The 72089-nt window shown below is 31.6% G+C and overlaps 2 protein-coding genes and 1 long non-coding RNA gene across 3 annotated transcripts in view; 1 reads left to right on the plus strand and 2 right to left on the minus strand.

The window, feature by feature from the left end:
* Positions 1 to 389, plus strand: part of LOC149416129 (baculoviral IAP repeat-containing protein 7-B-like) — a 14857-nt gene extending 14468 nt beyond the window's left edge. Inside the window, exon 3 of the mRNA XM_089641878.1 lies at positions 1 to 389. This exon is cut by the window's left edge and continues 2103 nt beyond it. The gene's annotated coding sequence lies outside the window, so the exon portion shown is untranslated.
* A 45028-nt stretch (positions 390 to 45417) lies between these two features.
* On the minus strand, positions 45418 to 46056 carry LOC149416130 (death-associated inhibitor of apoptosis 1-like). The gene has a single exon (XM_089641879.1). The coding sequence runs from the start codon at positions 46054 to 46056 to the stop codon at positions 45418 to 45420; it is 639 nt and encodes a 212-aa protein (XP_089498005.1).
* A 231-nt stretch (positions 46057 to 46287) lies between these two features.
* On the minus strand, positions 46288 to 53912 carry LOC149416131 (uncharacterized). Its single transcript, XR_016303650.1, has 6 exons — positions 53781 to 53912; positions 52241 to 52302; positions 51662 to 51753; positions 51102 to 51221; positions 49360 to 49527; positions 46288 to 46452 (listed from the first exon to the last, which is right to left on the minus strand). It is a non-coding gene; the product is annotated as an uncharacterized LOC149416131 (long non-coding RNA).
* Between the last annotated feature and the right edge of the window lie 18177 nt (positions 53913 to 72089).

The following is a 72089-nucleotide window of genomic DNA, read 5'->3' on the forward strand; positions in this document are numbered from 1 at the left end:
ACTCTTAATTGATGACGAAAGTCTTTTATTATACAAAATTTAACATGAATTCATTGATTCGCACGCAAAAGAAAGCGTAACGCCGCGTGCAAATATTCGCAATACAACATGCAATGCAACAAAGGTTGCAACAAATTACCAAAGTGTTTTGAACGTTTTGTAACTACGGAAATTTTTGTTTGTATATTTTTATTTTATATATTAACGCCATTTTAGGTGCTTTTTTATAGGAATAGTAAAACTTATACATAACTGAAGTGACCAACTTGTTGTAATTGTTTAGTGATAAATTGAAGATGTCCTCGTCAGAGGATTCGTCATAATTACATTACTGTTTATATACATTTCTAGATAAGTACTTACCAAGATAAACCGGTTTAAAAGAAAAATAAAGATATAAAATAATTTTGTAGAAATATTTTATTTTTAATATTTTTATTTCTATTTTCTTCAAACAATCTTTATTTTTATTTCTTATATGTTTTCTATTATAATATACATTGTTTTACAATAATAATTTGTCCCTTTTGTTTTATTATTTGTTCTACACATTATTATTTTGTTATTCTTACATAAATCATGCTTGAGCCTAGAATGTTAGTTGAGAAAATCAGAAAAATTGTAATCTTTTAAAATTTATAAATAAATAAAAATAATATCGTTTAGTTCACAGTTCTAACCACGAAGGTAAGGAAGACGCAACGATTTCAATGCTCCATTAGCTGTTCCTATTAGCGAACAAATTACTTTGTGGGTAGTAACTGTTTGTTCCCAATAGAGAACAAATTAGCCTGAAGAGTTAAGTGATATTAATCAGTATTATTATATCCTCATTTTACGTATTGCAGAGTTTACATATATATTAAAGATTGTTGAGTCTGAAGATGGTCATGATAGGCTGGAATCAGTAACGGTCAATGAATAAAAAAAATAATTAAATTGTTTCGATAGATATATCATAAAAAATGCATAATATTGTAAACATTATTTTAAGTAATTATATGTTTTTATTATTATCAGAGTCTAACCCATTTTAACACATAATTATTTTTATATGAAACTGCAACAAGAGTCCCAGCTTCCCGAAGTCACCGGAATTACGCCATCTTCAGCATGAAAATGGGGGAAAGGAGACGGAGAAGAGATAGGTTGGTAATTAGGTATACGAAAGATGTACGGAGAAAATAATATTTAATATTGCTAATTTATTAAGAATCTCTAAAAAGATCCGGTTGAAAACGAGATTGCAGGCCCTTAACATAATTTTGCCACATTTTTCTGTTGCATTATTATTCTTCTGCAGATTTGGGTTGCAATTTAAAATAAAAATTACTTCATTAATTAATGCTAAAATTTTTAGAAATAAATGAAAGAATTGACAATGTTTGGAAAAGATAATATATTTTTATATATTTTAAATTTATTTATAATAACTCACAAACAAAACATCATATTTATCTTAAAAAATTTGAAAATTGTACAAAATAAATCTTTTTTTTATTTATTTATTAACGGACATCGTCCATATTACAAAATAATAACGCGAATAAAGTAAAATGAAAAATACAGGAGTAGACAAAGGTACATGAAAGCAAAGACATATGGTAGATATAATATAAGAAAATAAAGTGACAAGTCAAATCAAGTCAAGAATACGCCGTGGGTCAGGACCACAGGACACTTATAATATTCCGTCACTTGTTTAGCGACTGGCAAAAATCATTCAGACCCCAAAAAAGTTAAGGTTTTGACTTGAGTTGACCAGTCTACACATTCTGGACAATGGTGAATAATATCCATAATTTGTCGAATGATGGTTGAGGAAGAGCAGTTCATTATTTCTGAGTCTTTGCGAGGGGATATTGAAGGGAATGAGTTGCAGTAGAGTAGGTGAATCAATAATACCATTTATAATTTTGAAGAAGCAAATGAAGTCATTTCTTTCCCGACGGACTTCCAAAGGAGAGAGAAAAGAAATTATCGTATTATCACCGTACCTTGAGGTGATTTTCTCACTAAAACGGCGCTATACACACAATTACCAATCACTATTATTATCTCCTTCATATCTGCATCGTAACAGATAAAATATTTTACACGATAGATTAGAACTGATAACGGAATCACTAAATTAATAACGAATGAATAAAACTCACATAGATACTTTCAGAATCGCCCTGGTAAAAGATTCAACATTCAGAATAGAAACTTTGCTTGAAATGGCTTTAGCAGGGTTTCGTGACCAGATCTGAATAGTCAGGTAATTTTAAACCATCGTCTTCCTTATATCCATTCCCTCTCCACTGCCTTTAAGCTTCGCAACATACCACAATTGGAGATTTTATGGTCTCACTGGCTTCTGGCGGTTAAGGCGAAGCTGCTAAATCACTATTTTGATTAATCTTTATAACGAATTGGTGTACATTATGAATACCAAAAAATATGCTTTAGATAAATTAAAGGTTTTTCTATTCGTTTGAGTAGAATACAAATAAACAAAAAAATTACTCAATAAAAAATATAAATGTAAACTACTAAATTTTTTTTTTCAATAGAAATGTATGAACGCGTAAAGGAAACCACTTTAAAAAAATACAGTATTATAGCTAAGATTATATGTGACAGTTTCACTTGATTAATTTTTTTGCTTTCTTATAACATTATTTACAAAAAAAATAAAAAAAATAGTTTTTTGCTTGAAATCGAACGTTTGTCAAGCGATTTTAATGCTTATTATCCTACAATAAGGTACACCAAGAATAAACACATTTTTTGCTTGTAGCTTCCTCTTAAGAGCAGTTGGGACTCTTGGACGGGATATTCACATTCATATATGTTTTAAATAATCTTCCTGGTGTAAGACCACCATTCAGAATTGAAAAATTGATTGAAATGGCTTTAGCCGTGTTTCGTGAACAGATCTCCTCCTAATATTGTAAAGCAATACCTTTCAAAAAAGCAAATTAATAAAATAAATTAATGAACGCCATCTTTGAACACGTGGAATATCACTAGCGTCGCTTTCAACTTTTTCTACAAAATAATATTTTTTTATTTATTTATTTAATACATGTTACATTATTATGAAATTTACATAAAGTAGATATAATGAATCACCATACTAGGCGGCTGCCTGTTTCATGGTGACCAATTGAGTGTAATTAATTTGTATGAAATATGAAATCTAGTGTAAACATATGAAATTAGTAACTATAGATGAAGCTAAAATTTTGGAAAAATTGTAATAAAAAGTAGAAGATAGAAATTAGAAAGGAGAAAGAAGTAAATTAGCATTAGATTGTAAAAATGTACATAATTATATATATAATTTTTAATATGTGTGCATGCAAGCACACATGTGTATATAGCAGCAGACATACCTATATACATATAACAGCACATGTACCTATACATACACCCATATGACGCATCCTCACGCATATAAACAATATATACACCTCTATCTGAGTACTTGGAATAGGCTACTAACACTATAACAATCACACATCAAAAAATCCCCAAGCGCTTTCCTGAAACTGTCGTATTTGGCTATTGATTTTATTTCTAACGTTAAATTATTGAATATTTTTGGAGCAAGAAAGTTAAATTGTCTTTGTGCCATTGAGGTTTTTATTGGGCGAATAGTATAATTCGATTTGTTGGAATATCTTGTATTATGGGTCGATTCAAAAATATTTTTTTTCGTATGTTTGAATTTATAGTAGGAGGATATGTTTTTGACGTATAAGGATTTTATGTTGAGTACTTTGAAGTCGTTAAATAAGTCCTTCGTGGGGTGAATATAGTGTACTTTGTAAATAGTCCGCATTATCAATTTTTGAGCTTTAATTAATGGATCTAATATCGTGTTAGAGCATCCTCCCCAGACTATTATACCGTAAGATATAATTGATTGGCATAAAGAAAAGTATACCGTTTTTAGTGTATTTTTATTAAGAATATTTCGTAATGACCTGAAGATATATGCCAGTTTCCGTATACGGTTTGTAACATTTATTACGTGATCTTCCCATCGTAGTTTATTGTCAATTATTACACCCAAATATTTAATGGAATCTACTCGTTCTAGTGGATTGCACAGACAACTAGAGTTATCTCTACAAGAATGTATTTTTAGTGTATGATTGATTGAAGGCTGACTCGGAATATTAAGACTAAACGTTATATATTTCGTTTTAGTTATGTTTAAGGTGAGTAGATTATCATCCAACCACTGTTTAATAATTTGCAATGTTAGATCCGCTCTGTGAAATGTTTCTTCCCATGTCTTACTTTTTAGTACTAGGGCAGTGTCATCGGCGAAAGTGATTATATTGCCATCAATAATAGATAGTTTACATAAGTCATTGATATAAATGAGAAAAAGTGTGGGACCGAGTACACTGCCCTGTGGCACACCAAAGTTAATGCTAGTTGAATGGGATGGTTTATGCGATGGTAGCTTAACACATTGCTTTCTGTCTGTGAGGTACGATATATTATATTTTATCAAAGTCATGATGTTTAAATATTACTGTTACCATTGATTATTTGTTGATACTTTGTTATTCCAACGATAGATGGCAAAAAGGTGGTTCTGAACATTGGTTTAGGAAATTATGTTTGCGACATACCATAGGTGTCGCTTAACATGGTTATTTTTTTTCAAATATATTTACAATATCATTATGTCTACAATTTTTAAAATTATTTCATAATTTAAATGTAATTATCTACCTAAATTTTAAAAATTAATTACTTTGAGATTATCCATACAAATTGAACTCTAACAATAATGTAATCATATTTTTTTTGTACTGGAATAGATCGATTATTTAATAACCAAACAAAAAAAATATAAAAACCATCCGCTATTTTAACTACAACATCAGCGGAATGTTTCATAATACCCGTATAGATTTTCAAACTATTAAAGATTGTTATGGGCTACGGCGTACGCGTTTTAATTTATCATTAATTGTAGAAGCAAACCGAAAAAAAAATCACTTACCGCTAATGATTTAAAATTATGATTTCCCTTGCAAGAGAAATCATAATTTTATCAAAGAAGGAAATATTACCTAAAGATAGCAGATTGAGACAATTGAGTGCATATTAAGATGCAAATGGAATAATACGCATTGAAGGTAGAATTGCGGCAACTGAAGACGTACAATCAAGTACAGTCTTCTCTATAATTCTCGATAGTAAAGATAGGTTAGCTCATTTATTAATGACGTTTCATGAAAATTCTAGTCACGGGGGAGTTGAACACGTATTAGGAAAATAAATTATATGTGTCAAACTTGTAAAAATATGAAAGCCCAGCCCCAGGCACCTATAATGGGATATTTACCCATGGAAAGGTTACAACACCATATACATCACTAACGCCGACATGGATTACTTTGAACCCATGAAAGTTACAACAGGGCGTGGAAATGAAAAGCGATACGGTGTTTGGTTTACATGTTAGTCAACAAGAGCCGTGCATATCGAAATCGTGTATTCAATCGTGTATGCTATAAAATTATATAATACCCTTCCTATTGACATTAAAAACACCATGGAAATAGAAAAGTTTAAAAAGACATCAAATTATGGTCAATTAAACATGAAGATGAGGAAATCATTAAATTTATGAAGTAACCCAAACGCAACCAACAAACAACAAACATAAATACTTTTTGCTTAATTTATTTTATATTTTGTGGGAACCAACAAATTAGAAGATGAGGAAATCATGATCAACACAAATACAACAACCTACAGTCCGCCTCGGAACAGGAATACCTAGTGAGGAGGACTGAGAACAAACAACATCACTGTATATTTTTATTTTACTTAATATTGTATCTTTTTTACTTTACTTTATATTGCCGTTAAAATAAAATTCTACGGATTCCGCCATTCGCCACTAGCAATTCGATGTTTTGTAGCTAGGCGTGGTTACTCGCAAGCTATTCGGAGTATAATGGAACAAACCTCAGAGGGGCTGATAGGGTGTTATCAGAATCATTATCATCTCTAAGCCAAGAAAAAATAAATAACGAAATGTCTGTAAGAAAAATAAATAAGAACTTTAACCCTCCGGGATCTCCACATTACGGCGGCTTCTGGGAGAGTTTAGTAAAATCAATTTTCAACACGTTTTACGCCATATTACGTATACAAGCACTGATGCCAGACACCAAGTATTAAAGATACAACAGTCGCATTCTTTAGTCTATTTAAGGAATAATTTCACGAGAAGGGGTGTGTTCATTCCAGAATGAATACGACAATACCCATTTTAAAAAACATAGACTTAATAAGGTTAATTTTCCCACTATTTTTAATTTTAACATTAGCACAACAGAATATTTCTTTTCCACATCTGAAATTTAAAATCCCAAAAAAACATCCAACAGCCTGGTATTTTATTATCACAATGTCCTTCTAGGATTTAAATAAACTTCCGATTTTATGTCCGGGTTAAATCTTCCCAATAGGAAAAACTAAACCCTTCCACACACTTTTCCACAAATGATCGTCTAGTCAATCAACATTATGAAAGTGCATTATATAAGCAAAATAAATTCAAGAACAACACGCCAACTCACCAGAGATCCAATGGGAAAATAATTCACCGACTCCAGATATTTTCATATCAGAGGGTTTGGCTCGGTAGAACTCCTAACTGGACCTATAAATCCTACTGATCCCTCAACATAAATATTTAAAAAATCTTTCGTTATCCTACATGTATTCAAAATGACCGACTTTTGCATATTTATATATAAATATTTTGATAGATCTAATATCACTATAATAATTATTATAATTATTATTAATATGTTTTTAGTGTCGGTTCGTTTTACTTTTGTACATTTCAGAAGACCCTGAATATTTTTTGTTTTTACTTAAAATCTCCCAAATTGTATTGCCCTCAGCTTAAAAAACCGACTTTATTGCCTTATGAATGTAATAATTGCAAGGATGCCGCTAACATATAATAAAATAAGAGATTGCAAATTGCAAAATGGAATCCTAAGATGATGTAAATAAATTCTTGTTGTTAATATCTCGTTCCTTAAAAATTATTGTTTTAGGCCAGCGGTCGGGGAACCTTTTTAACCATTACCCCAAAATATGTTTGCGTAAGTTGATATTACCCCTTCCCCCCATTTTGAAAAGAAGACAATCAATGTATATTTAAATAAACATTATTTGTTGAATTAATTTACACGGAAAATAAAAAAAAGTTATATATGAAAATAGTAAGTATGTAATAGACAAACAAAAAAATCTCAAATTGGATCAAACAAAAATTCAGATTTTCAGGTTTCCCTTTCAGTTTTTGGAGAAAAAATATTGCTTCATGTTTGATACAATTACTTCAAAATTGGGACTTTTTGATGTAAGAGCAATTTGAATACAGTCTTTGGCGCTTAATCTATTTCTGTTCTTAGTTTTTTTTATATTCATTAGAGTGGAAAAGCCTTGTTCACAAAGATAGGTTGTTGCAAATGGCAGCAACTTTTTTACCTACTCCTCATGTGCAATTTTGAAAGCCTTCGTAGCTTTTGACAACTAAAAAGACGACAGATTGGCTTTGCTCTCAAATTGAATACGTGTTTCAGTAATAGATCGAAGTTCAAGTATTGTTTCTGCCAAGCCCGGAGGTTCTTCTGGTATGTTAGCAATTTCACATTTAAAAAGATCTACAACCCAATTGAAAGTATGTGTATTAAGATCTGGAAAGTAGTCAGAGAACCGCTCTCTGAGTTGGGTAACATGTTTAATAACTGTATCCTTGATGTCATAAAAAGTTATATTTTCACAGTTTCCAAAAACAAAACTAACTCTGAAAAAGAAGCTTGTTCTGTTCTGCTTTCTGTCTCCAATATTGAAGCTTTAATCCAAACGCTGACAGTATTTCGCTGGCTGAAATGATATTAATATTTTTCCTTGCAATTCTTTGTTATATTATATTATCAAATATGTCAGTTAAATATGCAAGATGTGCAACTCACGAGGGGTTTTTAAACTAATCTGCAAGAATATTCTTTTGATTAAAAATAAGAATTTCGAGTTCACTTTTGAGAGCCCATATTTGATTGAGAACATTTCCGCGAGAGAAATTCCCTTATCACCCAAAAAAAACATTTTTACCCCATTTGGGGTAATTTACCCCGGTTCTTCGACCACTGTTTTAGGCTAAGAAAGAATGTACCCCACACGAGAACCAAGACGTGGGAAAAAGCAAGGTCAAATTTTTATTGTGTTTTTGTATTTTTATTTAAAAGGGAGATACCCCGAGTATCGTGACTCAGTAATTTATTGTTTTTGTGTTTAATTCGTAGAACTCCATTTAATTTTTTTTTAAATTCAATTAAAATCAAATTTAATAACATAATTACTAAGTTCTGCAAGTATTTTTTGGTTTTTGTTATTGTTACAGCTGTTTCGGCTTTCAAGGCCATTTTCAAACTGTGGTTATGCCACGTTTTGACGACTTATTAATATGATTCTATTTTACCCCCTCCCAAGTTAAAATGATTTATTACCGGTTAAACCAATTTACTGATAAAAATAATTGTGACAATAGATTTGATATTCTGTGGGGGTATTTTGAAGTCTGTTTTCCCCACATTAATGTTATCTTAATTGTTTAATAATGATGTAGCAGTTATTAATTTATTTAAATGTGTTATATTGTTAAGGTTTTGTGAACATAATTATAAGCGGGGAATAAATAATTTTCCTTACTTTATTAATTAATGTTATATTTTTGTCATTGGTTCTTTTATTGATTCTAATTGTTCAAGTAAATTTAATCTAAGGCCCTTTCTTTCTATGTGCAAGGGTTTAAGTTCATTGTTGTCAAGCGGGACGTGATTATTTACTAAGAGATGTTCTGCGAATTTTGAAAATGTGCTTTTATTATTATAACATCTTATATGTTCTTTGAATTTAGTTGAAAAGCTCTTCACGTCTGTCCGATATAAGTAGCGTTGCAATCGGCGTGGTCACATTTTAATTCATATATGCCACTATTATTAAGCTTAGGATTTCTACTTTTAGAGTTTTTAAGGTTTGTTCCTATGTTATTATTGGTTTTGAAAGCTATATTTAGACCGCATTTTTTTATTTCTTTTGCTAGTTTTATGGATATTGGACCGATAAATTCGAGACATGCAAATTTTTCTGTATTTTTATTATTTGTCGGATATATTAAATTCATTTTATTTTTATATTTCTTATTTTTTATAATTTTTCCAATGTTATTTATGTTATATCCATTATTAACCGCGATCGTTTGTATCGTTGCCTTTTCTTTCTCATACGCTTTATTGTCCAAGGGAATGTTAACGAGTCTATGTACCATGGAATGGTAAGCTGATGAGACCAAGGGAAGGATGAGTTGAATTTGCATTTATTGTAGTGTCTGTAAAAGTTGGTTTTCTAAATATTTCAAAAGTATGTTTATTATTATTCTTTCCAATTGTTAGATCTAAAAAAAATATTTTACCTTTGATCTCATGTTCGACTGTGAAGCAGATTTTATTATTAACAGTGTTGGCCTAGTTAATAAAGGTATCTAATTGACAGTTGGTGCCTTTCCAACATATTAAGATATCGTCTACATATCTGACATAGTATATTATATATTAAGCTAAGGGAGACTTAAGAATTATATAAGTGGCTTAAAGGGGATCCCATGGGAAGTCCGTCCAATTGCTCAAAATATGTATCATTTTAAGAAAATAATTTGTTTGTATGCAAATTTTTATGAGCTGGAATAACTCTTTTCTTATTATTGGGTTGACATTAGATTGTTCTAGGATATTTTCAATTATTTTAAGGCATTCTTTAATGGGGATGTTGCTAAATAAAGATTTTACGTCTAAAGAAATGAATTGACAGTTATGCGGAAGATCAAAGTTTTTAATTTTGTTAACAAGTTCTATTGAGTTTTTGACACTGTAACGTGGTGAAAAATTAGTATATTTTTTGAAGATGAAGTTAAGTTTTTTCGCTAAGTTTGTTCTAGGAGAATTTATAAAAGATACAACGGGTCTTATTGGAATGTTTTCTTTATGAATTTTGGGTTGGCCATACAGAGCAGGGGCTCTTGGGTTCATAACCCTGGCGCTTTTTTGGACCATTCGTGACTCTGTCAGTAAGTAAGGTTAGGCAGTCATGTAGAGTCTGTCATCGAGAGGTAGTCTTGAAGGTCAGTCTCGAAGAGTATAGGCTGTTACAAGTGGTAGAGAGTAGTACCACACTACTGAGTAAGGGAACTTAAACCCTTAATCTTAGAGTAGGCTGTGACAGTCGTCTATCAGAAGTGGTAGGTAGTGGAATTCCACTACTGGTAAATTATATCCTTAATCTGGTACCCACCAGTAAACTTCAGCTACGGCTGATAGTCATTAAAATTTGTGTTTGAATTGTATAAAATTAATATGTGCTGAAAAGAAGAAGAAAAAAGTGTTTTTTCTGGCTACTATAGGGTGATCTCGTACAAAGATCGTAGAAACAGCTTCCCTCTTACGGAGACTCAATTGCCTGTGTGAAATTTTTATTTAATCCATATTTAAATAAAAGATATTATTTTTTTGGTAAACTAATGTTTTAAGAAAAGATTTTTTATGCATATCACAAAGAGTAACAATTATTTTACTGCTTAACAATTATTTTTATTGCTTGTAAAATAATTGTTACCATTTGTGCTAAGCATAAAAAATCTTGTCTTAAAACATTAGTTTACCAAAAAAATAATAATTAATATTTGACAAGTTCTAGTATCTTCACCAAAAAATGTAGACAATTTGTCTCGACGCCATCTAGTGAGAGAGTTAGCACTTACAATGCCTTTCTCATATAAAATAAAGTTGGTTGTTTTCAGGTGAAAAAATGTAATAATCAGTAATTGTTGAATGACACACTAGTATATATTGAATTATTTCGCGGATAAGAGATAAGCCTCCATAGCTCAGTGGTCAGAGCTGTCGACCGGAAATCGAAAGGACACGGGTTCAAGTCCCGTTGGCGTCATGTATCTTTTATAAGGAGATTTTTCAATGTGGATGAGTGTTTCAGGCTAATAATTATTGCTTGTAAAATAATTCTTATAAAAAAGCTTAACATAATACTTGGTACGTATAATTTTACATTTAAAAGTACATAATACAATAAAAGAAAGCAAAAAACAGTTTTGAAGGTACAGATAGCATAAAAATAATAATACAGATTGATTATGCCTAAGATACAAGTGAACATAAGTCATAAATAATAAGGAGATAATTAAGAGATATAAAAACTTTTAATTGTTGACAATCTGGTCAAATTATTCGTTTCCCCGTCAAAAGAGAGTTTTTTATTAAATTACTGACAAACTTTTTGTAGCATTCGGTCATGAGTCATGACGTATTTAAAGGAAATAAAACATGTTCTTGCTGTATTATGAATGACTATACTCTTTAAGTACTTTTTATGATCTATCTCTAAACTTGTTTACAAAATATGTGTACACTTTTATTTGATACTGAGCATTATCTATATACAAAATTTTTACCTTATTTACATGTAAAAAAATATTTAAAATTGTTATCTACCAGTCAATCAGTGAGAAATAGTTTGGATGCAGGCGAATTCTCAAGTTATTGTTTAAGAAAATTATCTTTTAATTACTGTCTGTATCTGTGTTTTCTCCTTAAATAAATAAATAAAATAAATAAGACTACTATTTTACGCTAATATCAGGAAGTAAGAATGCGGTCACTAAAAGAATCATTTTTCTCAGTAAAGAGATTTTGTAGAATTTAATTCCTTATTTTACTAATAAAATCTTAGTGAAAAGTGATATAACAGAATAAAAGTACATAATTTAAAATTATCTTAAGAAAAAATAATGTGTTTTTTTATTAAAAAATTAAATTAAAGTTAGGTATATTTTATTTAGTTATTAAAGTAACATATTCTTTTCTTGCTATTTCAATTCCAATGAGTTATAATACATTGGTGGGTGTTAATAGGTACAATTTTACATTGGTATTTTTATTTCACATACAAAACAGTACAAAAATAGAAAAAGGGATGTTAAACAAAAAAAAAAAAAAACGTAATATTTTCACTTCACAACATTTTGATACAACTCTCTACAAATTAAAGATATATTCGCAACGTAACACGCAATACGACAGAGGCTGAAACAAATTATATTATTTTGATATTTTTTCAACTTGAGTGTAATTCTCCCGTCTGGAACCGAGAATGCAATATTCATATACAAGCTTTGGAAAAAAATTTGGATTTATTCAAATGATCGAGCCTACACCGGTGCACTCACCCAAACGCCTTGTCATTGACAGTTATTGCAGTATGTATGGTGCTAAAACTTACTATATACGTATTGTGTAAATGCAAACAATAATGAAAAGTAACCAAATGCCTTGTCACAGTGAGTTATTATAGTATGTATTGTGTTTAAACTTATTCTATCTGTATCTTCAATATGTAAACAATAATGTAACCTTGAATAATGGATTGATGTATGGGAACCCGTACATTTACATATTAGCAAACCATAGACAAAATGGAGAAATAATTAACTAAAAATTCTGCCTCAATACAGGTTCGCCTAGTGAGGCAGGTTATGCACAACCTAAAATATAGTATATTATGCCATTTCTATATAACACTCTTACATTGATAAATATTTTTTCTTATATTAGAAACTGCCGTATTATTGTAACATTATTATTTTAACAATTTCATTGTTTCTAACTGACATATAATTATACAACTTACTAATGAAATTTTTTTGATGAAATAAATAAATTAAAAAAAAAAAAAAAGCTATTAAAATAATATGAAATAAATTCTGAAGGTTCAATGTTTTAAAATGGGTATTCCAGCAATTTTTTTCAACTTCAAAACTCTTTTAAATTAAACAAATATGCTTAATTTTTACAGAAATATTTTATCTGACTTAATAAATCTGTTTAAAATACTAAATAATGCATTTGATAGTTCGGAATTGCTCGTATTGAGAAGCTTTCGGATTCCACTTCGTAATACTAGAATTAGAGATTTATATTATTGCAGAAATTTTTGACTAATCACCAATATTATGTGTATTTGTCATTGCCCTGAATAGAGGGAAATAATAATTATGCCAAATCAGTGGACATCTTCAATTCACTAAACAAATACAACAAGTTGTTCACAACAGTTTATTATTCATGTTTAAATGCACCGAAAAGGGCATAGATATATAAAATAAAATATATAAACAAAAATTTCAATAATGACATGACGTTCTAAACACTTTAGTAATTTGTTGCAACCTTTATTGCATTGCATGTTGTATTGCGAATATGTGTCTTTACGCTTTCTTTGCGAGTAAAGGGAGTTAAATTAATTATTGAGTTGAAATAAAAGATAAATTTTAGAAATAATGTTTCGACGTTTTGTTAAGAAAATATCTGTTTTTTTGACACATTAGAAAATATTACCTCGCCGAAGGATACAACCTATAAAAACTTAACGATACAACCAGCGTGACTAACAGAAATCGTTTTTGGCAATTCTCAACCCAGATGCAATTTTATTGCGTTCATTCACACATTTTTAAAAATTCTTTTTCTTTCATAAATGAACAATGTTTGATTTAAGAAATCACTGGAAAATTTCTTCACAATTTGATCGTAATTTTTTGAGTCTGAATAAATCTGAAGGAGTCTGAATATTATTCCTCCTATTGACGCCATAACATACCTACATAAGCTCTATAAGTAACGTAAATTCCCAACTTTAATAAATGACAAAATCTTAATTGTGTAAAATATCGCGTAATGTGCTTAACATGTGACCAATAATAGTTTAATCGTATATAATTTGTAATAGCGACTCGAATGGTTGTCGACAAATAAGACACGTTGACATTTTTAAACCGCAGTCATTGCAAACCAGACATGACCACAAGAAACAAAGCAAACGTTAGCATTGGCAGCGTTACAAATTTTGCATATGTGTACGTCAACCTCTGCTTCTGTATCCTCTTCCATGGACTCTTCTTTGATACCGTCTGCCTTATCACTTCCTGAAAGCTGTTGCTGATTATAGAGGGATTTTCTTGATGGATAGTATTTCATCATAACCTTTTTTACAAATTCTTCTCCTTTCATGCACTTAAGGTATGGACATTTATTAAACCAACGCGCATGCTCTTCCCATGGAACGTCTTCGTCTTCCCAGTTGGACACCCCACCACCGCAGGAGAAGCAAAATGTTTTGTCTCCAGTCTTGACGTGGTAGAACCCAGCTTCTGCGAGGTCTTCCGGTGTCTGTTTCATACGTTTCGGCCAGGTCCTGAATGAATGCCGGCGAGCTACTTTAGAAGTGTAGAAATTGTTTGCTGGTCTCAATTTTTCGAATAATTCTTTTTCTTTTGCAATGCTTGGTGGCATATTCCCGACTGGTTTCTGTAAATCTTTTGGGAAATTTGTCTTAGTTTTTTCTTTGTAAAAGCCGTTGTTAATTTAACATCGTCCTCTTCTTTTTTAGTGGGAAACCGCTCAAGGGTCAGCTTACGATGATCTTGAATCTGAATAGTGTTTAAAAAAATCACATATGAAAATGAAAATGCTCTATAATATTTGGTTTTGATTTGCTCATCAGAAACATAAAATTTTTCAGTGCCTAGTTTAATTATTTGAAATCATTTCTCAAAATTCAGTTCCTAGAATTCAATTCTTTTAATAGAGTTCTCTGAATTAATTTTTTTTTACTATTGAATTTTTTTTTATTTATACGTGGATAGTTACATAAAATATTGAAAACTGCATGAAAAATATTGTAATAAATGTACGTAATTAAAAAAAAAATCCCACAAAGGAGAAGCCTGTGTGTGGGTATCATATTATTTTTATCTTATTTCCATGGTTTTAGTGGAGATACAATATCAAATATATTTTAGTTATTTTAAAAGAGTCACTGTACAGATGCAATACAAGAAACTAAAGCATGAAATCTGTAAGAGTTTTAAAATATTACAAAAAATAAGGTAAATACAAGTTTTTAAAGAAGACGTCTTAAAAAGTGAATTAGCAGACAAAGCATTACAAACAATAAAATATATCCGCTGTTTTGTATGTATGTGAAATAATAAAAAAATAATCTGTCTATGGATATAAATGTTACAGGTAGCTTTGCTAAAAATTATAAGAAAAAAATATCTTTAAATTCAATTATTTGAACTGAGCTTTTTGAATTTAGATCTAAAATTTCATTTCTTTAAATTATATTATTCAAATTCAGTTTTTTCAATTCACTTCTCTGAAATTAATAATTTGAACTCAATTCTTTCAATTAAATGAAACGAAACTACTTTAAGTCACTTATTATTATTATGGAAATCTTGTATTGTTATGAAAACTCTATCTGAAAATATTAATGGCGGAGGATTTTATATATTAATAACCTTCCCTCTTCACTTGGTCGTGCCATGTCTTCCTCGGGCTTCCCCGACTTCTGCTACCATTCACATTTGCATCGTATATTCTCCTTACACTCCTTTCTTCGCTCATTCGCTCTACATGCCCAAACCATCTAAGCGTCCCTTTCTTGATCTTACTCATTACGCTTACATCAGACTTGCACTCTTTGCGGATCTCCACATTTTTACCACACATACGCCTCAGGGATCTCATTTCAACAGCATTCAATCTACTTTAAGCCTTTCTTTGCCAGTTCCATGCCTCACTTCCATACATCAGGGTAGGTACCAGCACTCCATTGTGGACTGCAAACTTCGGTTCTTTGGACATTTTTTTGTTAGAGCCAACTGCGTTCAGTCCTCCATTAATGGAGTTACCTGCATTTACCCTTCTATCAATATCTCTGTCAGCCTTCCCATCTCTCTAGAACATCCTTCCTAAATACACAAACTCATCCACCTGCTCCAAGTATTCCTCATTCACAGCTATATTGCACACTGATAAAGACCATACTTTTAACCGTGATTAAAAGTATGGTCTTTATTCATTAAAGTCCTACAGAAAAATGGAATAGGTTTAAGACTAAACAATTTAAAAGCTCTGGAAATAAAAAAAATCGGTAAATTCAAAGGTTGAAATCATTAATAACCCATTAAATTTAACTGTCAGCCCAATTATAAGTATGTTACCTATTATTTCACTTATCCCACGTTCTCCTCCCCCACCTCTCTCCCACAACTGACGCACTGTCGGACTCTCTTTTCTCTTTCTTTTTTAACAATAGGCGTAAACATTTCACAGCCAAAGTAATAAATCGGGGTTTACATATTATACTATCCATCCATTATTTGTTATATATACCCAATTTAGACATAGTCATAATTGACACAGAATAAATCACATTAACTAGGAATTTTATATAATATCGTTTTATATAAAGTAATAAAACAAGTAGGAATGGGTAAAGATTATAAAATTATATTTCAATTTGCCTTTAATTTATAAGGTTGGGTTATTATAGGTTAGCTAAGGTTGGGTTGGGTTAGGATGAGTTGGGTTATTATAGGTTAGGTTAGGTTATTGTAGGTTAGGTTGGGTTTTATAGGTTAGGTTAGGTTGGGTTAGGTTAGGATGGGTTGGTTATTTTGGATTAGGCTAATTTAGGTTGGGTTATTATATGTTAGGTTAAGTTATTATAGGTTAGGTTGGGTTATTATACGTAAGGTTAGGTTAGGTTTGGTTTTTATAGGTTTGATGATGTTGGGTTGGATTCGGATGGGTTGGGTTATTTTAGGTTAGGTTAGGTTAGGTTGGGTTATTTTAGGGTAGGTTAGGTTGGGTTATTATAGGTTAGGTTAGATTGGGTTATAAAAGGTTATGTTAGGTTAGGTGAGGTTTTGTTTTTATAGGTTAGATTAGGTTGGGTTGGTTTAGGATGGGTTGGGTTAGGATGGGTTAAGTTAGGTTAGGTTAGGTTAGGTTTGGTTATTTTAGGTTAGGTTAAGTTGGGTTATTTTAGGTTAGGTTAGTTTGGGTTATTATAGGTTAGATTAGGTTAGATTGGGTTACATTAGGTTGGGTTATGATAGGTTAGGTTAGGATAGGAGGGTAACAAGTCAGTTGGACCGTATTAATTACTTTGGCTAACTTTGACCTGATATTATGAATAATATCCGGATAAAGTGATATGTATTAGCTGTCATTATAATCACTATGACTGTAACATATATATACGTGTATGTGTACTTCTGTATTTAATGGCACAATTCAAGTCTTACTCCACCTCAATAAAATTTTTCATAGGATATGCAATTATGGTAACAAGCTATATAAATTTAATGCACTTTCAATAGATCAGGTTCGGAAATAATCATCAGGTGTACTCGAAAAACAAAGTGAAATTCGTGTAAATGATTTGCGACAAAATCGCTACTGAGGAGTTTAAAACTAAATAAATTACTTTCATATTTACTTACCAAGTAACAGACAAAAAACAATTTTCATTTCTTATGGTTGCACGTAAATTTCTTTAAATGATTATTAACTATATATAGTTACACTTATAATAGTAATTGCTCCAGAAACCACAATACATTTAGCACAGAATCTATTTAAAAACAATTTAAAATTGAATCACATAAATTATTTATTATAATTTCAAACTGAGAAGAATTCATTTTAGTACACTTATTATTTATTCGCGTTCTGTAGTTATTGATTAGCATTAGCACAGATGTAGGTGATCTAATGCAAGAGCGTACTAGTTCATCACTTAATCACACTTGCTTCGATGAGTGGTACAACGAATGATGACTGAATGAATATTTTATTTTTTATTTATATATCGCGTTATAATGTAGTAGATATAGATAATGAAATATCTTTCTAATGATTGTGGCGATATGGAATTCAAGAATTTAAAAATAAATCAATCACTTGTTTATTTATCTTGAACATAATATAATTTATGACGGGATTGGGGAAATTGTGATCTTCGGCTTCCTGTGTGTCAAGTATTTACGTCAAAGTTCCGTTTCCTAATCATCCATATCTCGATGAGTCATTTCCGTATCCGTCTTGCAATCAACAGTATTATTAATTTTATCAACAGTAATCCATGTCATAATTACTGAATGCTCTAGAAATGAGATCCCTGAGGCGTATTTGTGGTAAGACCATGTATGATCGTGTGAGAAATGTGGAGTTCCGCAAAGACTGCAAGGCTGATGTAAGCGTAATGAGTAAGATCAAGAACGGGACGCTTTGATAGTTTGGGCATGTAGAGCGAATGAGCGAAGAAAGGAGTGTAAGGAAAATATGGCACGACCAAGTGAATCAGATACTTGAGTCGGGCCATGTCAAGAGTCAGAATAATATAAGAGTATGTATGAGACGATGTATGAATGTGAATGAGGCAAGGAATGTGTGGTGTGACCGAGTTGTTTGGCGGTCCGTCCTCTCTGAGTACCCCTGCTGGGAAACGGCGTGATTGTTAGTTAGTTCATGTCATAAAATACTGGATAGAAAACAATTTTTTCTTTATTCGTACTAATTTATTTTTTCAATTCTTAAATATTTTTTTTTATAATCCCACTGTACCACAGAAATAAAAAAGATTTCATTTTTATAATTTATTAGTATTAAAAATTACTGACTATAAATATTCAATCAATTTGTAAAATGTTGGGACTTCTCTCGTACGGTATTCAGATAAACTCCGAAAACCAAGCAAAGATTCGAACCCAATTGTAAAACTAAATGGCTAACCAGCGCCCTTGAGGTGTTTTTGCACAAAAACGGCGCTATACAAGTCATTATTATTATTTATTATTTATTGGATAGTTTCATTACTATATATATTATTTTTAATTAATTTAAATATAAATTTACACATTGTAACGTGTTCTATTACACGTCAATGAACCGTAAATCAAATCCACAATAAATACGACAATGAAGAGCTCATTCAATTGGTTTTGAATAAATCACGGGAAAAACTGGAATGAAGGAACAGCCTACCTTGAATTCCCCAGAATCACTGTTCACGGGGTGAAATTTCCTCCGAAATGAGATAATCTTTAATATGATATTGATATTTAGCACAAAGCATGTGAATATTACAACGAGAACACTACGATTGCACCTTCTTGCTACACGACACGAATTCGAATGCTGTTCTTGCGATTATTTACAGTGCAACAAAAATCTTCTTATTTTCAAGTGTTTGTAAGGCTGTTTTTAAGGAAAGAAATGGATAGTAGGTATGACAGTAAATATATGATGGGAAAACTGGTAGATATTATCCAAAACTTTTTCAATACTAAACACAAATGCTAATATGTACATGTATGTTTTCATATGTATATGATTTTGAAAATGAAAAGATTTTTTGGAAGTTTTTAAAACCTTTTTGTCAAATACCTATTTGTTTATAATTGTAATAATTAGTCAATGGTAATTTTTAGGTAAACACTCACTTATAAAAGGTTCTATACCGAATGTGATAGAAACATTTGCTTATCTCACATTTTATGATCAGTCATCTTTGATAAAACCTTATCGTACGTGTAAATTTTACAATACGATACAATCCAATATCTGGACTTCGTCATAAAAAAACGTCATAGAGTTTTTAGTACTGAGTATTGATTATTATCGTGCGTGAATCACAAAACCTTTTTTTTTGTATAAAAATACATAGAACTTTCTGAAGTCTAATATTACCAACTATTTTCATGATTTTCTGATGCAAAAGTTATTTTAATTTATTTATGAAACAATGATACCTGAGTCTGTAATTTGTCAACAGGGAAATTTTTTACTTGAAAATAAAATTTTCTTGGGAAGGTACCATCTACCAATAAAAAATTCAGTCTAATGCCTATTGATCTGAAAAAAAGCAATAAAAAATTATTTTAACCATCATCGGGCAGAGTACCTAGGATCTAGGTGTCATATGATTTCCTCCAAAATATAAAGGTGTTGCACCGGTGGAAAATTTTGCTTATGTTGTGATGGAGGATTTAGCCAGCTGAACAATTAAACACACAACGCCTGGGTGGGACCTAAACGCGATGCCAACTTAGCCACTGACCGGTCTGATATATATGATTGGATTTACTAATAAGCATCGATGTTGTTTTTGTTACAGCATCTTTATTCGGTGTTGCAGAGATCAACGTTTATAAGGCACATATCCGGCTTGAAGGACCAAACTGTGGAAATTAAATGGAAATTATGAATTTAATAATATTATTAAAAAGTCTTTTGTTTATTTTATAATCTGGAACCGTCTTCCATCGGAGGTTGTTTATCATCTGTCTAATCCTTTGATCATTTTCCCATTTAATAATTATTCCCCTTCTAACGACCGTGTAATTCTTTAAAACTCCTATCTTTGTATCAATATATATTTAGGCACATTTATCATGTTGTACAAAACCCTTGTAAGATGCCAACTAGAGTATAACTCTACATTATGGTCTCCCTTTTACAATATTCATTCCGATAATATTGAAAAGATTCAACATAAGTTCTTAAAGTATATAAACTATAAATTGCATATTCCTGTAGAAAACATTGATTATAACTACTAACTAGATAAATTGTCCTTATTAAAACTTTCAGAAAGAAGAATAAACACAGATTTAATAGTACTACATAAAATACTTCATTACAAAATTGACTGTCCTGAGTCCTGTCTGTCCAATTAATCAGCATCCACATACCCAAAAGATCTTGCCGAAATTTACTACCCTTTTATTTTTACAACACCAGGACACTGTCTAAAATTCCCCAATTCCAAGACTTCACAGTCTCGGAAATAAATACTCTGATCTGGGAGATATATTATATAGTTTATTTCAATTCTTTTATAGATCGAGACACAAATAGACATCTATAATTTCCGCAATATATATATTTTTATTTTTATTTTGAATATCTATTTATGTGAGACTTCTCATCATTTTTACTAATGTATCTTATTTTATTATATGCTTTTGTTGTAACATTTAATATTTTTTCTTTTTTCGTTGTATTATGTTTCCTTTATTGTTTTAATTTTGTAGAATCTATAATAACTGTGATACTCTACTATTAAACTTTGTGGTGTGTAAAAGCCCATTAGGGCGTGTAATAATAATAAATAAATAATAATAATAAATAATAAATAAATATATTCCTTCATCAATAATCATTATTCTTCTGCCGATTTGGGTTGAATTTTTTTTATTTACTTTATTTATTAATCTAAGTTTAGATGCATGTGCTTATATTTTCCATTCTTTTATCAATAATTATTAATATTCTGCTCATTTGACTTATTTTTTTAAAATATATTTTTTAAGTTATCTAAGGTTAGTCGTGTGTGCTAATTTTTTTGAAATAAAAATATACAAGTTAAAATTATTTGGCAAACATAATACATCTTTAAATATTTTAAATTTAATATTTTTAAATCACAAACAAAACATCATATTTATGTTAAAAACATTTTTTACGATAAAATGACCGTCTATTTATCTTTTATCTGCACTGTTACAAGGATACTATTTTATACGATAGATTACTACTGATAACGACCACACTAAACTAATAACGAATAAACAAAACTCAACTCAAATATTAGTGCAGAAATTTTGGGACTAATTTCCATAATTATGTGTATTTTTAATTTCCCTGAATATCTATGGAGGGAAATAATTATTATGATTAGTCAGTGGACGACTTCAATTTATCACTAAACAAATAGAAAAAGTTGGTCACAACAGTTATGTATAATATTGTATAAATTTTACTACTACTGTTAAAAAACACCTAAAAAGGGCGCTAATATATAAAATAAAATATACAAACGAAAAATTCCTTAGTTAATTAATTCAGATAGCGACGTCTTAAGGCGAAGCTTAATGCCAAATCACTATTTTGATTAATCTTTATAACGAATCGGTGTACATTATGAATACCAAAAAATATACTTCAGTTAAATTTAAGGTTTTCCTATCGTTCCGCTTGAGTAGAATACAAATAAAAAAATAAATTACTCAATAAAAAATACAAATGCAAACTACTACAAAAAATATTTTTTCAATAGAAATGTATGAACGCGCAAAGGAAACCACTTTTAAAAAATACAGTATTATAGCTAAGATTTTCTGTGACAGTTTCCCTTGATTAACTTTTCGCTTTCTTATAAAATTATTTACAATTAAGTAAAAACCAGTTGTTTGCTTCAAATCGAACGTTTCTAGACTCCGTTTGTCAAGCGATTTTAATGCCTATTACCTACGATATAAGGTTTACCAAGAATAAACACATTTTTGGCTTGTAGCTTCCTCTTAAACACTTTGGTAACTTGTTGCAACCTTTGTTACATTGCATGTTGTATTGTGAATATCTGTATGCGGTTTTACGCTTTCTTTGCGTGTAAAGGGAGTTAAAATAATTATTATGTTAGAATTAACAAATTAAATATACAAATATTTTTTATTTTTTTTATTATTTTTTTTATTGATACATTAGGATATATTTTTAAGTATTAACACAATTAAAAATCGTTTATATCATCTACAACTATTTATTTATATTCATTTTACGTATATTCGGGCGCAAACAAATACTTTTTCATTGCAAAAAGTGTTTATTTTTTCCTAAAATAATTAAATTAGCGCCATCTATGAAAGAGCAGCTTAATAAATATAAATAAATTGTTAAAACTAGAGGTATAAAGTATACAGAATAAAGTTTAAAATATAATATACGGTATAAAGTATATAGGTTAAATATAATCACCTCACAATAATTGCTCATGCGAGAACCTAAAAATATATAACGAAATCAAGTACTTAGGTGTTATTATAGATGATCAACTGCACTGGGAATCACTTATCAATTATACAACAAAAATATTGCGCAAATTATGCTAAATTTGCATATTTATCCTTAATAGGATTGTGGGATGTGGAGGTTTTGCATCATCAATTCTCCATCCCATGATTTTAACCTTTCCCCATCTGTGGTATGTATTTTCTACACATTGCTTCTAATAACTTTAATAACTCTATAAATATAATAAATTCTAGGTTCAGATTTTAGGTATTCCTCCGTTATACATTTATGCACTGAATTAAAAAATAAAATTGTACACAGTTTTCAAATTCAATTAAAAATCAGAGATTTTTGTTATAAATCGGGAACAAATACAATCAATCGTGTGACACTGCTACGCGAAGAGTAAACAAGGAAATGACGCTATTGATGTCCCGCTTTAGTTCGCTTGCTGGAACATGAGAAATCCACACGTCCAGAAGACCATCGATACCTACGACCGCATAGCTATGTGTGTGCGTCCAGGGCCCATCCAGTGCCTGTTGTGCCAGCCGGTCGTCAGTCGGTCGCGAGCTGTCATTAGATAAGGACTCCTTGCACGTTTTTTTAGCATCTGCCGATACTTTTTTCATGTTTCCAGCAATTAAATTACAATTATTATCACCTTTGACATAAAATATAATAAACATAAGCGATTAACTATGAATATTCATATTTTCCGATATTAAATCGCTTATTTTGAGATGTGTATTGACTACACAGCACCGGAACGCGTGGATGTTTTTAGCACAGTAAGGGAAAGGTTAACTCAAAAACTATTATTATGGATAATATTCAAATGTCACCAGTCAAAGACACTTTTCAAATAATTTAAAATCCTAGATATTTGTCAATTATACATTAAGAATATTCTTATTTACATATATTATGGAAAAAAATACATAAAAAAATCACACCCGTTACTCGTCAGACCTAAAATGTGTTATTCCTCCAACAAAAACAGCATTTGCCCAGCGACAATTCTCTTATATTGCTCCCAAGATATTAATAAATTCACTCAATATAGATACCAGAAAATCGGAAACTGATCATCTTTATACATAAAAATATTCAGAATTGGCTATTGGTAAAGGGGAGGAACTATTTCAAAGAATGTCTCGTGTCATTAAATTAAATTAACTGCTATTTTATTCCATTCTAATTCTATTTTGTGAATAGTGAAAGTGTTAAGTGAATAAAGAAAAAGACTAAAAAAATATATCAGAAAGATTAAAAACTATTCATATTAATTACAAAAAATGGTTGACACCACTAATATGTGTCTTGTACAAGAGTCGGTCTAGAATTTGTTGAGAAAATATTATGACAATAATTGTTCACTCTAATATTTCAAATCGTAATTTAAACAAAAATTTAAACTAATATTGGTGAAAAATAATATAAATTTCTCTTAACATTTATATCTCTTAGTTTATATTCAATTATGTTTTATATATTATATAAATATGTATTTAGACTTATTTTTCTTAATGTTTTCTTCTTTTTCACCTCTTTTTTTTCCCTTTCTTATTTCTTATATTTAATTACACCTTTATATTTTGTTTCACAACATGCTTTTTTTATGCAACATAATATTGTAAGTAATGTTGTATTTATTTAATTACTTTTTTTGTTTTACAGCATGCTATTTCTGTACATCTTAACATTGTAATTAAAAGCATTATGACTGCCATAATGCGGCTATCAGTCTAGTATGGTGGTTGTGAAGAACAGAAAAAATTGTAATCACTAAAATTTAAGGAATAAAGAAAAAAATAAAATAATCTTAAGTATAAAGTTTAATTTACGGTATAAAGTGTAAGGTTAAATATAAAATTAAGTTAATTATAAAAAACGAGTAAAAATGGTAAAAAACGTAAATATAAAAAAAAATCATAATAATGAATTATTTTCCAACTATGCCAAACATAAATAATTATCATTTATCAAGGTGGCGATACTGTTAACAAAAATATATGTTTAATTACTTATCGATTGATATTTGCGGACAAAAAATAGTTATCTTTTATATGATAGCAGACTTTCGTGATAAAGATTATTTGTCACCTAATCTATACAAGCGAAATAATAAAATTAATAATTTTAAATTTGCTTCTTATAAGGGCTTAAGTTGGAATTTTCAGCTTTGGAGGTTCGATTTTAAAATTATATAGGTATGTCTCGACTTTCATTAATCAGTTTTGATAAATTAGTTTATTATGTTCCTTCAAGGACTTTCGTTCAAAACGGCTATTCCCAGATCGTGTTCATTCAATTATGAAAGAGTTACATAGCAAAATGTAATAACGGGGGTTATTAAATTTTATTATTATTATTCCAATATTAGTCGACTTTTTTATTCTTAAGTCCCGTTGAAAGCACATACTTTGACGCCATAACTTAATCTAACCTAACCTAACCTAAGATCGTTTCCCGCGGGCTCTTCGAAGGGAAAACATCGTATATTGTTACAAAGTTGTTTTAAGGTCCCATAAAATGGTTGATTTATCGACGAAATTGGATGCAATACACAATAGCTACATTCTGAAACAGCTGCTTTGACACAGTAGATGACAGTAACTTCAATTAAATAATTTAAGATGGGCAAATAAGCCAATATTAAAAAAAAATGAGCAGGTATAAGGATCAAAATGTCGATTTGGTTGACAGATGGCAGTGATCACCATATCAATCTGAAATTAAAGCACTGATTGTTCTGCAATTTCCGAGCTCTAAAAACTTCAGAATAATCAGGAAAAACATGAAGTAAGAATAACTCCATGTTCAGTATGCTAAAACCAAGACGAAGCACAATTTAAAGATAGATAAAATACGGTTGGTAATAAAAACAATAGGCATATAAAAAATAAAGTGTCTGACTCTAAACCGATGCCGCTTTGATGATGAAATATGAGCTAATATAAGCCTGATGTATCTAATTAACAAACCATAACATGACCCAAAGGTATTTTACGTCATCGTGATCATCTATGATCTATGAGACAATAGAGAGTGCAATAAAATGCAACCATCTCAGTTTTGCCAAAATGACAATATCGATAAGGCATAAAACACCTTAAAACCAAGAAAAAATCCTCGAAATGTTCAAAACACTGTGACAAACACTAACAAAACACAACAAAATACTACGACACACACACACGTACATCATGGAGGTAAGAAAATAGTTTTCCCTCATGGACGGGATTCATTTTCTCTGCTCAATAAAACAACCAATATCCCAAAAATATAATCTAACTTAAATTCAATTAAATGAATAACAGATGCAGAAGGTGGCCACAGCTGTGCAAGTAAAATTTATTTAAAACACCAGACAAAACACGGTAGGTACTTCTGAAGTGACTCAGAAGACGCCACTTCATCAGAAAACTACCTTTAAAGAAAAGTTGAGAGATTAATTTTCTACTTTTATAATTTTTTTAAAATGAAAAGTGCCGATCGACTTCCCATTTATGTCCGCCAGTTTATAGACTAAATACCTTTTCAATCTGTTGAAGCTTCAGACAACATGAAAGATCGTCTACAAACAATGTCACCAACCTTGAACTCAATGTTATTGTTGCGTTCATAAGATTGGTTCTCACTTGGCTGAAAATGTCATTCAGTTCAGAAATATTAAGAACCCACGTATCACATTTGGAAAAGGTTTAATATTCCGAACTAATATCAGGAGATTTATATTCTTTACCTGATATAATTGGTTCCCTGCCAAAATGTAAGAAGAATAAAACGAATAAAAGGACGATATAAAACGAGCTGCACGCGACGACGTCTACTACAATTTGAAATTTGTAAGAACTTGTGTTAGGCTTTCTGCAAAATATAACTCCGAAACTGGGAAGAAACTAACCGACAGGCAGAGCAGAAGACAAATTGCCCTAAAGCTTTACAAAAACCAGTCGGAGAAGAGAATTCAGAAGAGCAATTCCTTCAAACAGTTCAAAAGCGCCTATAAAAATATTGTTCTTACTTACACAGCGAGCTAGCGCGAGTTCTTTTAAACGTTCAAGAAATGTTCTTACTTTGATCCATCATATTTCAGATTTCATTTATGGAGTGGAACCAGCGCGGCGGCACAGAGGAAGAAGGAGAGACCTGAGACTCGGAATCTCTAACGGCAGACATCTCGGAGTCTTTCGATTGGCTTCTGGTTTCAGGCATTATTAATAGATGTACCTAAAACATAAAGGAAAAGAATACCAACAATTAGTTATGCCCGAAAACGGCAAACTAAATCAACTTAGGTGCCCGGTGCCTACAATAGAGATACAAGAGTATCAGGCGATGAAAACATTAGTACCTAAACACTTAAAGGACAAAATATTATTAATTAGTCAAGTCCAAAGACGGAAAATAGAGATTATTTGGTAAAACATCCTAATAAGATGGAAATACGAAACTTGTATCGAGCTCGGAGCCCACAACGGACGATAAAATGTGAAGAAGTTTTTTTTAAATAGAGTATTTAAGTATAAGAGTAAAATATTTAAATAAAAAACAGCATCAGCTGATACCTAGGAAGACTGATCCTCAGACGAAATAGAATCGTGTTAGTGTACCTCGTGGTCAACGAAATAATGTCACCTGTACGAAATTTACGAAATACCGACAAAAATGTTTCACGAAAATATCACGCAATTCCAAACGGAAATCACCACGTAAGGCGCCATTGTAAAAAGAAGAAGCCACGTTGAGGCGACATTGTAATAAAATTATGACCTATAACAACGTTTACATGTTTTCGCCTATTTGTAGCTAAAGATAACAATATCGCTAACCCATCATTAGAATAAACCAACTGTGGAATTCAAATAAAATAATGATTAGGTAAAACAAATATTTATTAGCAATCAAATAAACAAGAGACCCTGTAAATTAAGGAATTGAATATCCCAGGCCCATGTGCGAGGTTCAATAAGGAATCACTAGCAGGATGGAATTAACGGTCAAACATTATGAGATCATAGGAGTGACATTATAACACACAAGAGATCAAATAACCTTGTACAGAGTAGGTCACCATGTAAGATAACATCATATCTCACAAAATAAAAGAAAACAAGGAATCAATGTCCAGTACAAAAATTAGCTATCGCGAATCCATTGTCATCTTGAGGTCCACCCGTCAAAGGTCCCAGAACGTCCACTGCCGCTGATCGCCCATTGAGAACTCCCCCTCTTTGCGCTAACATCTTCTTCTTTTTATTACCGACTATCGAGTGGCACAAACCTCCTAGTGTGGGCGTTTGTGACCAGCAAGTCAAGTAACAGTTTTTCGTATATATAATTGCTGTGGTGGCACATATAACTGTAACAATTTGTAAGAACTTGTGTTGCGCTTTCTGCAAAATAGAACTCACCAACTGGGAAAGAAACTGAAACTGGGAAGAAACTAACCGATAGGCAGAGCAGAAGACAAATTGCCCTAAAGGTTTTCAGAAACCAGTCGGAGAAGAGAATTCAGAAGAGCAATTCCTTCAAACAGATCAAAAGCGCCTATAAAAATATTGTTTTTACTTACAGAGCGACCTAGCGCGAGTTTATTTACACGTTCAAAAAATTTCTTACGTTGATCCATCATATTTCAGATTCCATTTATGGAGTGGAACCAGCGGCACAGAGGAAGAAGGAGAGACCCGAGACTCGGAATCTCTAACGGCAGACATCTTGGAGTCTTTCGATTGGCTTCTGGTTTCAGGCATTATTAATAGATGTACCTAAAACATAAAGGAAAAGAATACCAACAATTATTTATGCCCGAAAACGGCAAAATAAATAAACTTAGGTGCCCGGTGCCTACAATAGAGATACAAGACTCACTAGGGGTCGGAGTATCAGGCGATGAAAACATTAGTACCTAAACACTTAAAGGAAAAAAATATTATTAATTAGTCAAGTCCAAAGACGGAAAATAGAGATTATTTGGTAAAACACCCTAATAAGATGGAAATACGAAACTTGTATCGAGCTCGGAGCCCACAACGGACGATAAAATGAGAAGAATTTTTTTTTAAATAGAGTATTTAAGTATAAGAGTAAAATATTTAAATAAAAAACAGCAGCAGCTGATAGTAGATTTGTATAAATATTAAACTCTCAATTGAATCGAATTCAAACTATTGAATTGACTTCAAATAACTAAATAGATTTCAAAGATTTTATTGAAATGATTGAGTTCAAATAATTGAATTCAGAGAGGACGATTTGAAACCAGCTGCACGAAACGACATCTCCTATAATTTGAAATACAAGTACTTGTGTTAGGCTTTCTGCGAAATAGAACTCCGAAACTGGGAAAAAACTAACCAACTGGCAGAATAGAAGACAAATTTCCCTCAAGCTTTACAGAAACCAATCGGGAACATGCCATCAGACAGTGCCAAACAAAAAAAATAATTCGAAAAATCGAGACCAGGAAACACTCTAAACTACGATTCTAAAGTAGCTCGCCGGCATTCATTCAGGACCTGGCCGAAACGCATTAAACAGACACCGGAAGACCTCGCAGAAGCTGGGTTCTACCACGCCAAGACTGGCGACAAAGCACTTTGCTTCTACGATCCATGGGTAGAGCATGCGCGTTGGTTCAACAATTGTTCATACCTTAACTACATGAAAGGAGAAAAATTCGTTTAAAAGTTAACGAAGAAATGCCATCCATCAAAAAAATTCCTTTATAATTCACAGCAGTCTTCAGGAAGTGATAAGATAAACGATACAGACAGCATCGAAGAAAAACCAATGGAAGTGGATACAAAAGCAGAGGTTGACGAACACATAATATTTAAAAAATTGTAACACTGCTAATTCTAACGTTTGCTTTTTACCTAGTGGTCATGTCCTGGTTTGCAAGGACTGCGGTTGAAAAATGTCAACGGGTCTTATATGTCGACAGCAATTTTTTTTTCATTCGAGTCGCTATTACAAATTATATAGACTTAACTTTTTTTAGTCACTTGTGGTAAATGCGTCTATTACGCGATATTTTACACAATTGTGTTTATGTCATTTATCCGGGTTAGTAGATGAACGTTACCTAAAGAGCTTCTGTTTGTGCGTTATGGCTTCTATGGAATATGAGAAGAATAATATTCATACTTCTCATATAATTAAGATAAAATAAGGCAAGTAAGAAAAGTAATTTCTTAAATCAAACATTGTTTATATATGACAGAGAAAGACGTTCTTGAACGTCAAAGTGGAGAATTTATGATTATATTAGCAGCCCAATGAATATTGTCTCCATTTCTCGATATTGGTGAAAGTCTTAAATGCCAAAACCAAAATGTCACCGAGCTATTTTTGTACTAACCTTGAGCTGAAGAACGGGATGGGGGTATCATGAACAAAGGCACAATGACTACCAGCCGATGCAATGAGGCTTTTTTGAGCCTTAAATTCCTGGCAAAGCCTTCGTCTGTCAAATTAGCGAAAGAATCGAGCCTCTGGCGGAACCTTCTTGTTGGTCTCAAGGCAGCTGTTTCAGAATGTAGAGATTGTGTATTGCATCCAACGTCGCCGATAAATCAGCCATTTTATGGGACCTTAATAAAACTTTGTAAAAATATACGATGTTTGTCCATCGAAGAGCGCGCGGGAAACGATCTTACGATAGGTTAGGGTAGGATATGGCGTCAACGTATGTACCTTCGACGGGACTTGAGAATAAGAAAGTCGACCAATGTTGGAAAAATAATAATAAAATTTAATAACCCCCGTTATTAAATTTTGATATATAACTCTTCCATAATTGATTGAACATGATCTGGGAATAGTCGTCTTTCGTTTTTACAAACGAAAAGAAATTTTGAAAAATTCTCAATTTATCTTTGGTAGTTAGATTTTGAACGAAGTTCCTTAAAGGAACATAATAAACAAATTTATTAAAACTGATTGATGAAAGTCAAGACATATATAATTCTTAAATCGTATCACCAAAGCTGAAAACCAACTTTCAGGGGCAAATTAAAAATATTTCATAAACTTATCGTTCATAGATGGCAATTTTTTTTATTTGCGCTCGTTCATACGCAATTTAAACCAGAATAAATTGTTTTGGTCCGAATATAAACTCTATTGTTTTCAAAAAAGCATACACATACGCATGCAGGGGTGATTCAATCCAATACTGTATTTGTATACCTTTTTTTACAAATACAATATTGGATTGAACCCCTATATTTAGATATTTTTAAACCCACTTCATTAAACCTAGAATTGTAATATTTAATTATTGAAGATAATTTATACGAAAATTTTAAACAGAAAAAATCAGAAAAAAATACGGTTGCATCTGGGACTTGAACCCACGGCCTTCGCCTTGCCGGTGCGCTGCACTTTTACCGTTGTCAAAATTTAAAAAAATATTAATTCTAAAATCAATAATAAAAATTGCAATATTTACAAATTATAGGACACTATCATTGTACTTATTGTTGAACCAACGCGCATGCTCTTCCCACGGATCGTCTTCGTCTTCCCAGTTGGACACTCGACCACCGCAGGAGAAGCAAAGTGTTTTGTCGCCAGCCTTGACGTGGTAGAACCCAGCTTCTGCGAGGTCTTCCGGTGTCTGTTTCATGCGTTTCGGCCAGGTCCTGAATGAATGCCGGCGAGCTACTTTAGAATCGTGGAGTGTTTCCTGGTCTCGATTTTTCGAATTATTTTTTTGTTTGGCACTGCCTGATGGCATGTTCCTGACTGGTTTCTGTAAAGCTTGAAGGAAATTTGTTCTCTGTTCTGCCAGTTGGTTAGTTTCTTCTCAGTTTCGGAGTTCTATTTTGCAGAAAGCCTAACACAAGTTCGTATATTTCCAAATGTGCAGCTCGTTTTATATCGTCCTCTCCTTTTTAATGGGAAATCACTTAATGGTGAGCTTACGACGATCTGCACGTCAAATGTCAAGCTCATTCAGGCATAATTTATTTTTCTCTGATGCATCTTCCTTTGATGCTTCTCTGGTATTGACATATTCTACACCTTAAATTAAAGAGAAGATTTGTTGTTAAAAACAGAATTATGTTACAAAAAAAATTACATTTGTTAATGCATACGTTTTAAAATATAAAACTTTTCAGTACGTATTTGAATGATTTTTCTCGCTTCTTAGAATTCAATTATTTTTATTCAGTTATCTTAATGGAGTTCTTTCAATTTAAATCTCTGTATATTATAATAAAACAAATAAAAAACTTTATTCCACTTAATTTTATTTTGATCGTAACCGGTTTCAGCTCGTCAAAGCCATCTTCAGACTGGTACACAAAATTCTTAGTCTACGGTTTATATACACAACATATGAGGGAGGGGGGAGAGGGGTAGTTTATAGGGTTTTAATCAATTTTATTTGTTACTAAGTCGTTTAAGATTGTTGAATTTCTAAATATTTGGTAATTCCAGTAAGCTAATTACCTTGGGTTTGTAGCTTATTTCAATATTTATTAGGGAAAAAACCTCACAGGTAATATGCATTATTATTTTTATAATTTTTTTTTTTAATAAAAAGAATTCTTCAAATTCAGTTATTGGTTTAAAATTTATTCTTTCTATCCATTTATTTGTTTATAATAAATTCTTTGAACTGAGTTATTTGTTTAAAAGAAATTCTTTGAAATAATTTTTTTGAAGTATGATAAATTCTTTGAATTTATAGAAATTCTTTGAATTCAGATTATTGAATTAATTTATTTTAAGTTTAATTAATTCTTTGAATTAAAAGAAATTCAGTAATTTGAATTGATAGAAATTATCTGAATTAAGTAATTTGAACTAAGAAAAATTCAAATAATTATAAGCAATTATTAGTCGCTCGAAATATCAATACAAATTGAAAATATTTCCCGAGTAAAAATAAATGCCGCCAATAGGAATTGAACCCGTGCCTTCTGATCTGATGTCCGATCAGGTTTTCTGAAACCACTGAGCTATGTCGGCTTATTTCCAACCCGCCAAACGATTCAATATGTACTAGTACCTCAATCAACAATTACTGCTTATTTTATTTTTTCCACCTGTAAACAACCAACTTTATTTTTGTAGGAAAGGCTTTGTTAGTGCTAAATTTCTCACTAGATGGCGTCGAGGCATATTATATTTTCATTCATTGGTGAAATATTTTTGACTTCAAATATTATAATTTTTTAATGAAAAACTAATGTTTATTAATAATTAATGCTTATAATTATTTGTTATCCTTTGTGCTATGCATAAAACCTTGCCTTATAAACATTAGTTTATCATTAAAAAAATAATAAAAGAAATACAGTTATTTGAATTGATAGAAATTATTTTAGTTCGGTTCTCCGAATTTAATTGTTTGAACTAAATTCTTTCAATTCAATCTTTGAATTCAGTTCTCTAAATTCAATTATTTGAACTCATTTTTTTAAAAACAATCTTTGAATTTAATTTAGCTATTTGAATTCAATTTAATTCAAGAAATTCTTTTAGTGTAGTTATTTGAATTAAAATGAATTCTTTGAATAAAAATATTTTTCGGGAATTAAACAATTATTTGAATTCAGTTCCTTGAATTAATATTTTTTAATTAAAATTAGCTCTCCGTGAAAAATTCCTTGAATAATTTCTTTAAATTCAATTTAAACGTTTGAATTCAGAAAATTGATTTTAATTCTAAGAATTCAACCTTTGAATTCAATTCATGAATTCAATTCTTTCAATTTCTATGAGTTCCATTTAGCTATCCAAATTGGTACATCCATATCAAATAACGTATTAAAAAAATTTTAAAATGTCTTACCTCAAAATTCAACAAAAACTTTGAATCTACATTTCAATATTTTCAGTAAAATCGAGTAGTAGCTGCTTTACCATTTATACAAATAGTTTTAAACAATAACAACGCCTAATAAAACCGACGTTAAAAATACTCAAAAAGAAGTAAAAGCCTCACAAAACGAAATACACTTATCTGGACATGCTAGTAGCTTATGATAAAAACAAGTAGTCTCTATTCTCCGTTCTAATAACTTTCGAGACAGTGTAACTAATTCAGCGCTTCGCAACCTTTTCACAGTCATAGCAGCCAGAGTTCATCAAAAGAAAATTGTCAGGTATTGAATCTTGGTTTACCTCATTTGTTTTTCTCAAACCTAGACAAATCTATATCCACTGAGACGGACAAAGCAAAAACCCTTATAATGTTAGATATCAAGTTTAATAAATAAAATACAATTTCGTGTTAACAGAAGAGAAAAACCTATTCTCATATTGGTTCATATTAGATATCAAGGTCAATAAAGAAAGTAATCATTTTACATTTTCTTGTTTACAGAAGAGAATGACCACGCTCACGTTGGAACCACGCCTTTTATGACTATTTAACCCTAGAAGCCGTATCTACGCCTGCGAGGCGTACACACAATCGTAAATTCTATTTCTCTTTCTAACGGTTGAAGTTAGCGCCTCGTGCTTTTTAAGGTTAAACGCAACGCATGATATATTCTACGTGTTCATAGATGGCGTTAGTTAAATAATTTTATTAAAATACGCTTTTGCAAAGTATTTCTTTACAATATTAAGAAAAATTATTTGTTTGCGCCCGTATATACGCAATATGAATATGAATCAATAGTTTTGTTCGTTTAAAAACTCAATTCTTTCGAGAAAGGCATACAAATACAATAGTGTACCGATTATTCAATCCAATATTGTATTTGCATGCCTTTCTCGATAGAATTGAGTTTTTATATAGACAAAACTATTTATTCATATTCATATTGCGTATATGCGGGCGCAAACATATAATTTGTCTTAATACTGTAAAGCAATACCTTGCAAACAGCGAATTTTGATCTAATTAATTAATTACGCCATCTATGAACACGTAGAATATAACTAGCGTCGCGTTTAACCTTAACCAACCCAATGGCCGACGGGAGCTCGCCGATGGTAAGTATCACTAAGGTAAGTCCAGAAATTTTTGAGTTTTTGAGGTATAGTACGCCTGCGAGACGTATGTTTAGGCTTTGTGTAACTTTTAACTAAGATTATGTGTTTTAACTTTCGTTAATTTTTCGTCCATTTTATGTTTATTTTGGTATTGTTTCAGATACCAATATGTCATGGTCTAATATGTTAAACAGTAACGATATTTTGAAAATTTTAGACCAAGAAGATAGTCTTTCTCTGAGAAAATCAGCTCCTGAAGACGAGGACAGCCAGTTTGGACGACATTCAAAGCCAATATGAGAATAACTATGTAACTGAAGAGGCTTTCCCTTTACAAGAATCTGCTCCCACTGAAGAAGCCGACTCAAAATTTCAAAAGCTGACCTAGCATCTGATTCTGCTTATGCTTCGCAATCTGCCAAATCAGGGCGAATTCATCGTATTCCTGGAAATACTCTTCGCAGTAAGAATGGACGCGGGATGTTGGGTCAACAAATAAGGGTCAATCATCTCACAGAACTTCAGCTATGAATAAAGTCTGTAACTTTCGAGAACCAGCTCAAATCACAAATTAAATCTAGTGGGCACTATTCGATCAAATAAGCGGAAAATGCACGAAAAATTGAAGAACTCGATATCTCGACCTGTTGGCAGTTCTACATTTTGTTTTAAAGGCCCTCTGACACTTCTATCGTACAAGCTAAAACCTGCAAATATGGTTTACTTTTTATCTTGTTGTGATGAAAATGCAATAATTAATAATTCAAGTGGTAAACCAGACATGATTCATTTCTAGGACCAAACAAAAGAAAGAGTAGATTCATTTGATCAAATGTGCGCCTCAATGTCGTGCAGCTGCAAAACTAATAGATGGTCAATGGTTGTTTTCTATGGCATCTTAAACATAGCTTTTGTCAATTCTGCTGTAATTTATGGTCACAAAATGATCAAATAAATTCTCAAATAAAAGAGAATTCATTAAACAATTCAGCACAGATTCGGTCAAGCCTTGGATTCAGACTCGAAGCTCCGACTTAAAAATATAAGCCAAATTTTCACAAAACCTACTGATTCAGGTTATAAACTTCTGGCAAGAGAACCAGAGCCCAAAAAACGAAAATACTGCGCTTTTTGCTGCTAAAAAAAGAGAATTTCAAAATTAGTGTGCTGTAAGTGCAAAAAGCCAGTATTTTCGGAGCACAAAGTTGATGTCTGTGTAGATTGCTCTAAAATTATAGCTAGTAATTAAAAGCATGATTACTTTTGGAAAATATAAAAAAAAGTATTGTCAACTATTTCCGTTGAGGCCATAAAATACATCATTTTTTGTGTGTAAATTTTCAAAAATAAATTATAGGTGTCCAACACCTACCATTATCTTATCAGATATTGCCGAGATAATATTAAATGATAACAAGGTATCAATCGCTAATGAGACCCTATCTCCTTTGGTTATATTTAACTGTATCACATTTTCGTTTAAAAATCGCTAATAATAATATTTTCAATGATTAAATATTACAATTTGAGGTTTCACTAATTGTTTAAAAAATATTAATGAATAGTTTTTTTCTGTAAATAGGCAAACAAATACAATATTGGATTGAATCACCTATACAATATTGTATATGTGTGCCTTTGTTGAAAATGATAGAGTTTATATTGGGACCAAACTATGCATTCTGAATGCACAAACAAATGATTCTTAAGAGGAAGCTACAAACCAAAAATGTGTATATTTTATGCATAATATCTTATATCGTAGGTAATAGGCATTACAATCGCTTGACAAACGGAGTCTAGAAACGTTCGATTTCAAGAACAAAACAGGTTTTTATTTTTTTGTTGTTTGTTTTTGGGGTGTTATGCCGTGTTGCGCTAACTCCTTCTTTAGCCGACGTTTCGGACAGCGTTACAGTGTCCATCATCAGGGCAGATCCGGTAGATCCGAAGATGTGATGTGATGGATGATGGACACTGCAACGCTGTCCGAAACGTCGGCTAAAGAAGGAGTTAGCGCAACACGGCATAACACCCCAAAAACAAACAACAAAAATGCCGTGAAAATCTAAAAACTTACCTGGTTTTTATTTATTTTGTAAATAATTTTATAGGAAAGCAAAAAAGTTAATCAAGTGAAACTGTCAAAGATAATCTCAACTATAATGCTGTATTTTTAAAAGGTAGTTTCCTTTACGCGTTCATACATTTCTGTTGAAAAAATATTTTTTTTAGTAGTTCACATTTATATTTTTTATTGAGTAATTTATTTTGTTATTTGTATTCTACTCAAGCGAAACGATATGAAAACCTTCAATTAATTAAAATAATTTTTTTGATATTCATAATGTACACCAATTCGTTATAAAGATTAATCAAAACAGTGATTTGGCATTAAGCTTCGCCTTAACGTTTTGAATCTGTTGTGCCTAAAATAATTAAATTAACGGCATCTATGAACGAGTAATTAATAAATAATTTGACAATCGTTCGAACTCTAACTACCAAAGATGATGTGAGAATCGTTCAACCTTTCTTTTTGATTGTTGAAAAGAAAGACGACTGCTCTCAGATCATGTTGTAACAAAATAATTGTAATATAATAAAAATGGTTAAAATTAATAAAGACGCGTTGTTGCGCCATTGTAACAAAATAATAATGATTATTTATGTTAATTATGCCAATTTTGCCATTGTATCAGTTAATATAAATTAAGAACAACATGTACCATAGTGTGAGGTAGGAGTGTGATAGTTAGTATTGAAACAACATTAAGAATGTCACAACAAATCATTTGATGGCAAAGAACGAAACATCGATTATTTATGTTAATAATTACGATTGAATTTAACCAGAACATGAGACTCGTAATTTAGGGTTGATAACAATATCTCAAGGTATGTTCAGCGAACGAAGATCACTAGCACAGTTGGAATTACAAATGGTAGCAATTTTATAAGAAATTATGACAAAAGAAAACAACGATTATAATCTGACCAGCTTCATTATAGGGCGCCATGCAACTCATAGATTGGAACTACAAAGTTTGTAAAGGATAACGTGATGACCAGCGATTACAACAGCTAGCTAAACAGGAACAATATCTCCGCAAGATTCCTCCCATAATTTTGCCTAAAGCAATCGCTCCAATCCTTCCAGTTGTAATGTGTTTCCTTGACCGCCGCGTCGCCCGTTTGGTACTGGCTTCCTCGGTGACCGTCAGTGACGCTGCTGCTCCGATAAACCATAGACCGAAAATCCCATAGACAGGTAGGCGGTCTGAAGATAGAGTTATGGATAAATTAACCATAAATGTAGCGGGGCGAAAGTAAACTGCTACAATGCCCCCTGAGCCAAAAGACTTATGCCTCATAAGTCCGAGGTTCACCTGACACCCAACAGCAGTAACTTGTAGTGGAGCGAGAATAATTATGGTAGGTAGCAAGAGGCTTCCAAAGAGCAGGCATGAATACTTCAGCAGTTCGCAAGATGTAGCAACCCAGGCTTCAGGATATAGAACCGTTGCAGTCAGTGGAAGACAGCATTGAGCGTTCCCGTTGACTTCAGTAGAAAAAGCCTGAAGAAGGTCCAGTATATAAAGAAGAAAGTTGAGTGTTCCAGTTGACTTCAGTGAAAGGGCACGAAGAAGATCCAGTATATGGAGAACAATGGTGAGAGTTCCAGTTGACTTTAGTCGAAGAGCATGAAGAAGATCCAGCATATGAAGAAGAATTTTCTTGATGATATCAGATGCCTAAACTTAACCAAGCTGGTGGGCACCGTTGATAAAAGATCGAACTTTAACAATAAGAAGGAAACATTACCGGCCCTTTTAAAGAAAAGAAATGTACATTCATTAGAAGCAAAAGAAACTATGTTCTATTTACTAAATGTTCAAGTGCTATTCAATTTGAAAACATATAAAGAACTTAGAAAACGATATTGTAATAAGTTATGACAAAAGTTGTACTTTGACAAAAATTTAAACAACAATGTTGAGAGAATAAATAACAAGGTCAATTAACCCTTTGTATTGAAACGTCATGTTGTCATTTGACAGATAGAATTTTATGTAAAAAAAAGTTGACAAAATAATAAATTTAAAACTCTATTGATTCAAAACAATTTGAAGATAATCAACATTCAAACCAAAGTGAGAATTGAAGTGATTAAAAACTATACTCACCTTGACAATAGATGGCAGTAGTATAATGATTATATATTAATGGAATTATATTGAAATAACTTCAATTTTCCAAAATGTATTCCTCCGTCACCAAAACCAAACCAGTATGGAGATTTAAAAAAACACCTGAATCGTTCCGTGGTTTTCCGAGCTCAAGAAATCTCGGGAAAGAATCAGATCACCATAAAGTAACATTTAAAACACACCGCGTAAATATGTGTAAAGCATGTACCCCAAACCAGAATAATCACAATAAAGAGTATCTATCACCTACGGAATGAAATCCATGAAAGGGTTGTCAACTATTTGTTTGAAATTTTCCTAAAAAATAAAAAAATATCACATTTTAAGCCTGATGTGGGCTATTATGTTAAAATGTAAGCTAAAAAGCCACTATTTTAGTTCACAAACCATAACAAGTCCCAAAGGAATTGCTATATTATCACACCATCTTCTAGAAAGAATGAATTTCTGAAAAATATATATTGCTATCATGATGATGATTTGCGCTGTACAAACTTCGTTATTGTTTTTCAGATGGCTGCCCTTCAGAAAAAGCAAAGATATGATTTACAGTTTTGTAGCCTTAAATGAATTAAAGGGAAGGTATGTCACTGAGACAATGCGCGTGGTTACAATGAACTGGGTCCAGTGGACAAACTTGTGATTTACAGCGTTTAGTATCGCACATAAATCCGTCGGTCAGACAAGTCGTCACCGGATGGCACAAACACGTCGCTCTAAGCTCTTTTTTACTTTCTTGCACTTTTGAGATGTGCACAAGATAGTCTCGAGCAAAAATTTACTAAAAATCTCCTCAAATAATTGGTGGTCTAGTTTAAAACGGAATTGCAAGCCGTTTTCAGATAAACTTTAATCAAATAAATCAATCGAAAAAAATCGTTATATATCTGAACACGTGAACTACATGCAAATGCATTTGCCTTGATAATATACAATGTCGAAATGCGAAACTATTATACACTTGTTCAGACAATACATTCGTATATTACTGAAAGATTATCAGGAAACACATAAATTCATTCGTTAAGGGCCTGCAATCCCGTTTTCAACCGGATTACAAATAATTTGAAGAGTTTCTTAATTAATCAGCAATATTCAATATTCGTATTTTTTCCGTGTATCTTTCGTACACCTAATTACCAACCTTTCTCCTCTTTGTCTCCTTTCTCCTTCATTTCCACGTTGGGGATGGCGTAATTGGACTTCGTGACTTCGTGTAGCTGGGACTTTTGTTTGAGTTTCATATGAAGATATTTATGTATTAAAATGGGTAAGACTCTAATAATAATAAATGCATACTATTACCAAAAAAAAAATTTTCAATTTTAAATTCTTATTAATTGACAGTTACTGGTTTCAGTATATCTTGACCATCTTCAGACTCACCAATCTTTCATATATATTATGTAAACTCTGCAATACATAAAATCAGAATATAATAATACTGATTAATATCACTTAACTCTTCAGGCTTATTTGTTCTCTATTGGGAATAAACAGTTATTACCCACAGAGTCAATTTGTTCGCTAATAGGAACAGCTCATGGAAATCGTTGTGTCTTCCTTACCGTAATGGTTAGAACTGTGAACTAAACGTTGTGTCTTCCTTACCGTAATGGTTAGAACTGTGAACTAAACGTTGTGTCTTCCTTACCGTAATGGTTAGAACTGTGAACTAAACGTTGTGTCTTCCTTACCGTAATGGTTAGAACTGTGAACTTAACGGTATTAGAAAGAAAAAACACTGAGATTTATATTTGATTATATATAGAAGTTGACCATAGAATAATTAAAAATTACTTCTCTATGAAACCAAAGGTTCCGACTGCGATTTGAAAAAAAAATATTATTAATTATTTTCATACGAACGGACAAAAATTGATGTAGAAATAATGTTGAACATACATTTTTCTAATGAAATATGTTTTTTTTACATTATCAGTAATCTGAAGTCAGTGTTTAGACGATAAAACGAAAGTTGAGCAATTTTTAAACTTATTTATATGTGGTTTAAATACTTAAAAACCAATAAATTTATAAAACAAAGATGATTTATTAATTTATGAATTTTTATGATAAAACTGTTTTTTAAAATATATATAAACCGGATAATAAAAGAAAAACATCAAATTAATAAAAATAAATAAAAAATACACAATAAATATAATAAACATATGACAAATGTGTTTCCCGACGATTACCCGGTGTAACAACAGCAACAAATAACAATCTAATTTACTAACCATCACGCCGTTTCTCCGCGTGGATAGGCAGAGTGGATGAACCGCCAAACAACTCGGTCATGGCACACACTCCTTGCCTCATTCACATTCATATATCGTCTTATACATACTCTTCTATTATTCTGACTCTTGAGATGGCTCGACTCGAGTATCTGATTCACTTGGTCGTGCTATGTCATCCTCGGGCGTCTCCGACTTCTGCCACCATTCACATTCGCGTCATATATTCTCCTTACACTCCTTTCTTTGCTCATTCGCTCTACACGCCCAAACCATCTAAGAGTCCCTTCTTCAATCTTACTCACTACGCTTACATCACATATCTCACACGATCATATATGATTTTACCACAAATATGCCTTAGGGATCTTATTTCTACAGCATTCAGTCTACTTTCATCCTTCCAGTTCCATGCCTCACTGCTATACATCAGGGTAGGCACCAGCACTTCATTGTGGACTGCTAGCTTCGCTTCTTTGAACAATTTTTTGCTAGCGCCAACTGCGTTCAGTCCTCCATGAATGGAATTACCTGCATTTCCCCTTGTTTCAATATCTCTGTCAGCCTTCCCATCTCTCTAGAACATACTTCCTAAATACACAAACTCATCCACCTGCTCCAAGTATTCCTCATTCACAACTATATTGCACACTGTTTTCGTACTCTCTCTTTCAAACACCATTACTTAAGTCTTGCTTACATTCATCATTAACTAATTCTTCATACATACTTCGTTCATCCTAGACACGAGAGACTGTAGATCATCCAATTTCAATTCTTACATACACTTATCCATATTGTTTAATTAATATCTTTTGTAATATCAAAACACTCCGTAAAACCATCATTAACCCTAACACATGCAACGTTTCCTTCATACAGAGACTAAATTGCCTGTGTGAGATTTGTATTCCCTCCATACTTGTACAAAAAACTTTAAGAATTAACATAAAACTAGTTTTTAATATATAACTAGTTTTACATTTAAATGTTCATAATATAATAAAAGAGAATAAAATAACTTAACCAGTTTTAACAGGTACAGATGGCATAAAAATATATGTACAGATTGATAATAGGTATATAATTTTTATTATTTTTTTATTATTTAATAAATGTTTACATGTTACATTTTTTGACATTTTTTAACTACCATACTTGGCTAATGCCCGTGTTGTGGTAGTTATACATGAAATCATAATAAAAATATCATAAAATAACTAAAAAATACTATTTTATAGCAAAATAAGTATGCAAGTATGAATCATACATGTAATAATAATAAAAATAACTTAAAAGAACTAAAAAATACTATTTTATAGAAACATAAGTATGCAAGTACGAATCACACATGAAATAATAATAAAAATAACTTACAAGGACTAAAAAATACTATTTTATAGAAACATACGTATGCAAGTATAAATCATACATGAAATAATAGTAAAAATAACTTAGAAGAACTAAAAAAATACTATTTTATAGAAATATACGTATGCAAGTATACATCATATATGAAATAATAGTAAAAATAACTTAGAAGAACTAAAAAATAATATTTTATAGAAACATAAGGAAGAAGTAAAGAAAAAAAAAAACAAATTTAATGATAAATAAAACTAAAAACAAATGTATTAAAATTAATAGTAAACTGAAAAATAAAGAAAAAGTTTATGTATATTTAAAAAGATACAAATAAAAATTAAAAATATTAAACATTAAGATTAAAATATAAAAATAATTAATAAAGATTTTTTAATGCATATAATTGCTGTGTGCATGTTTATTTATCGTAGGTAATATCTATAAGACAACATGTTAATGTTCAACACTTAATTTTAATTTTCGTGATATGAGACAAGTTGGACAGAAGTTTATATATATATATATATTTGTGTTAGGAACTCATATAAACTTTAAAGAAAGGTCGTCCCCTTTCAAATATCCATTGATGTACACGAGCAGTAAATATGGATATAGAATTACTTGACTTTAAGTCGGTACTCAATGCATTGTATATTTTAGGCGCGATGAACCAGAATTGGCGCTGAGCGAAAGAGGTTTTAGTTTGAGGAACCACGCAACCCAGGTTTGATGAAAAGCGGGTGTGAGCTTGGTGTTGTGGAGCCACCAGTATGTTATTTTTTCGTATGTAACAAATGCTTACCTTAGTAAATAACTGTTGTATATCTAAGACTATACAAGTAAAGATAATAAGAAAGTAAAGTAAAGAAAGTACAAGTAAATATAAGTAATTAACAATAAGGAGATAATTTACCGATACAAAAAACTCTAAAGTTTTTAAAAATCTGCAATTAAGGCGAAGCTTAATGCCAAATCACTATTTTGATTAATCTTTATAACGAATTGGTGTACATTATAAATACCAAAAATATGATTTAGATAAATTGAAAGTTTTCGTATCGTTTCGCTTGAGTAGAATACAAATAAAAAAATAAATTACTCAATAAAAAATATAAATGTAAGCTACTATAAAAAATATTTTATCAATATAAATGTATGAACGCGTAAAGGAAACAACTTTTTAAAAATACAGTATATAGCTAAGATTATCTGTGACAGTTTTACTTGATTAACTTTTTGCTTTCTTATAACATCATTTACAAAATAAATAAAAACCAGTTTTGTGCTTAAAATCGAACGTTTCTAGACTTCATTTGTAAAGAAATTTTAATGCCTATCACCTACAATATAAGGTATACGAAGAATATACACATTTTTGTCTTCTATCTTCCTCATAAAAATGGGACTACAGGCCTATAACGAATGAATTTAAAGAGTTCCTAACAAAGTCAAATCAGTCAAAAGCGAGTGTATTATGAGGACGGCGTAACACGAGTTCATACAAATACTGATATTCTTATTAGTCGATATATTCTTAATGACTAATATTTTACTGTAATATCAGGAAGTTAGCATGCGGTCACTTTTTTAACAGGATCATTTTTCTCCGTGAACGTGGGTTGTTGAAGAAATTTATTCCTTCGTGTGAGTACTAATAAAATATTATAAGTGATATAAAGCATAAAATTACACAATTTAATATTATCGTTTAAAGAAAATTGTGATTATTTGTGTTTTTTTATCTAATAAAATTATATTTTATTTAGTTATTAATTTTTTTTATTGTTTCTTTCTAGAGCAATCCCGATGAATTACAAAACATATTGTAGGACGGGAGGAACTAAAAGTACAATGGTGGGAGTTAATAGATACAATTTTACATTAATATTTTGATCACACATACAAAATAGTACAAAAATAGAAAAAAGTAGATTAAGTAGAACAAAAAAGAATAAAATTATTACCTAAAATTATCATTTGGACACAACTCTACAAATTGAAATGTTTTAAGCCGTGTATAAATATATTACTAAACGACAAAGGCTGAAACAAATTATATTATTTTGTTATTTTTTGATACTGTTAGTAGTCAACTTGAGTGCAATTCTCCCGTCTGGAACCTACAATGAAATATTCACGTGCAAGCTATTATAAAAATACGAAAAAAATTCTGACGTTTTCTATGTTTTAAAATGGGTATTTAAATTCACCAATTTTGTTGAACTCCAAACTTTTTTAAATTATACAAATATTCTTAACTTTTCGTGCATAAAGATTTCATCTGATTTAGTTTACCTATAAAAAATTGTATATGATTCATTTGATGGTCCAGAATTGCTTGCATTGATAAGCTTTCAGATTCCACTTCATAATACTAAAATTCCGAATTTATATAACTGAAGACATTTTTTGACTAATCACCATTATTATGTGTATTTTTTATTGCCCTGAATACCAATGGAGGCAAATAATAATGATGACGAGTCAGTGGACATCTTCCATTTATCACTAAACAAATACAACAAGTTATTCATTTCAGTTATGTATAATTTGAATTTTACTATTCCTGTGTAAAAGCTTATAAAAGGGAATAGAAATATAAAATTAAATTGAATATACAAACGAAAATTTCCCTAGCGAAATGACGTCCTAAACACTTTGGTAATTTGTTGCAACCTTTGTAACATTGAATGTTGTTTTGCGAATATTTATACGCGGCTTTGAGATTTCTTTAAAGGGAGTTAAATTAAATTAAGTTGATTGTGTAAAATATCGCGTAATAGACGCATTTATAAAGTGATTAATGATAGTTTAGTATATAATTTGTAATAGCGACTCGAATGGTTGTCGGCAAATAAGACACGTTGACATTTTTAAACCGCAGTCCTTGCAAACCAGGAGATGGCCACAAGGAACAAAGCAAATATCAGCATTAGCAATGTTACAAATTTTGCATTTGTGTCCTTGAATCTCTGCTTCTGCATCCACTTCCATAAGTTCTTCTTTGATGCTGTTTGTCTCCTCACTTCCTGAAGACTGCTGCGAATTATAGAGGGATTTCCTTGATGGATAGTATTTCATCATAACCTTTTTTACAAATTCTTCTCCTTTCATGTACTTAAGGTATAGACAATTATTAAACCAACGCGCATGCTCTTCCCATGGTTCGTCTTCGTCTTCCCAGTTGGATACTCCACCACCGCAGGAGAAGCAAAGTGTTTTGTCTCCAGTCTTGACGTGGTAGAACCCAGCTTCTGCGAGGTCTTCCGGTGTCTGTTTCATACGTTTCGGCCAGGTCCTGAATGAATGTCGGCGAGCTACTTTAGAAGTGTAGAAATTGTTTGCTGGTCTCGATTTTGCGAATAATTCTTTTGCTTTAACACTGCCTGGTGGTATAATATCTTCTGGTTTCTCTAAAGGTTTAGGGCAATTTGTCGTGTGCTCTGCCATTTGGTCGGTTTGTTCCCTGGTTGGAAATTCTATGTTTCAGAAAGCGCAACGCAGGTTCTAACCTTTCAAATAGTAGTAGAAGCCGGTGCACGTCCTTTACCTGTTTATTTATATATTTTATTTATTTGCAAAAACAGTACAAAAACCAATACATTGCAAAAGCGGTAAACAAATTATTGAAGAAAATTTTATACATAAGTATACAGTTAAAACATATGCAAAAGCGGTAAACAAAATATGGAAAAAAATTTATACATAAGTATACAGTTAAAACAAATACAATAAAAAAAATTAATGGAAGGTTCACACGCTCAAGGGTCACACGTCAAAGGTCAAGACCAGTAAGGCATAATACATCTTCTTTGGATGCTTCTTTGGTATATCAATATTCGACACCTAAAATTTAAGAGAAGATTTTTTTTTTTAAATTAATCAAAATCAAATTCAATAGTATAATTATTAAGTTTTGCAAGTATTTTTTTGGTTTTTGTTATTGTTACAGCTATTTCGGCTTTCAAGGCCATTTTCTAACTGTTTTGAACAGTTCTACGAATTAAAAACAAAAACAATAAATAAATGGAAAATTTGTTGGTTAATACAGAATTGTGTTAAAAAAAATCACATTTGAAAATGAAAATGCTCTAATATGTTATGTGTTGATTTTCACATCAGAAACACAAAAAAATTAGGGCCTTTTTCATAATTTCTTAGAATTCAGTTCCTAAAATTCAATTCTTTTAATTGAACACATGCATTCAATTAAGAAACAATATGGATAAACAATACTTAAAAAGTTGCAAAAATCTTACACACCTAAATTCACTTCCGTGGATGTCCACATAGCTCGAGATAAAATTACTAATTCCCCTTCTAACATCACAAGCAACCTTTCCACTTACTGTGGTGGTAGTTGGATATTTCCAAATATTGACAGGTTATTCGTAACCCGGGAATATTTGCCTTACTTTAAAAAAAATTAAAATATCTAAAATGGAAACACTTTTATGAAATAAATTTAATCTTTTAAATTAAATTCCCCTTTCAACTCTCAATACAGGACAATAATTTGGAAAAAATGAAGGAACAAGATATAAATCCAAGACGATAATTGCAATTACTGATATACACGGTGTCCAGAAACTCGTAGTACAAGCGGGAAACTGGTGAATCTACATCACATTTGGAGTCGATTTTGTAGTATAATTTTTTTTTATTTGAGCTTTCGGTTTCGAGTAAATCGAGTCAGAAGTTGATTTTTTTTTGATCAAATTCTTATAAATTATTACTGAAGATCAAAGTACCCAACTAATTAAACTACGAGTATTTAAAAGTAAGACAAATAAAGAAACCCGGATTTAAAGCATTATTTTGAAATCACCCTTCATTTCATCCGGTGTAATCATAAAATATTTCTGCTCTGCAGGGTTAGAACATCTATTGTTCTAATATATATATTTTTTTTAGTTATTTATTAAGTTAAAAGAAATACATAGAATAATTGTTAACTTAAGTGTACATTGATTAAAATAAAAATATAATATATATATTAATAATTATGGTTTACTACCTAAGTAACATATTTTTAAAATAATAATAAGAGTAAGATATGGACTTTTATAGTAGTTTTAGGTAATTTTTTAATTTTATTTTAAATTCCTGAATATCTTCAATATTTTTTAGATATAATGGAAAGATGTTAAAATATGTTATACCTAGATAGAGATAGGTATTTTGTGTGTGCTTTGTATTAAGTTTTGGGATTTTGATAGTTTTTTGATATCTTGCTGATGAATTGAATTGTAAGTTATTTAACTGTATTTCTTTATAAATTTGTAGAATTGAATATTTTTTATATAAATTGTCTATTGTGGGTACATTGAATATTGAAAGTAGAATCTCAATAGAAAATTTGGATGGTTTTTTCAATATTACTTTAATTATCAATCTTTGAACTATTTTAAGTGGATTTAATATATTGTTATAAGTTCTTCCCCAGCCAATAATACCATATTGTAATATAGATTGTACAATTGCATAGTACACTCTTTTTAGGTTTTCTAGTCTAAGAATATTTCTAAGTCTTATAAATATATATTTTAAATAACATTCGGTGAACATTTAAAATAATTTGACGTGTTTGTGTTTTGAATTGGAGATCGGAACATCGCTACATATTGTGAGTACCTACATATGCTAATAATAATTCCTATCCGTTGCGTCGGCGTCTCAGATCGAATGACGAAAAAAATGAAACCCAGAAATAGCCGAAAAATATTTTTTTTTGTTTTTTTTTTGGTGAAAATGCTCAAATCAAAAAACTTTATGTTTATTTGGGTTCCCCATGTGGTGTAGATTCTACAGTTTCCCGCTTATACTAAGAGTATTATATTTTACGAGTAAAACTATTAAAATCACCAAAATCATTTAAAATAACATTCGTCAAATTGAAGAGTTCACAGGGCTTTTATATAAAAAAAGTTTGTAAACTACTTAAAGTAAAAAAAGGTTGATAATAGATTATTGACTCAACACACAAGGCACAAGGACCCATTTCATTGTCACTGTTCACAAACAAATTATCTAGCGAACTTGCCCATTCCTCGTCTACGTAGATTAGCAAACAAATACAAAAAAATAGATCTAATACAAGGTTTTCCAATAAGAGGTGTTATTTTGATATTCAATCGTAAAAGGTCAATGGTTTCGTTGCTTGTGTGGCACGTAGCGCCGTCTTGTTGAAATTAAACGTTGTTTAGATCAATACCATCCAATTTCGGCCATAAAAAAATCATTAATCATCTCTCGATAGCGATCCATTCACCGAAACTGTTGCTCCGGCCTCATTTTCGAAAAAGTAAGGTCCAATGACTCCGCCGAACCATAGAGAGGCTTTTCAACAATAACTCTTGGGTTTTCCGAGCGCCAGATGCAACAATTTTGCTTGTTGACGAAGCCACCGAGGTGGAAATGGGCCTCATCACTCAAGATGATTTGCATTTGATTCACTCAAGTGAATTTTAATAATTTTAATGCGTTGTTGAAGCGTGTATCGTTCCATTTTTATTAAATGGAGTAGCAACTTGTCAAATGTTAAAAAATCAAATGTCAGCTTCAAAAGTAACATCTACCGAAATAGCGGGCTATTCAAAATAACACCTCTTATTGGAAAACCTTGTATAATGTGGCACGTTTATAGCAATTTGATAATTGATATGAATTTAAGCAGCAATTATGAAGGCGAATCTAAACTAGTTGGTTTAATATATTGATAGTTATAAAAGTAGGTATATTTATTGTCCTCACCATATCGTTAAGTGTCGACTAATTCACCATTTTAGTAATATCGCCTTCCTTCTCTAACTGTTCCCTCATCGACGTTTTAATTAACGGAATATTTGTATTTGTATATATTCCGCGCCTTGATGACCAACTTGGTTCGCTGAGGTTCTGTTTCTTTTTATATCCGATGTTCTACAAAGAAGAAAAACAAGGCTTAGAAGATTAAAATAATAATTACCAAGACGATACATTGCCAGAATATTAACGACGTAAGGGAAACAGCCATGCACGAAAATATGCAACGCGCGGTCTTCGTGTATTGGATAGAAATGCCGTTGAACTTTCCCTATCAAATCTCTAAAATAATGTGGAAATATTTACCACAAGTATGAAGTCGTGTAAAAACAATATTCGGCGGATAGCCCGAGGTAATGGACGGACCTAAGGTCGACTTTGCACCAGCAGGCCCAGAAAATCGATCTTTCCGTGGGGTTTATTATAATTATTTTTTATGAATATATTACTAAAACCTCAAATGCTTCTAAAGGGATTGTACATTTCTAAAATGAGGCTACGACAATAAATATATTACTTTTTAAGACGAGACAATACCCTAAAATAAAGCTAGAATCTTAACGACGTAAGTGAAGTAACTGTGCAAACAAATATGCGACGCGCAGTCCTCGTGTATTGGAGAGACCCAAGGTTGCATTTGCCTTATCAAATCTCTAAAATGAAATGGGAACTTTAACGACATAAGACGGACCTACGTGAACTTTGCACTAGCAAGCCTAGAAAATCGATCTTGGGGCTTATTTTAATTATTTCGGATGAACGTATTACTAAAATCTCAAATGTTTCTAGAGGGATCCCTCGGGGAGATACTAATTCATCGTCTGGAAATTAAATACAGTGTTTACCGCTGAAAAACGTTTTATAAGATTTTGAAACCGTTTTATATAAAAATGTCCGGATATTCTTAATCTTAAATATAAATAACTTACATCTAAAGCGAGGCAGATAGATTTCCCTCTTTTAACAAACTGATTCTAATCCTTAGTGCACAGGCTTAGTAAACTGGAGGTAGTAATTAGAAATTTAGTAATCTTTTCGACACAAGTGCATAGTTGGGAAATACGCCAAACGCGCACCCAACATATGTTACTAAGAAAATAATCTCTCTTAGGGCCCATGTCATCTTTGGGTATGCTGTGTGGCGGGCATGAGGAGAGGAAGGCCTCAGGGCTTATGTCATCTTTGGGAAGGATGTGTGGCTGATCTTTTTCAGGAGAGGAAGGAGAGCAAATGAGTCTTGAAAGACTGATGCTGTAGAAGGGAGAGTGGAGAAAGAAATTTTAATAAAAGAGTAAAGACTTGACACACAAGGCATAAGGACCGGTCGGTGGCCGAGTTGACATAGTGTTCGCAAACAAATTATGTAGCCGATTCGCCGAATCCTCGACTACGTAGTTTAGCAAAGAAATACTATATTCATTTTTAACATAACAAATTCGATATTTAAAATATACCTGAACAAAATATTTAAGGTCAAAATACTTTTTCTTAAATTTAAGATTGTTATAATTATATGTCCAATTGCAAACCACATGAAACCATGGTTTATTATGTTTCTAACAAGCTAAAAGTTTGTAATAATAATACGATTTGGATGATCACCCCAATGGTACAGTAATTTGAATCTGTCAAGTAATTGCCTAAGGTAGATACATACCTACATGAAAATAATAATATATTTAAAAGCTTACCTCGTCAAGTGCCGCAAGGATAGGGAAGTCTAGTGAATTTGGAGATGTTAGTATTTTCTACAGACTGACGTTGAACATCTCTGTGTGTCGTTCTTAAACTGGGCTCTCTGGATTTTTGTTCTACAATGAAATAATGTTATAAAATATTTTGTGTTCTGTTTTACTTCGGTCATGAGATTATACGTATTGTCTACAAATCTGCGTACTTAATTTATATGTGTTTAAATTAAATTTAAGCAAAATAAAATCAATTCAATTCAATTGTCCGGTCAATGGCTGAGTTGGCATCGCGTTTGTCCCATCCAGGAGACGTACGTTAAATTCTTCGGCTGGCCAAGTCCTCCATCACAACACTGGCAACATTTCTTACTTACTGTGGTGGTAAGAAGATTATATTAACAAACTAGTCTCAAACGAAAATGAGAAATGGCTCCGACAAGGCTAAGGTCTTCTAATTCGACAGAAATTTTTATATAATATTTCGGTTTCACATTTTTTCTAGTTATTTTATCTTTAATGATTAAAAAAAAAATTAAATCTTAATAGTTGAAATCCCTTACTTGCACTCCACCTCGTTTTGTTTAAGGACGATTTCGGATGTGCCGTTGTCACTTCTTTCTTCAAATGCCACCGCGAATATGTATGATGTTTCCTACAGTAATATTTTTTTAAATACATTAATAACAATCACATTTCTAGACAAGATTTTAGCAAAGTTACATCAATGAAACGACAAAAAGTTAAATAAAAGCAAACACAACATGTGAAAGATTATAATAACAAAAACTTGATACAATCATGAAGGGATATCATGCATTTTCCTATGAAATGTTGATGAAATGATTCTTTTGAACAATAAGTAAGTCAGACTTAATACTGTTTCAGTCATCTTCTAAAACAGGACAATTCTAATTACAACAACAAAATATTATCGTTGCTCTTCTTTTACGAGTAATTTATTAATTTATTTTATTTATATGCGCTTTTACGCATTTTTTAACCAATTAAAAATAAACGTATATATATATATAGCTTTTCATGATGTGCAAATTAGCTAATTCTTCTTGACCGAAATATTACTGAATATATTTTGTACCAATTATTTAATGATTTTAACAAGAAATTGATAATTCACTTACCTGGTGAGCATTGACAATTGGACTCCATTTAAGTACAGATAAACACAGCCAGAAGAACATCACTGGAAAAAGGGTTTCCTAATGTATATTTCAAGAAATATTTTGTTTATAATACGCTTGTGGGGAAAGTATTAACTAAATATTATTAGAGGAATCTTAAGAATGGCTGGAGAAAGAGTAATAAAGTAAATTTTAAAAATATATGTATATAATAAACTAACCTAACAATTGTATATATCTATTTTAGAATTTCTTTATTATATACTATCAGGACAAACGCAGGTGCATGAACACGTGGTCCGATTTTTGTTAAAATATCTTTCTGTCAGTGCCTTTCCGTTTAAAAATGTTTGTTTTGTGCCGACGTCAAATGTTGTATTTCACATGGAATACGTTAATTGGGTTATTCAATTATAGCATACATCAAAGAAATTCATAAAAGTGATATTTTTGATTTATTTAAATGCTTTGTGCAGGTGTATGCGAATATACATCTAAGAAATGAATCCTTTTTTTTATCAAAAACGAGTGTTTAATATTTTTTGCTGTTTTCTTTGATGTCAAATAATTAAAAAGAAGTTTACGAATTTTTTCAATATTTTTTTTTGCATAAACGGCTTAAAACGTGAAGTTACCGTTTTCTTACCAATTTTGTAAAGAATGTGAAACTTTTTTCTAAATATGGTGTTGTTTCCATGTTGGCGTTTCGAGTAAAAATGTTTCAGTAAGTTTTTGTTTTAACATTTTTCATGTTTGATATTAAAATTTTATTATTTAGAAATATCATTAATTCTTCAAAATACAAATATCTGAAAATCGATTTTATCCAAATTCTGAAATGGTATTGGTCTTTACTACAACTTCAAAAATAAGAAACATATAGTAAATTTAAAGTACCTCGAAACATTCTAAAAATTCATAAGAAAATCAATGGCACTTAAGACTTCTTTGAATACATACTATATTTAAAATGCTAAGGGGTTAAGTAGTGTTCAAACTTATTTCATACAAAAAACCCAGTGATATCGATCTAGTGAGTGGTTTATTTATGCTGGAGGGCAACTTAGTGGCCGCTAGACCGGAGGGCAAGGCGGTTGTGTTTAGTCACTAGAGTAGTTTGTTGTTGAAGTTCGTAATACTCTTCAATTCAATTCGTCAAATAGTTGTAGTCTTAAAAGTATTCTGAGAATAAGAAATAAATCAGTTGTTCACATTCATTATACATTCATATATATACATTCAATACATATATACATACACACATTCATATATATATACATTCAATACATATATATATATTGTATACATATATAATATATATGTTATTGCTATTCCATTTTGTATATCTCGATTTTGATAAGGTGTAAATTTATTGCTACTTCTAATTGTATGTTGTTTCAGTTATAAACTCATCATTCTAAAACAACAAAAAAAAATTACTTAAAAAATTGTTATTAAAAAGCCGAATGGTTGCCTTTCTGAGATACAATAACAATGTTAACTATCTAAGTCTAATAAAATAAACAAAATAAATACTTACGCTCGGTGCGCGTACAAATGGCCATTATATTTCGTATTCAGTTAAAAAAACAATATGGATAAAAAATACTCAAAAAATCGCGAAAATTGTAAGTCGTAACACTAAATACACTTCCGTGGACGTCCATTTAGCTCGAGATAAAATTACTGATTCTCTTTCTCCGCGATAACAGTCTATATATTAATATACTAATTCAGTGCTCCGCAACCTTTTTGCAGTCACAACGCGCCAAATTTCTTCAAAAGAAAATTAACCTAATTAGTTTTTCTCAAACCCAGACAATTTTTCATAAAACTCTATACCTGTATCAACACGGGAACCTCCCCAAAAACCCTTATAATGTTAGATATCAAGGTTAAGTCCCTTCAATTCTCGTAAGGAAACTACTAGTCACATATTTAAAATAATATATATGTAAAGAAAAATATAATTTTCTTTAATTCAAGGCAATGCTGAGCTTGTCTCGTCATTGTGGCTGTGTGTGTCGTGGACTGTCACTGGCTGGATGTGCGCCACAGTACCTACACAGTCGACTCGATATTTCGTAATCTATGGTTTAAGACATAGTAAAAATAATCTATGGGTTGTGACAAGGCAGATTGATGGGAATAATTTAAATAATTTGTAATTGCTATCGTGATTGTGATTAAGGAATTGACATAACAGTTAATAACATTAAATGTCGTTCCTTTCCTTACAGGTAATGTTTTGTTACTGAATGCTTTTCTTTATGTAAATCTTGTGAGATTAACAAAATAAACCTCTTCTTTCATTACAGAGAAACTCAATTGTGTTTTAATTGACTGTCGTTCAAATCACAAGGAAAATATCATTATATATATTATGATAACGAAGGAATATGATGATCGAATAACTACTATTCTTATCTTATCCTCCATTGCCAAAGATAACATTGAATAATAAACTCTCTGTACAATCGCTAAATAGTAGGGTAGGGCGGGGCTAGTTGAACATGATTTTGCTAATTTGACTAATTTGAATTTATTTTTGTTTTTTCAATTTATTAAGATAGCTTCATTATCTGGCTTTATAATTTTATTCATGAAATGATATAATACGTTGACCTTATGCAAGATATTTTAATTTTCACGCAGAAGGAGAAATGGTTCAACTTGCCTCATAGGTGGGGTTAGTTGAACCACCCCACGGGGCTTGTTGAACAATATAGTGTCATATATGTATTATCATTCATAATCATGGTTTAATAAAACAAATTAAGATATTAAAGTAAATTTTTTGAAATAATGAAAGAATACAGGGTTAGGTAATAGAACGAAAATTATTTAATCGATAAAATCGGCAAATTTATATTGGAATAGTTTCAGATGTGTACTTTTGGTGTGCCCACTTTAGACAGGCGTGACAACAAACCCTCTTTTCTCCTGGAAAGCTCTCTGAATAAATATCATCACAAATTGTCACATGAGAACGGGTCGCTTCTACGATTCGTTCTTAAGTTCAACAGCTCTGCTGTGGAACGAGCTGCCGGCCTCTGTGTTTCCTCCCTCCTACAACATGGAACTCTTCAAGACCCATGTTCACTCCTTCCTCTCCACAAAAAGACCCTCCACACAGCATCCCCAAAGATGACATAGGCATTGAGGGAAATTATTTTCTTCAGGGCCTCCTGTATGTAGTTAATATTAAAAAAAAGCATATTCTTCACAATTATCGGATGATGAGTCTGACAATGTGAAGACTTTTTTCTTAGTTGCCTTCTTTTTTGCCTTATCTGTTCCTGTCTTTTGCTTCTTAGATTGCTTTTCGGCAAGAGAATCCTTTTCAGGAGTGTCTGTTAAAATAACAGCTTTTCTTTTCTTCCTCACTGTTTGCAGCTGTTTTTAGGCCCTGCCTTTGGAAATTGTCTAACGGTTTCAGGTGAAAAGTAAACGCCACTTCTAGATGCAGATTCTATAGTATTGTTGTTGATATTGGGAGAAACATTCTCTTTTCTTGTTGTCCGTATACCGTGTACGCATCTAGAAAGTTTAAAAAAATCGGTATTATTGATGTGTTGATGAGTGAAATGAATGCACTACGTATAAAATTACAGTAAGGAATCTGAATGGGGCAAGTTGAACCAAATGGTTCAATTAGCCCCACCCATGTTTTATTACAAATTTCATCGAATAACTCATATACCACTAAATGTATTAAAATTTTACAATTGACCAGATATAAGTTGAGTAAACACCAATTTCAAATTGGCTTACCTTGACTTGGTATCTTTTTCCTTCGTATCTATTTTCAAAAAAGCAGTCGATCGTCTTTTTTTACTTTTGGAGCAAAAATCACACAAAATCCCCGTACAAACGCTACGGATGCCATGTGCCTAATGAATGCTTAGTGGCGCGGTCCATACACTTCTAGCTTGCTAGAACATGTTCAGCATTCTTCGTAAGTCTTTCGGCTCCGAAGATATTGGCGTGGCCCAACTAGCCCCTTGGTTCGACTAGCCCCGCCCAACCCTACGGTCCGCAACCTTTTCAACAGTGACTACAAAATCAAAAAGTTTTATACAGCCATCCCAGAAGTATTTACAGGGTAGGTATCAAGGTAGGTGGTTTTGGCTGTTTTTAAAATTATTTTATAGACAATTTTATAATAAGGAGAAAACAATACTTTTAACCCATTAAATAATAGTTGTATTAATGTTGTTATTATTAAACTTCCGATTTAGTTGTCCGGGTTAAATCTTCCCCAAAGGAAAAACTTAACCCTTCCACTCACTTTTCCACAAATGATCAGCTAGTCAATCAACACTATGTAAGTGCATTATATAAGTAAAATAAATACAAAACAATACAAAAACAACACGTCGACTCACCAGAGATCAAATGGGAAAATAATTCACCGACTCCAGATATTTTCATATCAGAGGGTTCGGCTCGGTAGAACTTTTAACAGGGCCTATAAATCCTACTGATCCCTCAGCATAAATATTTAAAAAATCTTTTGTTATCCTACATGTATTCAAAATGACCGACTTTTGCATCTTTATATATAATTTTTTTGATAGATCTAATACGCCTAAATTTTTAATTAGAGAGCTAGGTATAATGCCAGTAGCCGAAATAACGAGTGGTAATATTTTTATAGTCTGAGAATGCCAAATTCTTTTTATTTCGTTTCCTAAATCTGTGTATTTTCTAATTTTTTCATTAACAGATTTTTGAATGTTACAGGAATTTGGAATAGCAACATCAATGATATAAGTTATTTTTTTAATTTTGTCATGTAAAACTATATCGGGTCTATTATGACTAATCGCTCGGTCTGTTAGTATAGTTTTATCATAATATATTTTATAAAATTCGTTTTCTAAAAATGAATTTGGTTCGTATTCATAGTATGGTACTATATTACGGCAGTCAATCAAGTTATGTTTAATTACCAAATTTTGGTGAATTATTTTTAAAACTTGATTGTGCCTAAATGTATACTCGGACGGTGCTAATATAGAACATCCAGATATAATATGTTCTATAGTTTCCGAAAAAGCCAAACATTTTCTACACAAATCATCAATTTGATTTGTATCTTTGATTATATGCTTTCTATAATTTTTAGTATTAATGACTCTATCCTGAATGGCAAGCATAAATCCTTCTATTTCTGCGCTCAACTCTCCAATACTCAACCATTTGTTTGACGAAATTTTGTCAACATACGTTTGGTTGAGATAATTGAAGTGTTTTGCGTGTAAAATTTTATTTGACCAGGAATCTAATAATTCCTGGTTGGGATTTATAAAAATGTTGGCATTCTCATCGTATAAATTTAAAGGTGTAATATTTCTATCTGCCTTGCAAATTATTTTGTGCATTTCTGAGCTATGAGCTTTCCTATGGAAAAAAGTTCTTAGCATTTCTACCTGATTATGTTTCAAAGAAGTTATTTTGACTATGCCTCTACCTCCTAAATTTCTAGGTAAATTAACTCGTTCTATAGCTGAATTTGGATGATGGCAATTAAACTTTGTTAGCGTAGTTCTAATTAATCTTTCTAAGTTATCTAAATCTTTTTTTTTTTTTTTAAACTTCCGATTTAGTTGTCCGGGTTAAGTCTTCCCCAAAGGAAAAACTTAACCCTTCCACTCACTTTTCCACAAATGATCAGCTAGTCAATCAACACTATGTAAGTGCATTATATAAGTAAAATAAATACAAAACAATACAAGAACAACAACACGTCAAATCACCAGATATCAAATGGGAAAAAAAATTCACCGTCTCCAGATATTTTCATATCAGAGGGTTCGGCTCGGTAGAACTTCTAACAGGGCCTATAAATCCTACTGATCCCTCAACATAAATATTTAAAAAATCTTTTGTTATCCTACATGTATTCAAAATGACCGACTTTTGCATCTTTATATATAAATTTTTTGATAGATCTAATACGCCTAAATTTTTAATTAGAGAGCTAGGTATAATGCCAGTAGCCGAAATAACGAATGGTAATATTTTTATAGTCTGAGAATGCCAAATTCTTTTTATTTCATTTCCTAAATCTGTGTATTTTCTTATTTTTTCACATCAATGATATAAGTTATTTTTTTAATTTTGTCATGTAAAACTATATCGGGTCTATTATGACTAATCGCTCGGTCTGTCAGTATAGTTTTATCATAATATATTTTATAAAATTCGTTTTCTAAAAATGAATTTGGTTCGTATTCATAATATGGTACTACATTACGGCAGTCAATCAAGTTATGAGTTAGTTATGTTATTATTATTATTTGTATTATTGTTATTATTATTATAAATATTAATTAATCAATGTAGAACGATCCATATGGAGAAAGGCAAAATTGTAGATGGGGACGAGAGTATATTTAGAAATTTCCAAATTACTAGTATGAAAAGGGATGAGGTTTATAAGTATTTAGGATACCCACAATCAAATAGATTAGACCATAGTAGTATTAAAAATGATATTAGGATTAAATTTCAAACTAGGATCAGGAAAATTTTAAAATGCAATCTATCTGCTAAAAATTTAGTAAAAGCAATAAATACTTGGGCAATACCTCTATTAACGTACTCAATTGGCATAATTAAATGGTCCAATACAGATTTAGATAACTTAGAAAGATTAATTAGAACTACGCTAACAAAGTTTAATTGCCATCATCCAAAATCAGCTATAGAACGAGTTAATTTACCTAGAAATTTAGGAGGTAGAGGTATAGTCAAAATAACTTCTTTGAAACATAATCAGGTAGAAATGCTAAGAACTTTTTTCCATAGGAAAGCTCATAGCTCAGAAATGCACAAAATAATTTGCAAGGCAGATAGAAATATTACACCTTTAAATTTATACGATGAGAATGCCAACATTTTTATTAATCCCAACCAGGAATTATTAGATTCCTGGTCAAATAAAATTTTACACGCAAAACACTTCAATTATCTCAACCAAACGTATGTCGACAAAATTTCGTCAAACAAATGGTTGAGTATTGGAGAGTTGAGCGCATAAATAGAAGGATTTATGCTTGCCATTCAGGATAGAGTCATTAATACTAAAAATTATAGAAAGCATATAATCAAAGATACAAATCAAATTGATGATTTGTGTAGAAAATGTTTGGCTTTTCCGGAAACTATAGAACATATTATATCGGGATGTTCTATATAAGCACCGTCCGAGTATACATTTAGGCACAATCAAGTTTTAAAAATAATTCACCAAAATTTGGTAACTAAACATAACTTGATTGACTGCCGTAATGTAGTACCATATTATGAATAAGAACCAAATTCATTTTTAGAAAACGAATTTTATAAAATATATTATGATAAAACTATACTAACAGACCGAGCGATTAGTCATAATAGACCCGATATAGTTTTACATGACAAAACTAAAAAAATAACTTATATCATTGATGTTGCTATTCCAAATTCCTGTAATATTCAAAAATCTGTTAGTGAAAAAATAAGAAAATACACAGATTTAGGAAATGAAATAAAAAGAATTTGGCATTCTCAGACTATAAAAATATTACCATTCGTTATTTCGGCTACTGGCATTATACCTAGCTCTCTAATTAAAAATTTAGGCGTATTAGATCTATCAAAAAAATTATATATAAGGATGCTAAAGTCGGTCATTTTGAATACATGTAGGATAACAAAAGATTTTTTAAATATTTATGTTGAGGGATCAGTAGGATTTATAGGCCCTGTTCGAAGTTCTACCGAGCCGAACCCTCTGATATGAAAATATCTGGAGTCGGTGAATTATTTTCCCATTTGATCTCTGGTGAATTGACGTGTTGTTCTTGTATTGTTTTGTATTTATTTTGCTTATATAATGCACTTACATAATGTTGATTGACTAGATGATCATTTGTGGAAAAGTGAGTGGAAGGGTTAAGTTTTTCCTTTGGGGAAGATTTAACCCTGACAACTAAATCGGAAGTTTAAAAAAATAAATAAAAAGGAAGTCAGTTAATAAATCAGGACACTTATTGTGGTTCTACCTGTGTTATTTATCTTATTTACCAAAACGTATCGTAATATCTTATCTGCAAATTTACATATTATATCTACCCAACACCAACATTTAAAATCAGATAATTATATAAATGTACTTTCATTTTTGGCATTCCATAATTATCGCTTCGCACCTATCTTGTCAGAGTTCAGGTTCGTAGTCGGAAGATTTTGTTTGACCATTGAATGCAATAGACAGGATGGCGCGCGGCGGAACAAAGATGAGGAACGGATTTGCGGCCGGCGTTGAGGAATGAATTAGTAGCTTTGACTAGTGTTTTGTTTGTTTTGAGCTGCGGACTTAGTAAGAATTCTATGTTTATTGATACGGACTGAAGAGGATATATTTTTTTGATTATTTGAACAAGTAAAACTGAGATAAGGATTTGGGATTGAGCGCTGGGACAAAATCGATATTAACAGATTAGTGACGTGAGACCTAAGAACTCTAGGACTAAGTCACAGTTATTATTTCCTTGAATAAGTGAAAGAGACGAGCTACCCTGAACTCTCAACTACTTGGCTGACTCGCGGCGGCTTGTTGCTTGGGTTGGCTTAGGTGAGATTAGCTAAGGTTAGGTTACAATGAACTACGGATTTTTAAGGTACAAACCAGTCTTACCTTTAGAACATTATTCATTGAAGTAATGTAACTGTAAAATAAATAAAAAAGAAAAATTTACTATGCCGTTAAAAGTTGTAGGATGCAAGGACAAAGGTAAGGAATGAAGAATTATTTCTGTTTGAAATCGATAATCTAATCGAGTGCGTCATAGAATTGAATTTTTAATGGTGATTGTAGTTTTTTAGGAATTTTTTGACGTATTCTTATTTGTTTGAATTTTAGATTTTTTTTTTTTTTTTTTTTTTTTATAGTGAATACCTCACAAGAGTCTCAACTGCTCCCGTCTGGAGCCAGTGAGACTATGGCATCCCCAATTGGGGGATGTTGTGAGGCTGAAGGTAAGTGGGGAAGGGAAAGAGGAAGGTGGGGAAGTACCTGGCTATTCAGATCTAGTCACTAAACACGGCTAAAGCCATTTGGAGCAACGTTTCAATTCTGAATGGTGGTCTTACACCAGGGCGATACTGGTAGTATCTTCCACTCTGGAACGTGCCGCAAATATACTATATATTATTTTAATTAATTAATTGTGAAATAACACAAATTAATCAAATAAAATTTATTTGCGCACGCCGGGTTCGAACCCGCGACCTTCGGAATGGCAGTCCAATGCGTTACCACTGGACTATGCCGGCCGTCGAATAATTAATAACGATAAGCGTTTACTCGTAATCTGATAATGACAAAAGTCCCTGTTCACACAATAGAAATTAAGATATAAATTTTACAGACAATGTCAGGTTTATTGTTAAACAAAGAAAAATATTTTGAATCATGATATTTGATAACGCTTATTTATTGTTTTATTCAATTTCTTCCAAAAATGGATTATTTTATCTTTTTAGCTTATAGAGGTGCTTCAAAAGCAATCAATTTGCGCATTCCCTAATACGTCACAATTATGTACGATGAGGTTTCACGTTTCTCAGACGATATTTCGAATCTTCCTGTAATTTGACTTAAAACTTTTTTGACGTTATTTAATGTTTTTGACTGGTTTTTCCGACATTTGATCGTTATGTTTTCATTAAAAAGATGAACTTACATGCACATAGTACACACTTATTATATTGTGTTTAATTACACGATTTTTATTCTACAGGTATATTTTAATTATTTTTTGATACTGTAGAAATAAGTCAGTTGATTCACGGGAAGTCAAGTCTCATTAGATGATATTATGAGTAAAACTAGTAGTATACGGAAACTCTTAATAAAAACAGGAAACTGGTGAATCTACATCACTTTTGGAGTCGATTTTTTGGCATAACATTTTCTTGATTTTCATTTAAATCGAGTTAATGGAGTCCGAATTTTTTGGTTCAGATCAGATTTGAATAAATCGGTCGCTAGGAGGTTAACTTATAACAGTTATCAGTTAACTTTTATAACGCGTCGAAGCGTAGACCCAATACCAAAAGTTATGTTTTAATCAATAAGTAAAAAAAAACCTAAATGCTATGTCCAAAAAAACATTTTTTGTATTAGATAGGTAATACACGATGAAGATTCACCAGTTTTCCACTTTTACTACGAGTTTCCGGACACCATGTATAACGGTCTAACTATATAAACTCTAAATTTCAACCACTTGATGAAAGAATTAAAATTATTGAAACTCTCAGATAGAAGACTTGTTTACAATTGGTGTTTTATTTTTAAAATGATTAGTGGAAATATCGACAGCCTTAATATACTGAGCCATCACCTTCAACGTACAAACTAGAAGTACTCGATCGAACATTATTTTTAATTGCAACAATAATATCAGGACTGTAAACCTTTCGAAAGAAATTTTCTAAATGATAGTGAAAATCCTATCCAAATCTGTTGGGTAGTTTAGAAGAACTAAGCGCACAAACAGATAGACTCAGATGGCAACTTTGTTTTATAGTATTTAGAGATATAATTATAAAAGTACTGCAGTGGTTATTTTTGTGTGTTTTTTATGAAACGTTGTTTTTAGTTTGTTTTAATCTTTTATCTCTCATAGTATTTTTCCAAGACGTAGTTATTTTGAGTAATTGTTTTAACAGTCAAACGTAATAAGAACAACAATCATCACAATATCAAAGCAATTAAACGATTTCTTCAAGTACTTGCTTGCCCACTTGAAAATGATAACAAATTCAATCAGTCATTAAAAAATGTAAGCTCATTTTAATTCTTGCCTAAACATTGGATCATTTTTTCACTTTTTATTTAAAAAAATAGTTCTTTTCAGTTTGCCTCAAAGATTTATATTGCATGCCATTAATAAAATCCTATAAATAGCCATAATGATAATTCATACTTCGCCTCGCTATCGTAACAGTCGGTTTGACTTTAAAAATATTTACAAGGTAAGTTAAATTTTTCTTATGAATTCCCTAAACAAAATGAATGTGTTTTCGAAATATCGAGTTCTCCCGATTTCTTTATGATTGGAGTAAAAAATTAAGTTAACACGTGGTTTCAAGTTTTTTCACATTTGATATTAAAATATTAATATTTAGAAATAGTAATTTTAATTTTAAATGCACAGAAGAAATATATTTTTTCTAGTTTCTAATACAGTATTTGTTTTTTACGGAAAATTAAATAATATGATATATATAGCGCTTTTGAAATACTAAGAAAATATTGCAAAATGAACAAATTTATTGAAAATACTAAAGGGTTTTTAATGTTTGAGATGTCAAGTAAAAAAATATTTTTATTTCTTATGCTTATGGAAGAAAATAGATATGTAAAGTTAAAGTAAAAAAAGAAAATACGAACGATAAATAGAAATTATTTAATTTTAGAACATTGTAAAGTTAATTTGTTTTTTTAAATCTTAAGTGTACGGTGGAAAATAATAATATCTATTGGAGAATTGTAAGTTTTGCAGACACGTCCGAGTAAAGACATTCGGGCATATTTTTATTTGAATCATTGTTTCTAAAATAAGGTTTTCTATCTAGAATTGCCTTTTAGAAACGTTTATTCCTAAGATTTAATCGTAGACTTTAGCTTTACAACAAAAAACAAATTAAATGCAGATTTGCTAGCCTAATATAAATTTATTTATTTTTACTGGGTTTGTTAATTTCTTATATCAAAATGATCTGTTGTCTATGATTATCTTGTCTATGGTTTTAAAAGTTATTCAAATAAATGTACAAGTTCGTTCTATCTCCTCAAAACTCGTGTTTAATTTACAGGTTATGAGCCCAGCGTTTTAAAAGCTTTCGTTTTAAAAGAAAAAGTTACAGTTGTTTTTCTCAATAACGTGTTGAAACAAAGTTAGGGAAGTGTTATTCAGAGAATGCAATAATAGTTTGCAAGAATGGCGTCGAACTATCTAGTAAATGTTCCAAAACTTAAAGGCTGGGAGAACTACAACGAATGGACCTTTGCCGTGGAGAATTTTCTAATTCTGGAGGATTTGCAGCATAGCATCAAGCCAGTTACCGGGAAGACATTAGACGCCGCAGATGATGAAAAAACAAAAGCCAAACTAATTATGACTATAGACAGTGCGTTGTATGTACATATAAAAGACGTGAAAACTACGTTGAAACTATGGAACAAGTTAAAGTCATTATTTGATGATTCTGGATTTACTAGAAGAATAGCTCTGTTACGTAATTTGATCTCTATTCGCTTGGAAAACTGTGCTTCAATGCAACCATATGTAACGCAAATGGTCGAAAAAGGTAAGAAATTGAGTGGGACAGGATTTGGCATCAGTGATGAGTCGGTCGGTTGTTTATTGTTGGCTGGGTTATCAGAAAAATATATGCCAATGATAATGGCAATCGAGCATTCAGGAATCAAAATTACAACGGACGCCATTAGAACGAACCTCATCGACATGGAAACGGAAGTGACAGACCGTCATAATTACAGTGAAGCTAGCAGTGCATTCGTAAGCGGTTCGCAGAAGTACCAATATAAGAAAAATAAACCCGCTCACAAAAGTCAAACTAATCAACATGTCAATGTTAATGTCAAAAGTCATGTGAAATGTTACCGGTGTAAACAACCAGGACATTATAAAAATCAATGTTCAAGTAATGAAAACACGAATGCGAAAGTCTTTCAACGTCAACAAACTAATGCATTCAGTGCGGTGTTTTTAAGTGGAAAATTTAACAAAAATGATTGGTATGTTGACTCAGGTGCAAGCATGCACCTGACCACAAGTAAAGAATGGATTGAGAATGTTGCGGATTACAAAATAGATGAAAAAATTGTTATTGCCAATAATGAAAAACTGAAAGTGTCGTGTTCAGGCGATGTAATTATTGTAACAAAAAACCACAAAAGTGAATTTGAAGTTCTTGTCAAGAATGTTCTTTTTGTTCCAGGATTGAAAACTAACCTACTGTCAGTGAGCCAGATAATTAAAAATGGCAATAAAGTGAACTTCAAAGAAAAATGCTGCTATATTTATAATAAAAATAATGAATTAGTTGCTATAGCAGATTTGACAGATGGTGTATATAAACTGAGAACAGAAAAGAAGAAATGTTTGTTTACATCATCAACTGGTGTTAGTACTGGTGAAGTGTGTGTTAACGCCGAAGTTAACATTTGGCGTGAATTTATCTTGAGCGCCACCTGTTTTTTTTGTTTGAGTAAGGGAAACAGGAAACCATTGATGGAATTTCAGGGTTTAAGTGGACAACGAGTGCTGGCATTCATAGGTTAGGTTATTGTAATAAGAAGATAAATTTATGAGTGTAAATTAGATAGATATAATTTAAAGATATGAGTCGCACAAAGTACAGAGAAGTGTTATACATCCTAATCTAGCTTTGGGCAAGAAGTTAATACGTTACTCGGGCATTTCAAGTCTTGAAATTATTGCAAACTGCGCCTTCCAGGTACGATGTCATCTTGTCAAAATAATTATACCGCTCGGGCGAGCGATGGCTTCAAATGGATTCTCCTTGTGAATCCATTTCATCGGTAAGCAGGTAGCAATTATGAATATTATCTGAGGTTCCAGAATTAGCGGAGGGTAGGCAAATTTACATCTTACTTGAGGATTTGAAGTGTGGCTTTGTATTGCCAATCCATTGGTCTTATTAGAGTTATCCTCGCCGGGATATTTAGATTGCCATTTTAATCCATCTGCCTTTTGTAAGTTGAACATGGCGATCAGGCTGTGATCCGTCGTTTTTATGATTCCACGGTGCTCCAAGCCGTTGAACCAAAAGATAAAGAAAGACCGCTTCCTTCCTTCCGATTCCAATCTTGCCACCTTGAAGAAAAGTGTTGCCAGGCGCATCCCACACAGTTCCTTTTATGTGGGGAAGGGGAAGTTCTTACTTTGTTACGATTATATACGTAACATTTCCCCGCTCGCCGCTGAAGAAAATTTGCCCACAAATTTTCTTGACAACTTGAAAACTCTGCCCAGAGAAAAAAAAACTAATCTAAGCTGAAATAGAAACATAAATTATTACAATGTATTTTCTTGTTTTATTTCTAACAAATATTTCTTAAATATCAATAAATCTTGTAGTAACAGTATAAATTATTACCATTTTATTTTATTTTTATTAACCATACAAATCCTACTGTTAATTAACTTTTTATAGTCTCAAAGGCAACTACTTATGCTAATATTTACTCAAAATTAGCCAAGACTCAAACCAAATTTTTTAACCAAAACTCTGTTTTTTATTTATTTTTTTATTTTTTTTTTTTACATCATAATTACTATGCTAACAATTGGTATTGCATCTTAATTGACAAAAAAAATATTCATGCAATTATTTGATTAAGGAAAATTTAGAAAAGAATTTATATAACAAACCGTAATATTTACAAATTTTCTCGCACAGCGAAAGATAGATTTGTCCAACACCATCTCGATATCCTCTAGGATTCCGGAAGTCCCAAAACATACCCGAAATGGTATTGCAGCAAACCACCTTGAAAAAAAAAAAATTTTTTTTTTTTTTATAAACAAATTAACATACTTATATTACATCAGAATTACCAAGTACACAACATATATATCATGGCTTTAATAGTTTAAAAAATTGTTTCCTTTTTTAATGGAAATAGAAAAGTTCAACATTTTTCGTGGACATAGGTACACTTTAAGACCTAATCAGTTCATGATATAAATCACTGCACCAGTCACTTCACTTATACTCAAATTGTAAATGTTCGGAGAATATTGCCCACATAAAGAATTCCTCCCTAATGCCCATTGAAGTAAATCTAATGCTGCAGCTAGAAATGTTATACATTAATGCTTCTGATGTTATGATGTTAAAGTAATAATGAGTTTAATATTATACAGTCTTAATTCAATAATACTTCGTGATATTTAACAACTATAAGGAACAGAAAACTCGTTTAGGAGTTTAATAGTAAACGATTATGATATAAATTAACCTATATTTATTTAAGCAGTAATCTGCCCATCACTCGGAAATCAGAGTGTTGAATCAATATAGCACTAAAGCTAAGCAATTATCATTAAAATTATACAACTCTATTTTAATTTAGTAAAATTATCATATAAAATTATGCTACACATGTGAATACGCTATATAAACATAAAAAAAAACAATCGCGTAGACACAATTTATTTGTGTATTTTTTTTTTTAAAGACACTTTTTCTCGATGCAATCACGGAGAATTGTTTATTTTAATTTTTTTTATTTTATTATATATTTACCTTATATTTACCTTGTATTTAAGTTTACTTTATATTATTTCTTATACTAATTTGTAACTTGTCTCGATAAATACATAGAGGCAGGAATTTACTTTTTACATAAAATTAAAGAAAAGACAATTCTCTTTACATCAATTTTGCGATGCACTGAAGCAAATGTCTTTGTTAACCTAACACATAGAAATATCCTAAAATTTATTAGTTTTAGCAATCCATCAATCCAATCATCCATGTTTTATTTATTGATATAAAAGAACCCACGACCAAAACAATAAATAAACCGAGAGTCATCTATACCCCACATATAGAGGATAGCTACTTCTCTACGTGCTAGGTTAGATGTCTTCCATTTAATTTGACTTAACTATGTCTTTTACATGGAAATCACCAACGATTTTCCCGTTCAAATCTGCTAGTTTATATACTAAATTAGAAATTTTCTTTACAACAACGTTACATACGAATCGAGGCGCGAGCTTCTGCGCAAAATAATTAATCGCGCTAGACTGTACGAAATTTCGTCTCCAAATTATATCGCCCTCTGCATAAACTACAGACTTCCTACGCAGATTGTAGTGATTGGCACCTTTTTTATATGCTTTAAATAGAGAATCAGTAACTTGTTCATATATTGGGATTAGTTCTTCTAATTTTTTTCCATACGTTTGTCTTGTATCCTGCGCCGCAGTATTAGAAGACTCTATAGGTTTGTGTAAGTTACCATCTATGATTTGTTCTCTACCATGCATGAGAAAATATGGCGTAAAGTTTGTAGAAAAATTTACGCAATTATTTAAAGCTGTTTGTACCCGTGGTAAAACTTTCGCCCATTTACGATGATCATCTTCTACCAGTATTGAGAGAGCGGTACCTATTGTCTGGTTGTAACGCTCCACGACATTATTTTGTGGCGTATACAAAGTGTTATAAAAAGGAGCTGGTACATTGTATTCAGCAAGTAAGTTTTTAAAGTTTTTGCTAACAAATGCTTTTCCGTTATCGCACACTAAAGAATGCGGAACTCCGTGCACCAAGAAAATGTTTTCTTCAATATTTTTAACAATACTAGGAGTGGTACCGTTCTTCAGTGGAAACAGCCAACAGTATTTAGAAAACACATCAACGCAACTCAAAATATAATTATGACCAGAATATGAACGAGGTAACGGACCTACCAAGTCAACCGATAGCATCTGCATTGGTTTTGTAACCACTTTATGATTAGTTGATAAACCTAATGGGGGAGACGTACCTACTAATTTTATGTGCCTTGCAAACGGAGCAGTTATTTACGAAGGACTTAACGTTTTGATATAAATTTGGCCAATAATAACGCAGTTGTACTTTCTTGTACGTTCTAAATACACCAGGATGACAGGCTAAATCAGATTCATGTTGATTTACTAAAATTTCCTTAGGTTTCTCCTCTGGAACAACAAGTTTCCACGCCGTGTCCTCACATAAGCTATAACGTGTTTTACTATGTCTGTACAACTCATTTTCACGTATTTGAAAATTTAAATAGCGCTGAGGGAATTTTTTACAACCGGACCATAAGTCTATGTACCATTTATCTTTACTAATGGGTACTAACGTATCATTAACTAAAGCCACCTCTACACGTGATAGAACATCGGGAACCGTATTTAAAGATTCCTTCTTATGGACAACGTCAAATGAATATTGGGATAACCGTGTCGACCATCTCGCAAGTCTCCCACTCGGATTACTCAGAGTAGTTAACCATTGTAGACTTGAATGATCTGTGACTATTTTAAAATGTGAACCTTCAATATATGAACGAAAATGCGTAACTGAATCTAAAACCGCTAACAGTTCTCTTTCTGTGATTCCATAATTACGTTCATGTACATTAAGACTACGTGAAAAATATGCTATAGGATGTTTCTCTTCGCCGAACACCTGCGTTAAAACACTTCCAATTGCCACCCCAGAGGCATCACAATGTATTGCAAATGTCAATTTAAAATCTGGACAAGATAAAACAGGAGCAGATATCAACGCATTTTTTAGCAAGTTAAACGCATTCTCTGCTTCCGGCGACCAAATAAATTTACTTATACCGTTCTTTGATCCAGAAAGTTTTGTAAGCGGAGCTGCTATAGTAGAAAAATCTTTTATAAATCTTCTGTAGTATCCACTCAGACCCAGAAAAGATTTGAGTTGTTTAGAATTTTTTGGCACCGGATAATTCTTAATACACTCGATTTTTGAAGGATCAGTTCTCAAGCCTTTCGAGTCCACAATATAACCTAAGTACTTAAGTTCATGCTTACAAAACTCGCATTTCTTTAGATTTACTGTTAAACCAGCTTCTTTTAATCTAAGAAATACCTTTTCTAACAGGTTAAAGTGAGAGTTTAAATCTTCAGAAATTAAGATTAGATCGTCTAGGTAACAGAACACATTCTCGTCAAATTCTGGACCGAATAAAATATCTGCCAGGCGCTGCATTTCACTAGCTGCGTTTTTTATACCAAAAGGCATACGTACAAACTCAAATAGACCACGACCCGGGACTACGAAGGCCGTCTTTTCACAAGAATCCTTATCTAAAGGTATCTGCCAAAACGCACGTGAGAGGTCAATTGAAGAGATGAACCTTGCTCCCCTTAATTTATCCAGAATGCGTGATATATAAGGTAAAGGATAAGCGAAAGGTAATGTATTCTTATTTAAAGCGCGACTGTCTAAACATAATCTCCCCGAACCATCCTTTTTAGTAACAATTACAACAGGGTTTGACCACGGCGACCGGGACGGTCTGACAACTCCTAATTTTAACATTTCATCCAACTCAGCTTCAAGCTGTCTTTGCCGTGCCGGTGAAAGAGGATAATATCTTTGTTTAATTGGATTACAATTGGTCTCAATCTTATGTTGGACCAGATGCGTTAGGCCTAAACCTTTTTCTTCAAACGAAATACTACGAAATTTATCAATAATATGAATTAATCTAGAATTTTCTTTTGACGATAACTTAGAAGCAGGCGTTATAGAACGTACATCACCTATTTCACTATAAACTACTGTATTAGACAAAGTATCGGAATTAATTGATGTAAACAATTCTGGAGCAATTTTGAATTGTTTCCAGAAATTAATTCCCAGTATAAACTTTTGCGTAAACGCTGGAATTATATAAAATAAAACTAATTTTGATGTTCCCTGATACACAACGGGAAGCAACATGGTACCCAGGACCGTCTGACGCTTACCGTCAGCCGTCGTAACGAATGTTTTGGATTCTTTAAATTTAATACCTAACTTAACAAAGTTTTTATACATAGTATCACCTATACAACTTAAGGAAGCACCCGAGTCTAACAAACCGTAAAACTCCTTATTTAATACAGTAAAACTGGCATAAGGACGATTATCCTTTGGTTGTTCCAACTTTCGAGGCAGGCCATTACCTTCGAAGTCAGGAACAACTTCAGGAGAATTCACCAAGGGCAGCCAACCAGAACAGACATCATTCCGCTGATCAGACGGAAGACGCTGCGCAGATCGACTGCTTCTTAGTTTTTTGACTTGTTCGAGTTTATAAAAAAATTATTTTTATTATTGGAATTATTTTTATTACCTTCATTCGATGAAGCAGAAGAATTTCTTTCATTAAATTTACGTTTCCAGCATCTCTCAGAACTGTGCCCTGGTTTGTTACAAACAGAACAAGATACTGTGGTTGTGGTGTTTTGATTATTATTATTATTTGAATTAAAATTCTTGTTACATAAGTTTTTCTCATTACTACGCACAACTCTTTCCGGACAAAATTTATAATAATGACCAGGTTTCTTACAATTATTACATTTCGGTACAAATGTCGATTTACATATTGAACTTGAATCATTGATATCCCGTGATTTGATCGATTTATGTATGTTACTTTCATCCTTGACTGACAGTCTCTCAAAGTCAGTACAAAAACGTTCCAGTTCATCAATATCACCCACATGAACTGTCACTAAAAGTTTAGCATATTCCGTTAAAATAGCTTCCTTTGCAATCTCTAACAATTCATCCTGCGGTATAGGATTATATAACTTCAAATTTGCTATTTTGAGATCTAAAAAGAAGTCGGAGACCAATTGATTATTTTTTTGCTTCACGGAGTAAATAAATTTACGCGTTTGTAACTGTGCATCGCGAGGTTGATATCTACTAATTAATGCACACTTCAATTTTGGCCACGAAAGAGTTTCCGTGTAAATTGTACGAAACCATAACAAAGCTGTTCCGTCTAGAATATCCGGAAAACATCGTATCAGATCCTCATTTGATATCAAACGTATTCTACTAAGTTCTTCGACTCTGTCAATAAACACTTTCACATCAGTTTTCCCGTCAAATTTTAGATCCCAATTAATCAGGCCTTTACATTTTGAGAATTCACGTGAAGCGTTACAATTTACACGAAATACTTTAGTCGCAGAAGTACCTGGATCACTACATTTATCAGACA

The sequence above is a fragment of the Hesperophylax consimilis genome, chromosome 17 (assembly GCF_061612785.1).
Source record: "Hesperophylax consimilis isolate HC1 chromosome 17, BYU_Hcon_1.0, whole genome shotgun sequence".
NCBI lineage: Eukaryota > Metazoa > Arthropoda > Insecta > Trichoptera > Limnephilidae > Hesperophylax > Hesperophylax consimilis.

Coding starts and splice junctions, on each gene's coding strand:
- LOC149416130 (XM_089641879.1), bottom strand. CDS start 46,056: ATGGCAGAGCACACGACAAATTGCCCTAAACCTTTAGAGAAACCAGAA.